General features: G+C 36.5%; 2 long non-coding RNA genes and 1 other non-coding gene across 3 annotated transcripts in view; 2 read left to right on the forward strand and 1 right to left on the reverse strand.

Annotated features, from left to right (window-relative positions):
• LOC143689669 (uncharacterized) overlaps positions 1-1,311 on the forward strand; it is a 4,019-nt gene extending 2,708 nt beyond the window's left edge. Inside the window, exon 3 of the long non-coding RNA XR_013178875.1 lies at positions 1,081-1,311. This is a non-coding gene — a long non-coding RNA (uncharacterized LOC143689669). The remainder of the gene's footprint in view (positions 1-1,080) is intronic.
• A 37,320-nt stretch (positions 1,312-38,631) lies between these two features.
• Positions 38,632-38,822, forward strand: LOC143643084 (U2 spliceosomal RNA). Its single transcript, XR_013156125.1, has one exon. It is a non-coding gene; the product is annotated as a U2 spliceosomal RNA (small nuclear RNA).
• A 2,545-nt stretch (positions 38,823-41,367) lies between these two features.
• Positions 41,368-51,902, reverse strand: LOC143689670 (uncharacterized). Its single transcript, XR_013178876.1, has 3 exons — positions 51,793-51,902; positions 50,986-51,167; positions 41,368-41,693 (listed from the first exon to the last, which is right to left on the reverse strand). It is a non-coding gene; the product is annotated as an uncharacterized LOC143689670 (long non-coding RNA).
• Positions 51,903-72,089: the final 20,187 nt, after the last annotated feature.

Below are 72,089 nucleotides of genomic sequence, written 5' to 3' on the forward strand. Positions count from 1 at the left end.
GAAAACCAGAGAACATAACCCATTGAACTATCCATGAAAAAAAAATCAAGTTACAGGATCTTTGTCTGCAGGATATGGTGTAGAAAAGACAGGGAGCAAAGCTTTGATAAGCTGGTAGAATTCTTAAGGCAATTAAGAACTAGTGTCTTCACATAATGAGAATTTGCAATGGGTCTTTTAGGGAAAGAGAATGCCTTTCTACCTACCCAACTTTAGATTCATAACAGCACTACCATGTGGCGAAGAATCACTATATCACCAGTAATATATCAAATGTATTTTCTCAAATAACATGTGGTAATAATTTAAATATTCCACAAAGTCTACTGAATTTGGTTATTAAACATCTTCAGTTTTTCACTTATATCCCACTTATAAATTACTTTGCCAAATAATGTATCATGTTTTCTTCATTATTGTTTCAAAATGCAGCACAACTATCTCATTTTTTTCTCATTTTCAGAAATTAAAGTTTAGAAAAATTAATCAGTGGCAGAGGTGCTGCAATCTATAGCAACCCAGACAGCAGTCTGCTGACATATATTGCTTCTCTGTGCAGAGCAAGGAAAATACTGTCAAAACCAACTCCCTCACAATGGTTTCAGTAATGTATCAGTTATGTAAAAGTCAGTTTTTAATCCTAATCTTGATTTCTAACATGCCTCTTTTACTTGTATCAGTATATACTCAGAAATGCAAGCTCCTTTGGATATATGCCTAAATTAGGAAGGTGAATGAGCTACTAAAATCATCACTATGCATGTAAAATCTAAGCAAAAATCTTGCTTTTTAAATTATCCACAAAAATAACTCTTCCAGGGGAAATGCTATCAAAACACCAGAATTCTCTGGACCAACTCGTTGAACAGATCACACATTACAGTAGTTTGGGAAAACAAGGAGCCTAGAGGCCAGATTTTGCCGATCTAGATTTCTTGTGGGTTTCCCACACCTACAGCTAAAGATGGGGCAAGTTTCCATACATGAGCATGAGGTATAGCCGTGGGAAAAGAGAAGGGGATGGTAAGTAAATTCTTTAAGTGACTGTTTTTGCTCTGACTTTTTTTTATGGCCTTCAAGCCTTCCAGTTGGTGACTGACAATGTGACTGACAACTAATCTGGACACAAGAAGCACAGCTGCCAGTGAGCCCCCAACCACACCTTGAATAATTATTATAGTCCTCCAGTTGCAACACATAATAAAATTGCCTCCCTACCCTTAATTTTGGTAAAGGAGAGTTGATTAATTCATATTAATAAAAATGCCTTGGCAAACACAGGCGAAAACTCTTCTATTGATGCAATCAACAATTTTTTCTCCAGGTAATTGCCACTTGGGCTGAGAAATTGAAAGTATGCCAGCCTGAAACGCTTTTAAAGGCTTCAGTCAACATTCTCTGCAGAAATGAAGAAATAAAAAGCCAGAGGGCAGGATCAGGGACCTTACACTCCATTCTTAACATTGCCCAGCAACATGTATTTATATTACCAAGATTTGTTCTCCAAATCTGACCTGAGGTTGACCTCTAAATTTGACCAGGGAAGAGAAAGGACAGGGGCCATATAGTCCAGGAAAACTAGAAACAAGCTGTCTTATTAAATTACCCATATTTGCAACTAAACTTAAAATAACACAGACCCGCCAGCCTTCAGCCCTAAGGGCTGCATCTTACTCTCGTGTACAATAAAACGACACGGTAGTTCTGGCCTCATTTATTTTATTTCTTTGGCTCTTCATCTGCTTCCAAACAAATAGATAAGAGGGTCTATTCCCCCACTTAATTTGCTATAAAATCCTGTCTTAAAGCAAAAACATACATTGCAGGAAAAAAAAGTGTAAATGTTGCCTTTAGAGAAGCAGTATTTGAATGGTTTCTACCAATGCACAGAAGAATTTTTAGTTATCTTTTAAAGATAAACACCAAGCATGTATTTATTTTGGGAATTTTGAGTTATTAGGATTTTACATTGTAAGAGAGCTGTGGAGAGATGAAGATATTTGAAATGGGATCTAAGATTTCTTGACTTTGACCCTAAGTACCTCTGGTCTCAGTCCATATTACTGTATTCTGTACTAACTGGTTATATCAGCAGTCCAGTAGAATTGGATCATTTAGGTAATCATATACAATGTATGCATAGCTTGATGAGTTTGGTCATCTCCTACAACTATGTATTTAACCAGTTTATCTTTGGTTTTGAACCCATTGAATTGCTCTAGTTAATCTCTCCCTCATTACAAGGGGAATGAAATCAAGGTTGTGTAACACTGGAGCCTTTATAGTATCTTGTCCTAAGGGTACATGGCATGGGACACCTTAGCAGTGATGAAAACATTTTATGAGATCCTATTTATACTTGAGAATTAATCCCCTTGGATGGGGTCCAAGGGAGATGAACCTTAAAACAAGTCTTACTTTATAAAAAGTGTTATAAAAGTCTACTAAAAAAAATAACTGAGGCTAAGAATGATATTAATGGATGCTATATAAAATTTAACTGAATCACTTAAGAATCATAAATTCTCTTAATTACTTTGTTATAAATGAATATTTAACAAAAGTAAGTATTTCAGATTATGACTCTATATTTGCTAATACATTGGAAATTAGCACATTATTTAAAAATAGCACTCAAAAACTGTGTTATAACAGCATTTTGTAGAACTTTTTGGCTTATAAAGAGCATGCTCTCCTCATAAAAATCTTCTGAAGAGAAGATTTCCTCATGTCCAAAACCCCATGTTTAAGTAAGCTGTTTAAGTTCTCAAGCTCATAAGAAAGTATTCCCCAAGCTGTATCTCAGTCCCTATGTTTTTTAAGCTGGGAGATCATTGTTAATGATCCTAAACATTACTAATTTCCATTTTACACACAAAACAACTTGGTGGCGGGCACTTATTAGATGCTTCCTCGAATCCATCCCCAGTTCTATAACTTCCTTATTTGGGGGAATTATGTACTCCATCTGTGTTTCAGATTCTGCCTCTAAAATTAGGGATAAGAGAATGAGCCCCCAATGGTTGCCATGAAAATTTAATGGGAATGCACATATCAAGAACAAAGTAAGTAAAGATTAACAATGCAGAACAAACCACAGAAATAGTCATTCTTGTATTCTTCCAACTTCCTTTATCTATATTCTGATGCTAGGCATGCCACACACAGAATCTGCTCTCCTTGCAAGGCCTGAATGAAAGAAGTAACCCTAAAGAATGACCTTCAGGAAGGAGTGGCCTTCACTGATCCACAAGTGATTTGGGGCAACCAATTACGTCTGTTTGTCAGTTTCCTCTGAGATGGTTATGCATAATAGAACAAACCTTCAACTGGACTTTGCAATTTTAAGGAAAAATAAACAGGTGACTAAGACAGTTAATGACGGAGTAGATCATAATGGATAAAAGCATGGGTTTTGGAGTTGGAGAGACCAGGGATCAAAACTAGTTCTACCCACCTGGGCAACTTTGAGAAGCCTCTTCATCTGGCTGAGCCTCAGTTTCCTCAATTGTATTTGCATGTCCCTCTCTACCTTTCTTTACCCCCAAATAGTTTCCATACCTTTTGTGTTAGCTACCTCAAACCCATTATCCACACTGCCACCAGATGAGGGTAGCCAGATAAAATGCAAAAAACCCAGCTAAGTTAGAATTTCAGATAAAAATAAGTAGTGTTTGTGTTTGTAAAGCTGATGAAATGTAATATACCAGAAATGGGTTGGCTTTTACAATGGGGATTTATTAGCTTGCAAGTTTATAATTCTAAGGCCATGAAAATATCCAAATTCAGGCATCAACAGGATAATACCTTCTCTGAAGACTGGTTACTAGCAAGTTTGGTTCCTCTTTCAGATAGCAAGACACATGGCAAAGTTTCCTGGTCCTTCTCCCCCAGGTTTCCTTGTTTCCACTTCTGGCTTCTTCATCTGTGGCTTTTTCTCTTAACTTCTCTGGGTGTGTCTCTGAATTTCATGTCTTAGCTTCTGAACATGTTTTATGCTCTTCTAAAGAATTCCAATAAGAGGACTGTTTTAACTTGCTATAGCTGCCAGAATGCAATATACCAGAAATGGGATGGCTTTTATAAAGGGGATTTATTAAGTTACAAGTTTACAGTTCTCAGGCCACAAAAACATCCAAACTAAGGCATCCAGAGACAGATACCTTGATTCCAATGAAAGACTGATGTCTGTCACACAGAAAGGTACATGGCTGGGATATGCATCCTCTCCCAGCCTCTGGTTTCAAATGTCCCTGTCAGCCCTTGTGGATCCTTCTGGCTTCTGGCTAGCTTAGCATCTCATGGGAAGGCACATGGGAACGCCTGATGGGCTCTGTATACCCAAATGTCCCTGACTAGTCATCTGCTTCCTCTCTGTTGGTCCTCTAAGCATCTCCAAAGGTCTGTGTCTAAACCAGCTCTGAAGCAACCATACTTTTCCAAAGTGTTTCTCCTTTTAAAGGACTTCGGTAAACTAGTAGAGACCCAGCTTGAATGGCCAGAGTCACATCTCTAATCAGAAGGTCCAACCCACAATTAGGTGTGTCACATCTCCATGAAAACAATCCAATCAAATTTTCCACCCAACAATATCGCATCAGGATTAGAGGAACACAGCTTTTCTAGGGTACATAACAGCTTCAAACTATTACAAGTACTCTCTCCATTTAGGACATCCTTATTGCTGATATTATTTATTGTTTATCTAAAATTCAAATTCAACCCGATATCCAGTTACATTTTTTTTTTCATTTAAATCTAGCAACGCTACACTAACCCTGCCTAAGAAAGATGAATCAGAACATGGCTTTCCCCTTTTAAACGATTAAGTGGTATCCTGTAAGTGTTAGGACACAGATTCAATTCAGTTAAACGTGTTTTACAAGTCTCTTCGTAATGCAACTACTCGCTACCCCTCCAGTCTCATCCCCCACCCCTTCCACCTCCCCATTGCTCTATTTTCGTGTTTGTGCTTTTGTTCACATTGTCGCTTTATCAAAAAAATTCTCCTTGATCAATTCATCCAGCTCCTACTTACCTCTAATTCATATCAGGCAGTGTGCTGGTTTTAAACCGTTATGTACCTCCAGAAAAGCCATGTTCTTTTAATACAATCTTGTGAGGACCTGTTGTGGGGTGAGGTCTTTTGGTTAGGTTGTTTCCATGGAGATATGACCCGCGCATTCAAGGAAGGTTTTAATCAGCTTGCTGGAGTCTTTTAAGAGAGCCAAGAGAGTCTTAAGAAGTAGGGAAACACCCTAGGAACAATCAGAAGGACCCACAGAAGCTGAGAATGCTATTTTGAAACCAATCCAGGAGAAAAAGGTCAGCGGACATCATGTGCCTTTCAGTGTGACAGAAAAACCCCAGACACAATCAGCTTTTCTTGAGTGAAGATATCCTCTTGTTGATGCCTTAACACAGACATTTTCATGGCCTTAGGACTGCAAATTTGTAACCTAATAAAAATCCCCTTGTAAAAGCCAATTCATTCCTGGTATATTGTATTCTGGTAGCATTAGCAAACTGAAACAGGAGATAGCTTTTTTCTTTCCCTCCCTTCCACATTCACCCACACCTATGAACCAGGCTATACTAAGTGTTTCTTTTATATACTCCTAAAGTGCCCTATAAATATCTCTTTAATTTAGCACTCCCTGCATTGTATTAGATTTACCGTTCAGGCACCTGTATCCTCCATAAGAATATGCATCTCCTTTGAGAACAAACACTGTTATTTTTACCTCTCTGTCTCCAGTTCCTACATCAGTGACTGACATTTAATGCATGAACATGGTACTGAACTGGACTTGCAAACATGGCTTCTAGTTATTTTTGTAGTTTTCTGTAGGGAGGGGAAGCATCATGTCTCGCCATGAAAACAATGCAGCAGTTGTTTTCACCCAGGCTGTGGACAAGCTCCATGCCTTTCCATAATGACAATAGAGAATTTCCAGAAAAGATTTTAGAAGCATTCAATAATTGGTCACCTGCATTAATGGAGAAGAGCTCTTCAGTATTTAGATATCTTTTTATGTTATTTATGAACTCATTCAAGAATCATTTATGCAGGTGCTAGTATAGATGATGCATTACATAAAATGCATAGGGAGGCAGGGTGAATGCTACAGCAGAAAAAAAGCCCTGCCCATGTTCAGCAGGACCCACAGACAAAGTAGCCAGAGCCTCTCTCTTTCTCTACCCAATTTTCTTTTTATCCAGTACACAGGTGGTTTGGAGGAATTATTCTCCTGGAAATAGCACTGTAGTACACTATGGAAGATTATGACAGAAGTGAATTTTATAACAGAAACCACTGCTTATTGTTAGGGAGTTATCAAAAGGGAGTACCATAAAGAAAGTTCCTATTGATTTGAAATTCACACAAAGCTGAAAGGGAGGTAATAAGGCTGGTCGAGAAACATCAGTTAAGAACTCTTCATCCTTTAACACTCAGAGGACTGAGTGTAGAACAGCAGACACACAGAGACCCATGGTGAAAAGGGAGGAGGCTGCAAGAGTTATTGGAGGGCACTTGGTTCAGACCACAGAAAGAGTCTCACTAGTCTAAAGCAGGTTGGTTGAGAGTAAGGTTCACAAGATTTCCAACCTTGGGCATAGTGTATACATTAAGAAAATCACCACCCCAATCTCTTAAAAAGGAATCTGTGATTAGAGACATCCTTTTTTGAATCTCATTTTAAGTACATTGCTCCTAAGTGTTTAAATCATGAAACTTCAATATCCCTACACAATTTGCAAATGGACTGGTAGAGCTTTCTCTACCATGGATATGTGCATTATGACCAAGACACTTGGATTATTAAATCATGAGAAACTGGTAATAAGTATTGTTATGGATTGAATTGTGCCCTTGTAAAAGATATGTTTGAGTCCTAACTCCTTGTCCTGTGAATGTCAAACTATTCGTAAATCGTATCTCTGAGGATGTTATTAGTTAAGATGTGGACAAACTGGATTAGCATAAATCTTAATCCAGTATGATCTGTATCCTTAATAGGAAAAGAAATTTGGACACAGGCAGACTGGAGAGAGACACAGAGAGATGTGACAGAAAGAGGTTGAATTATGCCACCATAGAGCTGAGGAACATCATGGAGTGCTGGCTCTCCACCAGAAGCCAGGAGATGGTTGAAACAGATTCTCCTCTTTAAGAAAAGGCATGGGCTTGTTGACACTTTGATTTCAGATTCTTATCCTCCAGAACTGTAAGACAATAAATTTCCAAGGCTTAAGTTAACTAGTCTGTGGTACTTTGTTATGTCAATGCCGACAAACTAAGACAAGTACATTTTTCAATTTCTTAATGAATTTATAGTCTAAAATATTTTCCTCGTATTTAACAGTTCCCCTACAATACCTCCCCAAGCGTTATTTATTATACAATTATAAATTCACTGGGGTGATTCATCCCACATTATCCCATTTTTGCCACTGCATCTTTCAACGGTGCTGCTGTTTCTGTTGTTTTCTGGCAGACACTCTTGTCACTGGGCCAATTACCAGTATCTATTCAGCTTCTCCTTCTGACCGAATGGACTCCTTGTTCTCCTACCGATGACAGTCTTAGAAGGCTACAGCCCAACTGGCCCTTAGCTTCTGACCTTTCTATAGATTACCTCATTATGGTAATTGCAAGGCTGAAGTTGCTGAGACTGGGCCAATTACACCTGTCGCTGTCCAGTCCAGCCTGGACCTAAATTACTCAGATGGAGCAGAGAGCATGATTTGGCTCAGTTGAACAACAACTTTTTCTCTATTTTCGTGAAACTTGGAGACAGACATTCCTAATTATGCTTGTCACTAGGACATAATGGCCCAGGATTTCTTTAAATGGCATCATTCTTTATTAAGAAAACCAATGCACTTTATCAACAGATAACTTTACTGAGGTATTTTAAAAAAACAAATCTGTAAAACGTGACTCCTCAAAATATAGCAAAGCATAAGCTGAAAACATCAGATCCAGTAAGTTCCCTTGTGGTCATTTTAATACTAATGATATGCATACATGTATGTGAGTACTTAATATTAATAAGCCCTTATAAATATTATCTTTGTATATACTTAAATCTGTAAAAATTATATATAGGTTAATTCTATAAGTGAATAGTTGTTGCATTGTACATAATTATGTTAAAGAATATTTATATGAATGTTATGGCTAAATGACTTACTTTTTTATTAAACTGTAATATATGAAACATTAAGGAGAAAAAAAATTAGGAGGAGAAGCTTTCGCATTCATTTCAAAATTGATTGCTCTTGCCAAGCAACTTAGAAGCACCAATATATAATAATATGCCCTTATTAGTCTGAATTGAAATTAACTACATATATTCTTTTTATTTCAGTTAATTCTAAATAGAATACCTTATGTAGTTTCAAGTCCTGTATTTCCAGTACTATTTACCTACTTCTAAAGAATTTTACTTACAAACAATTTGAGGGACAAAACTATCAAAGTTCCCAAATCATTCAGTCATTCTTGAGTCCTAATAGAGGTCACTGAAGTTGTTCCCAATTTGAAACAAGTCTTTTCCAGGAATAAGAACACTTGACACTCTGAATCATCTCCATCTTTGGTCCCGATGTCATTGTCAACTGACAATGTCAATGCCAGTTGGAAGTAGCTGTTCAAAGTGATTCTGCAGAGAGCAAACAGAGCTCTAGAAACAGTTGGCTGCCTTAAATGGAAGAATCAATTCTCCATTTATTCTCTTCTCCATCATTCCATGAGACTCTAAAGGCAGTTTCATTCTATGGACTCCAGAGATATTACCAGGATGATGCAAGATCTCTCCTATGCTGGTTTGAAACTGTTATGCACCCCAGAAAGCCATGCTCTTTTAATCCAATCTTGTGGGTGAAGACTTATTGTGGGTAGGATCTTTTGATTAGGTTGTCTCCATGGAGATGTGGCCCACCCAATTGTGGTAGGGCTTTTTAATTAGATTATTTACATAGAGATGTGGCCCCAACCATTTAAGGTAGGTCTTAATTTAGTTTACTGGAGTGCTTAAAATTGCTCAAGGAGAGAGAGAGTGCTCAGAGCCAACACAGAGAGTAGACACCTAGAGAGGTTTGAAAATACAGAAGGAGAATGCCCCAGGGGAAGCCAGAAAGGCTCACAGGAGCCTTTCTGTGAGGCTTTTGAAATCATAAGGGAGGGAGACATTTGAAATCATAAACCAGGGGAGGAGGAGAGCAGATGTTACCATGTGTTTTCCCATGTGACAGAGAAATGCCATTGGCCTTTCTTCAGAGTCAAGGTATGTTTTTCTGGATGACTTAATTCAGACATTTTTATAGCCTTAGAACTGTAAATTTACAACTTAATAATAATTCCCCTTTGTAAAAGTCAATCCAATTCTGGTATACTATATTCTGGAAGCTTTAGCAAACAGAAACATTTAACCAAAAAAAAATCAGAACATGGCTTGTTTGACCATAAATGGTCTTCACTGTGGTCCCTGTGCTTCCTCTTTACTGAGATCCATCTTTGCTTCTACATCTGTCCCACCAAACCATAGCTGAATATGGATGATGCTACAGTTACCCTATTACTGCTAATGAAATGACTCCTCTCTTGGCTCATTTCCTAATTGGGGTGATAATAACTACTTAATAGAGAGTCATTATGATATTTTCATGAAGTAAGCATTTAAAATGCTTATGCCAGTGCCCCAGATATAATAGGAAGTTTATAGATGTTAAAATACAATAGGTTTTATATTTACCAATATACATCAGGTACTCAGTCAAACATACCTGAGTTCAAATCCTGGCTTCAATACTTACAAACTTGAGTTTCAATACTTGGGAACTTAAGCAATTAAGTTCTCTAAGTGTGAGTAGTAAATGAAATAATTCATATAAAGTTCTTAGCACTTCCTTGACCTGCACCCAAATACATCTCATGGGTCCTTGCATTTTTCTTTCTTCCTTCTGCTCTTTTACTCTTCCTATGGGTAATAAAGAAATTAACCTGTTACATTGTATAATAATGATAAATAATCTTGAGTTGTATTGCCGTTGACAAATATTAGGTTTTTCCTGCTTGTCCTGATCAGTCTCATTTATGTTATGCCTTGATATTTTTCCCCAGGTTCTGACCTCCAACTTTGCAACTCCCAGCATCAGGTACTGGCAGACAATCTTCTCTTCCACCCAATATGATTTCAACTCACAATATTCTTCACTGATGGATAAATAAATCTTCATTGGGGATAATACACCTGCAGTGGCTACTATACTTTATAGACCTCGATGGAATCCAAAAAGGCACTATAGCAGCTAATGGAGGTTTCTATCCCTGTGTTTGCCCCCAGATTCTTCTAAACTGGAGCCCCAAGAGGGAACAAGTCACAAGTTCCTTCAGAAAGCTCCTTTGGCCTCTTTCCTCCTCCCCCAGCAAAGTTTTCCAGCCCTATTAAGGTGTGAGGTCCACTTATCTTGAAATTATGGGGTCAAATAACAACCTAAGGGCTTCTCTGCTTTGCGGTTTTTACACCAGTTGGTGCCAAATGGAGCAGCCACGGTGACTATCTCAAAACCATTGTGGGAATTGAGCATTTGAACCCCGTTCTCCACTTGAGTGTGCCTCAGAATCACCTGCAGGGCTTGTTAAAACACAACTTATAAAGTCTCTCCATGCATTCCTGATTCAATAGGTCTGGGATGGAGCTGAGAATTTGCATGTCTTCCAAGTTCAGAGCTGAGTCTGATGACGCTGGTCCAGGAATCTGTTTTGAAAACTATCAGTTAAAAAACATAAGGGTTATTTGCTAATCCCTCTTCATCCTGCTGTTTCTCCCTGACCCTCCCTGCTGCCTTGGTGATTCAGAACACAGGGAATGCCAGGGACCTGGTTGCAGGCTACTGCTTAGAGACTGATTTTTCCTAAGTGGTATTAAGCAGTGCTTGAACCCTGGGGGTATATAAAAAGGTAAGGAAGGAGAGGACAAGAAAAATAATAAAGTGTCCCTCAGACTTAATCATTCCTTGTAAGACCTCATAAGACCTCCTTGATGTCCACATCTACCCCAAATTTAAACTTTTATTGAAATATACACAAAGGAGTGGGGGAAAGGGGTACCTGTTTTTTAATATCCAATAAAATGAACTATCTTTTTCTCTCTCTCTCTCTTAGATGAACAATATTTGATTGCCTGGGCAGAGGTTGTCATCTGTGTTTATCTCATCTGGATTGTCTATAATTAGATTGCAAGCCCCTTTGGGCAGTAGCTGTGTTGTTGTAATCAAATTTCATATAGTACCTGCCACAGTCTCTTGACCATAAAAAGGGTTCTCAATAAATATTTATTGATGATGGTTATCTTTAATTCCTCAGGAAGCCCAGGCAATTCTGAGCCACTCTACTTAGTTGAATGATAATGGAATTGATAAACCATCATGGGAGAAAAAGTGTCTGATAGGTTTCTTAAATCAACCTACCAGCAGAGATTCAAAATGAGAAGGTAGCATTTAGTACCTTAGAAATGCAAAATGCCAAACTGGTAAGAGTAACCTGAGCACTGGCAGAGAACAAACATAATAGACCAGTGAATCTTCTGACACTTTCCTTGATTGATGCTGAAGTTTATAATTTTAGAGGTTTTTGTTTCACCTATAAAATTATCTAATAAGTCAAGTCAATTACTTTAGGAACCAAACATTATTTTAATTATGGGTAAGCACAGTCATCAACCAAGATGGTTCTTCTATGTCAAAAATATGGAACTGTCATAACTTAAACATGGCTCATAATTGGTTGATACAGTCTTTTTCCTTTACAGAAAACTAACTTTTTTTTTAAGAATAAAGCCTAACAAAAAGGGAAGTAATTGGGGTATTTTTCCCTACATTTGAAAATAAAAAGTATAACTGTTCCTGAAATGCATCCAAAAACAATGTCTAATTAAAAACACATATGGCCAAAGAACAGGTGCTATGCCACTTTCATGGAAAAGTGAAATAAGAAAATTCCAGAACTCAGAAAATCATGAGAAGACTCTGTTTTTCCCCGTTATGTTTGCATAGGCACAGGAGAAGGCTGTTGCCTATATAGTGCACCCAAGAAATATAGCAATTGCATTGGGCAATACAGATTTTATTCCCTACCCAACCAATGAGAATTCTCGGACGTCTTTCTGGTACTGCATTGGCAAGAATTCGATGATCATGGATCTTGTGGGCCTTTCCCTTACTCTTCAATGCAAATATGGGAGTAAAGAAATATGTTGTGTAAGAGGTAAAAGGGTGAGAGACAGAAACAGAGAACAAGGAGTTCAGGAAGAAAGCAGTGAGATTGCCCAACATTGGCTTGTCCATTCGAAACATTGTTTGGAGAAGACATCATCCATTGTTCTTTGCGGATGATTCCTGTGGAATTCTTTCCTTGGCTTCTGAGATTCATTCACCTTGTGACCTTTAATATTTCACTTACTGCCTGATTCCTTCGCCTTTGTTCCTCTCTCCCTCTCTTCCCTATATAGAGCCTCTGTTGATTGAAAAGGGACAGAGAGTAGAAAAATGTTCTGTGGCTCTGCAGAAAATAAAGACGCTCACTTCTCCTGGGTCTCCCTCACCAGAGGTAGTTAAAGGGTCTATTACATTTCACATATTTAGCACTAGAGAAAGGTTTCTTCCTATGGCTAGTGGCATGGTTTTCAGGCTATTTTCTCCTATTTTTTGATCTCTGTCTGTACACTAACAGTATACTGACATTTGGAAATGGAGAGTAATAAAGCCCACTAATGTTTTCTATGAGACTGGAATTTTAGCTTTCAGACCATGCCTTCAGTTTCTTAGAATTGGAGTTTAAAACTCTAGAGGCTGAGCTACACTTTTTCTAGGTGAATTCCTACCATATGAAAAGCAAATGAAATGCGAGAATGTTTGCGTTTGTCACAAAGGACAACCCGAGAAGATCACGTAGGAAATGACACAGAGGGCAGTATGACCTTGTACCCCCGAGAAAAGCTGCCCAGGAGTCGAGAATACCTTCTCCACTGCCTCCCAACCAGAGTCTGGCCTCACAGAACAAACCCTGCACTGTTAATTGTGGTCGTCGATGACTATTTTCTTCAGCAAATTGTTCTGTTGTCCCTGCTATTAAGTAAGAGATTTGGAAGATATGATTGCTGAGAGCCCTACCGGCTAAATGGTCCAAGAAAAAAGTATCATGTGCAGTGAGGTAATCAAGAATAAAATTCTGGTCAAAAGGTATTTTAAATCTCAGCTTTGCTGCTCACTAGCTGGGTCAACTTGGTCTTGGGCAAGTTTGTCACCTCTCTAATCCCCCGTTTCCTCATCTAAAAACTGGACATAGTAACAGTATCTACTTCAAAAGGTTATTGTGAGGATTAACTAAGATGATGCTTATAAGGTACCAGGCACCAAGTAAAAGCTAAAATAAAAGCTGCATAAATCTAAACCATCATTATTTTGTTGTTAGCCTGACCATTAGTCTAGGATCCTAGAAGCTCATATAATTATTGTCAGTTACCAGGTGCAACAAGGAATTAAGAGTACAGGTGTGTGGCTGGAGAGCCTGGGTTGGAAGCCAGTTCTGACATGGTTGTACAGTACCTGGAAATAAATTTACAGTTTCTATTACCTACTACTGTTGCCTTATCCCTAAAGGTGCTTTGACCCTTGGAAGAGGAGTTAGCAGGAGATTTTAATTTTCATCCTTTTCTGTACATTCCACATTTTCGACAATGAGCAGAAATTGCTTTTAAAACAGAAAAAAGTCTTTATTGTCTGTTTGACATACAGTATTGACTAGATCACGGACTAACCACTGGCAAATGCATAAATTGCTCTCCTATTGAAAGTAATCATTTCTTTGTTCAAAACAGAAGTGTGCCTTGTCCTCATTAAGGCTATTTAAATGGGAGTGAGTTTGGTTTTATGACTCAGTGCAGAGGGGAGCATCCATCGTGGGTGGAAATATTCCAAGTTCTCTGGGCTACCTATTCTGCCAGCAATCTGAAATTTCCCCTTAGAGTTTGATTCCTTTGGAGTAAGACTTTGTTACACATATGATGACAAATAATTTTGCAGGAGAGTCCATGGAGGAATCTTAGAGAATGTTAGTTCAGCTAGGGACACAAAGAGACACTAGGGGCAGATGCAGTGACCTGCAGAGGAGCAGCATGTCTTCTGAGTCTTTTCCTGCCTGCAGTGATGGTCACTTATATTTGTCATAAGTGCAGAAAGCTCATCTTCCTGCTAAAGGATAAGGTAAAAGGTCCTAAATAACACCTTTCATCACTCCAGGTTATTAGCTACAATGAAGTCTTCTTAGTTAAGAAGAGGGGGGAAAAAATTAGGAAAACAGCCAGAAAGAAAGTTTGCAAAGAGATGGCAGAAACACCAGTGAAGGTAGATGGCTACAACATAGCAAAAAAGAAAGAAAAAATATTTCCCATTCAGAGTGCCTTTTTTTACAAAAATATTTATGTTTATTTGGCATTTTTATTTCCCCAGGGATAGCTCTATTTGGCACACAAGAAACAAAGAAATCTAACTTCCAACTCCTTCAATCTAGATACTAACATAACTTTCCTTAGTTTGGTTTGAGAATTTTCAGGTCCCTTATCTTAGAATCACATTCCTGTTGGTGCATCTTCTTTATTTATTTTTTATTAGAGTAGTTGTAACTTTATATGCAGAAAATACAGTTTCCATAAATAGCCCCCCAACACACACACACATAAATTCAGTTTTCACTCTTATTGACATTTTTGCATTAGTATGGTACCTTTGTTACAATGGAAGAAAGAATATAATTACAATTGTATAATTATACTATTAACCATAGTCCATAGTTTATGCTAGGATTTAGTGTGCAGTATAGACCCTTGTTTTTATTCTTTAACTTTTATTCTACTAACATATATACAACTAAAATTTCCCCTTTTAACCACATTCAAATATATAATTCAGTGTTGTTAATTACATTCATAATGCTGTGCTACCATCACCACCACCCATTACCAAACACTTCCATCACCTCCAACAGAAACACTGCACCAATTAAGAATTACCTCCCCCATCTGTCACCCCACCCTGACCACTCATGACTAGTATCCTAGTTTATGATTGGCTCATTCTAATTATTTCATAATATTGAGATCATAAAATGTTTGTATTGTTGAGCATGGTTTATTTCACTCAATGTGATGTCTTCAAGGTTCATCCATGTTGGCCTATGTGTCAGAACTTCATTCTTTTTCACCCCTGAATAATATTCCCTATACATACCACATTTTGTTTATTCATCCATTGGGTGGCGGACAATTGGATAGCTTTCATCTTTTGACATTTATGAGTAATAAACATTGAACATTGGTATGCAAATACCTGTTCAAGTTCCTACATTCAATTATTTAGGGAATATACCTAGAAGAAGGATCACTGGGTCATGTGGTAATTCTATACCTAACTTTACAAGAAACCTCCACATTTTTTTCAGTGACTGCATCATTTTACATTCCCACCAAGAATGAACAAGTGTTCCTATATCTGTGTCCTCACCAAAACTTGTGATTTTACATATTTTTAATGTCAAACCACTCTAGTCTGTGTTAAATGATATCCCATTGGGGCTTTGATTTGCATTTCCCTAAAGGTTAATGCTCTTTTCATGTATTTTTAACCATTTGTATGTCTCTTTAGAGAAATGTCTATTCAAGTCTTTTGCCCATTTTTAAACTAGGTTGTTTATCTTTTTATTGTCAAATTGTAGAATTTTTTAATATATATTCTGTTTATTAAACCTTTATTAGATATGTGGTTTCCAAATATGTTCTCCATTTCTGTAGAATGTCATTGTGGTGGTATGAAGCCGTTATGCACCCAAGAAAAACCCATGTTCTTATAATCCATTCACAGGGTGCAGATCTGTTGTGGGTGGGAACTTTTGGCTAGGTTACTTCAAATTGAGATGTGATTCATCCCATGCAAGGTAGGTCTTAATCCTTTTACCAGAGTCCTTTATGAGAGGATGAAGAAAGAAAAAACTGAGAAAAACTCCAGAGAAGCTAAGACAGGACCCACAGAAGCTCAGAGAGGAGGCCACTGGAACCAGAAGCTGAAAGCAATCAAACCTGGGAGTGAAGGACCAACAGATGCCAGCCATATGCCTTCCCATGTGACAGAGGAATCCCAGATGTCAGCAGCCTGTCTTCAGAGAAGGCATCCTGTTGATGCCTAAAATTGTAAATCTATATGCTAATAAATCCGCATTGTTAAAGCCAGCCCATTTCTGGTATATTGCATTCTGTTAGCTTTAGTAAACCAAAACAGTCATTTTACTTTGGTGATGGAGTCTTTCCATACCCCCAAAGAGTTTTATTTTGATGACATTCCATTTATCTAATTTTGTTGTTGTTGTTTGTGTATTTGACATAAAGTCTAAGAAACCATTGCTTGTAACAGGTCCTTAAGTTGCTACTCTATATTTTCTTTTAGGAGTTTTATAGTTTTAGACCTTGTATTTATGTTTTTGATCAATTGGGACTTAAATTTTCTATTTTTGACAATACTACACTATCCTAGTTAACTTACCTTTATTGTATGTCTTTAAACTGAGTAGAATGTAATAAATACTAAGGATGAATATTGAGGTGGAGGGATAATGGATATGGGATGTTTTGGATTTTCTTTTTCTTTTTCTTTCTTTTTCTGGAATAATACAAATGTTCTAAGATTGATCAAGGTGATGAATGCACTACCATGTAATGATACTGTGAACCATTAATTGTATACCTTCAATAGATTATATGGTGTATAAATACATTTGAAAAAAATTAATTAGACACAGAGATCTAGTTTATTTCTGAACTCTCTATTCACTTCCATTTGTCTTTTTGTATGCCTTTGTACCATTGCCATGCTCTTTTGACTACATTAGCTTTGTAATAAGTTTTAAAATCTGGGCATATGAGTCCTTCATCTGCAGTCTCTGTTTTCATGATGATGTTAGAAATTTGGGGCCCCTTCCCTTCCATATAAATGTGATGATTGATTTTTCCTTTTCTGCACAGAATGCTATTGGAATTTTGATTAGGATTTTGTTGAATCTATAAATCACTTTGGGTAGAATTGACATATTAATGTTTAGTCTCCCATTTCATGAACCCAGAATGTGCTTCCATTTATTTAGGTCAGCTTTAATTTCTTTTAGCAATGTTTTTAGTTTTCCACATACAAATCTTCTACATCCTTGGAAAGATTTATTCCTAGATATTTGATTCTTTTAATTGCCATAATAAATGGAATTTTTTTCTTGATTTCCTCTTCCGACTGTTCATTACTAGTGTTTAGAAACACTACTGAGTTTTGAATGCCAACCTTCTACCCTGTCACTTTGCAGAATTCATTTACTAGATCTAGTAGATTTGTTGCGAATTTTTCAGAATTTTCTGTGTGTAAAATTATGTGATCTGCAAATAGGGGAAGTTTTACTACTTCCCTTCCAATTCAGACACATTTTATTTCTTTTTCTTGCCTAATTTCTCTGGCTAGAACCTCCAGTACAGTGTTGAATAAACTGGTGACAGTGAACTTTCATATTAAGATAACTTTGTCTTCAGAATGAATTCGAAAAGTGTTTCCTCCTTTCAATTTTTTGGAAGAATTTGAGAAAAATTGGTGTTCATTCTTGAAAAATTCACCCGTAAAATCATTTGGTTCTGGGCTTTACTTTGTTAGGGGTTTTTTTTTTTTTGACTGGGCAAGGCACCAGGAGTCGAACCCAGGTCTCTGACGTGGCAAGAATTCTCTGACAAGAATTCTGCCACTGAGCCACCATTGCACCACCCTGTTAAGGGGTTTTTGATTACTGATTCAATCTCCTTACTAGTTATTGATTTGCACTTTAATTTGTAAACTTCCGGAATGCAATATACAAGAAATGCAATGGCTTTCAAAAAAGGAATTTAATAAGTTAAAAGTTTACTTTTTATTTAGTTAAAAGTTCTAAGGAAGTGAAAGTGTACAAATTAAGGCAACAACAAAAAGTTACCTTCACTCAAGATAGACCAATGCATCTGGAGCCCCTATGTCAGCTGGGAAATCTTATGGCTGGCATCTGCTTGTCCCTTACCCCTGGGTTTCATTGCTTTTAGCCACTGTTCCTATGGGTGTTCCTTGCTTTGCTTCTCTGGGACTGGCTTTCATCTCTGGGGTTCCCTTGGCTCTCTCTAGGTTCTGGCTTGCTTAACATCTCATGGTGATGTCTGCTGGGCTCCCAGCATCTCCAAACATCCATGTCTCTGTTCTCCAAATGTCAGCATCTGTGTCAACACCGCTGTCTCCAAAATGTTTCCTCCTTTAAAGACCTCCAGTAAACTAATCAAGACCCACCTTGAACAGAGTCACATCTCTATCTAATCAACAGGCCATATGCACAATAGGATATGCCACATCTCCATCAAGATAATATAATCAAAATTTTCTGCCTTACATTATTGAGTTAGGATTAGAAGCTACATCCACAAGATTGAATCAGGATTAAAACATGGTTTTTCTGGGATACGTAATATTTTCAAATCAGCACAATTTGTTAAGCTCTTCTATTTCTTCTTGAGTCAATTAGGTAGTTTATGTGTTTCTAAGAATTTGCCCATTTCGTCTAGGTTATCTAATTTGTTGGTATACAGCTGTTCATACTATCCTCTTACAGTCCTTTTTATTTCTGTGGGGGTGGTACTAATGTCCCCCCTTTCATTTCAGAATTTAGTTATTTGTACCCACTCTTTATTTCTCTTTATCAATCTATCTAAATGTTTGTCAATTTTATTGATGTTTTCATAAAATCAACTTTTGATTTTATGAGTTCTGTTTTTTTTTTCATTCTCTATTTCATTAATGTACACTTTAATCTTTGCTATTTCCATACTTCTGATAAATTGGCTTTAGTTTGTTCTTTTTCTAGATCCTTGAGTTATGAGGCCAGGTCTCTGATTTGAGATCTTTCTTCTTTTTCCATATAAGCATTTAGAGCTATGAATTTCCCTCTCATCATTGCCTTTGATGCATACCATTAAGTTTTGGCATGTCATGTTTTCATTTTCATTCACATCAAGATATTTCCTAACTTCTCCTGTGATTATTTTTGATTCATAAATTATTTAAGTGTATGTGGATTAATTTCCACGTATTTGTGAATTTTCCACTTCTCAGTCTACTTTTGATCTCTTACTTCATTCCATTGTGGTCAGAGAAGATATATTGTATGGTTTCAATATTTCCAATTTATTGTAACTTATTTTGTGATTGAATATGTATTCTATTCCGGAGAATTATCCATGTGCACTAGAAAAGAATATGAATTCGGCTGCTGTTGGATGATGAATTATTTGTTTGTTTATTATGTCTGTTGGCTTTTAGTATTATTAAAGTCCTCTATTTCCTTATGATCATCTGTCAAGATGTTCTATCCATTATTGAAAGTATTGTATTGAAGTTTCCTACTATTAATGTAGACCTGCCTATTTCTCTCTTCAAGTCTTTCAATATAAGCTTCATGCTTTGGAGTGTGTTGCTAGGTATATATGTATTATAATTATTATGTCTTCTTTCAATAAATAGTGGCACTGTTTGTCCCTCATGACTGTTTTGATTTAAATTCTATTTTTTCTGTTATTAGTATCGCTACCCTGGCTCTCTTTATGTTACTTCTTTCATGGTATAGTGTTTCCATAATTTCACTTTTAATCTACTTGTCTCCTAGAATTTAAGGAAATCTCTGTAAACAGCATAGACTTGGATCATGCTCTTTTAACTATTCTTCTAATCTCTGCCTTTTGACTGGAGAGTTTAATCCATTTACATTTTAAATGACTGCTGTTAAGGTAGGGCTTTCTTCTGCCATTTTTCTATTTGGATTTTTTAAGTCTTATCCTTTTTGTCCCTTAATTCTTCCATTAATGTCTTCTTTTATATTTATTTTCATTTGTGTATTGTACCATTATGAGCCCCTTCTCATTTCTTTCTGTATATATTTTCATATATATTCTTTGCAGTTACCATGGGTCTTAGATTTAACATCTAAATCTGTAATAATCATGTTTGATTTGATATGAACTTAACTTCAATAGCATACAAATACACTGTTCCTATACCCTCCATCCCTCCAAGTTTTTGTTATCCTTGTTACAAATTATAGGTTTGTACATTGTAGGTCCAAAGCAATAGATTTATCATTACTTTTTATGCTTTTAAATTTCAGAAACTAATAAGTAAAATGTAGAGTTGCATATTAAAACTGCAGTACGTTAGTATTGGCCTTTATAATTACTCATTTGGTTACTTTACTGGAGGTCTTTATTTCTTTATGTGCTTAAAACTCCTATTTAGTGTCCTCTCCTTCCAGTCTAAAGCACTACCTTAGCATTGCTTGTAGGGCATTTCAGTGGTTACAAACTACCACAGCTTTGCTTACCTGGGAATGTTTAATCTCTACCTTACTTATGAAAGACAGCTTCCAGGGTAAAAAAATTCTTGGCTGGCAATTTTTTTTTCTTTCAGTACTTTAAATATCTCATACAACTGCCTTCTTGCCTCCATGGGTTCTGATGAGAAATTAGCACTTAATTACATCAGAACTCCTTTGTACATAATATGTTGCTTTTCTCTTACAGCTTTCAGAGCTTTCTCCTTGTCCTTGACATGCAAGAACATGTGTCTGGGCATATGTCTCTTCAAGTTTATCCTGTTTGGGGTTCATTGGGATTCACAAATTTGCATATTTATGTTTTTCATTAAATTTGGGGAGTTTGTAAGGGGGCCAAGATGGTAGCTTAGAGAGGTGTGGGATTTAGTTTGTCCTCCAGAGCAGCTAATAAATAGACAGGAACAGTACAGAACAACTGCCGGGGCCATGTCAGTGACCAAACACATGGTGTCTGGATCTGCTGGACCAGCTGTGAGCCCACCTAGAACCATGAGTTCCCCAAGCCACGGCAGCCAGCACCCCTCCCCCATAGACTGATTTCCAGATGGGAAAGGAAAGAGAGTTTACCAGCAGCAGGGGCTGAGCACAACCAAACTCCAATTGTGGGATTAATTAACAAATTCCAACTACTAAAAATAGGCCCTAAGCTCAGCTGAACCTGGAGTAAAAGTGGAGGTCACTGGTTTTGCCCAGGTGCAGAGAGGGCAAGGCTGAAAGAAAAAGAAAAAATGGTTTTTTTGGATTTGAAAAGTTCTGGGCCCTGAAGGAAAAGAGGGTGCACATAGGACCTGGAGATACATAGAGCAACATACCAACTTAAGCTCTTGATTGGAAAATCCAAGGAACAGGATCCTGCTCTGAAAAGGAATTTTCTCTTTCGTTTCTGTGGCTGTGTTTCTGTGGTTGACTGCTCTTTGGATACAGCTGTGAGGCTTCTCAGGCTACCCAGGCACAGGCAGAATTAAGCTTGTTTGAGTGTTTGTCTGAAGCCTGTGCCTTCCCCAGGAGAGAAGTGGGGCCCAGCTAAGGTGGAATCCCTCCCTCAAGGAGTTCAAACCCCAGGGTCTGGAAAAGTGAAGCAAATAAAACCAGACTATAACCTCTCCTCTGTCCCAACCACACCCCCAGCAGTGAGAGTCTGCTGAAGTTAAAGGTACCATACCACCTCATGCTGGTGGGAACTGCAGGCAGTCAAGTGCCACATACTGGGCAGGAAAGGAATTAAAATATTTTCAGACAAAAATCACTGAGAGAATTTGTGACCAAGAGACTGGCTCTGCAAGAAATACTAAAGGGAGCACTAGAGACAGATACAAAAAGACAGGAGAGAGAGGTGTGGAGAAGAGTGTAGAAATGAAGACTATCAGTAAAGGTAAAAAAAAAAAGGAAAATTAGATATGATATATAAAATCTAAAAGGCAAAATGTAGAAGAAAATACTGCCCATACAGTAATAACACTAAATGTTAATGGATTAAACTCCCCAATCAAAAGATACAGACTGGCAGAATGGATTAAAAAACAGGACCCAGTTTCTCAAAATGAATGCGTGGTGGATAGAAAATCAAGATGGCGGCTTAGCAATGTGTGCACTTTAGTTCATCCTCCAGAAGAACTACTAAATAACCAGAAATAGTGCAGAACAGCTCTTGGGGCCACGTCAGTGACTGGACACACAGCATACCCCAGTCTGGACCAGCTGGACCAGCTGCAAGCACACCCAGAACCATGAGTTCCCTAAGCCACAGTGGCCAGCACCCCTCCCCCACAGGCTGCTTCCCAGAAAGGAAAGGAAAGGAACTTTACCAGCAGCAGGGGCTGAGCCCAACCAAACGCCAATCGAGGAATTAATGAACAAATTGTGACTACTAAAATTAGGCCCCCAGCTCAGGTGAACCTGGTCAAAGAGGAGGTCCCTAATTTTTGCCCTGGTGCCAAGGGGGCAGGGCTGATGGAAAACAAAAAAAAAAAGAAACAGAGGTTTTTGTGGCTGTGTTTCTACAAAGTCTTGACTGCCTTTGGATTCAGCGGCAGGGCTTCTCAGGCAGCAACTGCCCCAGGAATAGGCAGAGACAAGCTTGTTTGAGGACTTGTCTGGAGCCTGTGCCTTCCCCAGGGGAAGGGTGAAGCCTAACTCAGGTGGAATCCCTCACTCAAAGAATTCAGACACCAGGGCTTGGTAATTTGAAGCCATTAAAACCAGCCTACAGCCTATCCTCTGTCTCCACCACATCCCCAGCAGGGAGAGTCTGCCAAAGTTAAAGGTACGACATCATCTTATGCTGGTGGGACCTGCAGTCAGACAAGTACCACATACTGGACAGGATAAGAAAAACAGAGCCCAGAGACTTCACAGGAAAGTCTTTCAACCTGCTGGATCTCACCCTCAGAGAAAACCGATGCAGGTGACTCTTTCCTCTTGATAGGAGGCCAGTTTTGTCTGAGAAAATCTGGCTGGGGTCCATAATACCTAAGTGGACCCTCCTAAGGGTGGGAGGGGAAGGCACCATAAAAACAGGGCAAGAAACAAGAAAACAAGAACTGAAAAATTCTCCTCTATTAAACAAAACCTAAGCTAGAGGTCCAGAAAAAGCTGAACTGAATGTCAAAGAACAGATAGACAACAAATTCATCCAGCAAGAAAACCCTAGGTAAAAGAAGTGAAAGCATTCTCCAGAATAAACTAATTAAGGTAATTAAATGCCTAGATGCCAGCAAAAAATAACAAATCACATTAGGAAAATTGAAGATATGGCCCAGTCAAAGGAATGAACCAACAATTCAAATGAGATACAGGAGCTGAAATAATTAATTCAGAATATATGAACAGACATAGAAAGCCTCATCAAAACCCAAATCAATGAATTGAGGGAGGATATAAAGAAGGCAAGGGATGAACAAAAAAGAAGAAATTGAAAGTCTGAAAAAGCAAATCACAGAACTTATGGGAATGAAAGGCATGGTAGAAGAGATGAAAAAAACAATGGAAACCTACAATGGTAGATTTTGAGAGGCAAAACAGGATTATTGAACTGGAGGATGGAACATCTGAAATCCAACAAGAAAAAGAAAATATAGGGGAAAACATGGAAAAATATGAGCAGGGACTGAGAGAATTGAAGGACAATATGAAGCGCACAAATATACGTGTTGTGGGTGTCCCAGAAGGAGAAGAGAAGGGATAAGGAGGAGAAAAACTAATGGAGAAAATTATCACTGAAAATTTCCCAACCCTTATGAAAGACTTAAAATTACAGATCCAAGAAGTGCAGTGTACCCCAAAGAGAATAGATCCAAATAGACATACTCCAAGACATTTACTAATCAGAATGTCAGAAGTCAAAGAGAAAGAGAGGATCTTGAAAGCACCAAGAGAAAAGCAATCCATCACATACAAGGGAAGCCCAATAAGACTATGTGCAGATCTCTCAGCAGAAACCATGGAGGCGAGAAGACAGTGGGATAATATATTTGAATTATTAAAAGAGAAAAACTGCCAACCAAGAATTCTATATCCAGCAAAATTGTCCTTCAAAAATGATGGAGAAATTAAAACATTTTCAGACAAAAAAATCACTGAGAGAATTTGTGACCAAGAGACCAGCTCTTCAAGAAATACTAAAAGGAGCACTAGAGATGGATACGAAAAGACAGAAGAGAGAGGTGTAGAGAAGAGTGTAGAAAGGAAGACTATGAGTAAAGGTAAAAAGAAAGAAAATTAGATATGACATATAAAATCCAAAAGGCAAAATGGTAGAAGAAAGTACTACCCATACAGTAATAACAGTAAATGTTAATAGACTAAACTCCCCAATCAAAAGACATAGACTGGCAGAATGGGAAGGACCCATCTACATGCTGTCTCTACTCAAAGGACATGAGAGCAGGGACACAAATGGACATTTGCACACCAATGTTTATGGCAGCATTGTTTACAAGTACCAAAATATGGAAACAGCCAAAATGTCCATCAACAGATGGGTGACTGAACAAACTGTGGTATATACATACAATGGAATATTATGCAGCTGTAAGACAGAATAAAGTTATAAAGTATGTAGCAACATGAAAGAACCTTGGGGTCATTATGCTGAGTAAGATTGGCCTAAAACAAGGGGACAAATACTGTATAGTCTCAATGATATGAACTGAAATTAGTGAATAAACTTGGAATATTTCATTGGTAACAGAGACCATCAGGAGGTAGAAATATGGCAAGATATTGGGTAATTGGAGCTGAAGGGATACAGATTGTGCAACAGGACTGAATATAAAAACTCAGAAAGGGACAGCACAATACTACCTAACTGTAATACAATTATGTTAAAACACTGAATGAAGCTGAATGTGAGAATGATAGAGGGAGGAGAGCTGGGGGCACAAATGAAATCAGAAAGAAAGATAGACAATAAAGATTGAGATGGTATAATCTAGGAATGCCTAGAGTGTATAATGATAGTGACTAAATGTACAAGTTTCAAAAATGTCTTTGCATGAGGAAGAACAAAGGAATGTCATTACTGCAGGGTGCTGAAAATAGATGGTAATTAATATTGTAAAATTTCAACTTATGTGTGAGACTAAAGCAAAAAATGTTTATTTGGTACAAAATTTATATTTTGACTAGTGCATTTCCTAATATAACTTATGTAGATAGCTTGGTTGAACAACATAAGTACATGGAACCTTGGGCAGGACGTGAGATTTTGTTGGTTTGTCCAGAGTGATGCCCTGATGAATCCCAGAGTGATTTGATCAATGAGTTTGCAAAGTCCCCTTTAGGGAATGGTGGGAACAGGGGAAAATTCAACCTCCCCAAGTTGAATTCTTGATATTCTCACAAGCAGTGTGGACAACCAAAGCTATAGGCTGAGTCCCCAGTCTTGGGTTTATTCATATGAAACTTAACCCCACAGGGGATAGGTCAAGCCTACTTAAAATTAGGCCTAAGAGTTAACCCCAAAGGAACCTCTTTTGTGGCTCAGATGTGGCCTCTCTCTCCAGCCAACACAACAAGCAAACTCACCACCCTCTCCCTGTCTATGTGGGACATGACTCCCAGGGGTGTGAACCTTCCTGGCAACATAGGACAGAAATCCCAGAATGAGCTGAGATTCAGCATCAAGGTATTGAGAAAAACTCTAGAATGAGCTGAGACCCAGCATCAAAGGACTGAGAAAACCTTCTCGACCAAAAGGGGGAAGAGTGAAATGAGACAAAGTGTCAGTGGCTGAGAGATTCCAAACAGAGTTGAGAGCTGATCCTGGAGCTTATTCTTACGCTTTAAGAAGATATCACCTTCTTATCCAAGATGTAATGGAGAGGATGGAAGGAACTACCTGAAAATGTGGAGCTGTGTTCCAGTAGCTATGTTTCTTGATGATGATTGTATAATGATATAGCTTTCACAATGTGACTGTGTAATTGTGAAAACCTTGTGCCTGATGCTCCTTTTATCTACCTTGTCAAAAGATAAGTAAAACATATGGAATAAAGATAAATAATAGGGGGAACAAATGTTAAAATAAACTTAATTTGAAATGTTAATGATCAATGAAAGGGAGGGATAAGGGGTATGGTATGTATAATTTTTTTTCTGTTTTTGTTTTATTTTTCTGTTGTCTTTTTATTTCTTTTTCTGAATTGATCCAAATGTTCTAAGAAATGATCATGATGATGAATATGCAACTATGTGATGATATTGTGAATTACTGATTATATATGTAGAACAGAATGATCATATATTAAGAATGTTTGAGTTTCTTTCTTGTAATTCTTTTAATTAATTAAAAAAAAAAACAGGACCCATCTATATGCTGTCTACAGGGAACAAAACTTAGACCCAAGGATAAACATAGGTTGAAAGCAAAAAGTTGGAAAAAGATATTTCATGAAAATAACAATCAGAAAAGAGCAGGAGTAGCTATACTAATACTTCAAATGCAAAACAGTTAAAAGAGACAAAGAAGGACCCTATGTACTAATAAAAGGAACAATTACACAAGAAGACATAACAATCACAAACATTTATGCGCCAGCCAGAATGCTCCAAAATACATGAAGCAAACACTGAAAAGAGAAATAGACACATCTACCATAATAGCTGGAGACTTCAATTCCCCACTCTCATCAATGGGCAGAACATCTAAACAGAGGATCAAAAAATAAACAGAGAATATGAATAATACAATAAATTAGCTAGACTTAACAGACATTTATAGAGCATTACACCCCATAACAGCAGGATATAACTTTTTCTCAAGAGCTCATGGATCATTCTCAAGGGTAGACCATATGCTGGGTCACAAAGCAAGTCTCAATAAATTTTAAAAGATTGAAATCATACAAAACACTTTCTCAGATCATAAAGGAATGAAGTTGGAAATCAATAATAGGCAGAGGGCAAGAAAATTCACGAATATATGGAGGCTTAACAACACACTCTTAAACAACACACTCTTAAACAGTGGGTCAAGGAAGAAATTGCAAAAGAAATCAGTCAATATCTCGAGGCAAATGAAAATGAAAACATGACATATCAAAATTTATAGGATGCAGCAAAGGCAGTGCTAAGAGGGAAATTTATTGCCCTATATGCCTAAATCAAAAAAGAAGAAAGACCAAAAATTGAGGAATTAACTGTCCACTTGGAAAAACTAAACAAAGAAAAACAAATTAACTCTGAAGCAAGCAAAAGGAAAGAAATAATGAAGATGAATAAATGAAATTGAGAGCATGAAAACAATCAAGAAAATCATCAAAACCAGAAATTGATTCTATGAGAAAACCAATAAGATTGATGGACCCTTAGTGAGGTTGACAAAAAGAAGAGAGAGGATGCAAATAAATATAATCAGAAATGGAAGAGGAGACATAACCACTGACACCACAGAAATAAAGGGAGTAATGAAAGGATACTATGAACAACTTTATGCTAATGAACTCAACAATGTAGATGAAATGGACAACTTTCTAGAAAGGCATGAACAACCAACATTGACTCAAGAAGAAATAGACGACCTCAACAAACCAATCACAAGTAAAGAAATTGAATCAGTCATTAAGAAGCTCCCCAAAAAGAAAAGTCCAGAACCGGATGACTTCATATGTCAATTCTACCAAACATTCAAGAAATAATTAGTACCAATCCTGCTCAAGCTCTTCAAAAAATTGAAGAGGAGGGAAAGCTACCTAACTCAGTCTACAAAGCCAACATCACCTTTATACCAAAGCCAGACAAAGATATTACAAAAAAAGAAAACTACAGACCAATCTCTCTTATGAATATAGATGCAAAAATCCTCAACAAAATTCTTGCAAATCGAATCCAGTAGCATATTAAAAGAATTATACACCATGACCAAGTAGAATTCATCCCAGGTATGCAAGGATGGTCTAACATAAGAAAATCAATTAATGTAAAACACTGTATCAACAAATCAAAGCTAAAAAAACCATGTGATCATCTTGATTGGTGCAGAAAAGGCATTTGACAAAATTCAACATCCTTTCTGGTTGAAAGCACTTCAAAGGATAGAGATAGAAGGGAATTTCCTCAATATGATAAAGGGAATATATGAAAAAACCCACAGCTAACATCATCCTCAATGAGGAAAAACTGAAAGCTTTCCCCCTAAGATTAGGAACAAGACAAGGATGTCCACTATCACCATTGTTTTTCAACATTGTGTTGGAAGTTCTAGCCAGAGCAATTACACAAGAAAAAAGAAATACAAGGCATCAGAATTGAAAAGGAAAAAGTAAAACTCTTACTGTTTGCAGATGATATGATACTATATGTTGAAAAACCCAAAAAATCCACAGAAAAACTATTAGAGCTAATAAATGAGTATAGCAAAGTGGCAGGTTACAAGATCAACACTCAAAAAATCTGTAGTGTTTCTATACACTAGTAATGAGGGGAAATCAAGAAAAAAATTCCATTTACAACTGCAACCAAAAGAATAAAATATTCAGGAATAAATTTAACTAAAGAGACAAAAGACCTACACAGAGAAAACAATAAGAAATTGTTAAAAGAAATCACTGAAAACCTAAATAGATGGAAGGGCATACCATGTTCATGGATTGGAAGACTAAATATATCAAGATGTCAAATCTACCTAAATTGATTTACAGATTCAATGCAATGCCAATTAAAATCCAAAAAACTTACTTTTCAGAAATAGAAAAACCAATAACCAAATTTAACTGGAAGGGCAGGGTAACCCAAAGAGCTAAAAGTATCCTGAGAAAGAAAAATGAAATCAAAATGGATCAAAGAACTAAGCATTATATCTAGAACCATTAAACTTTTAGAAAATAATGTAGGGAAGTATCTTATAAATCTTACAATAGGAGGCAGTTTCCTAGATCTTACACCGAAAGCACGAGCATTGAAGAAAGAAAGAAAGAAATGGGAACTCCTCAAAATTAAACACTTTTGTGCATCAAAGAACTTCAGCAAGAAAGTAAAAAAGACAGCCTACACAATGGGAGACAATATTTGGAAATGATATATCAGATAAAGGTCTAATATCCAGGATACATAAAGAGATTGTTCGACTCAACAACAAAAAGACAGACAACCCAATTACAAAATGGGCAACAGGCTTGAAAAGACACTTCTCAGAAGTGGAAATACAAATGGCCAAAAGGAACATGAAAAGATGCTCAACTTCCCTGGCTATTAGGGAAATGCAAATCAAAACCACAATAAGATATCATCTCACACCCACCAGAATGGCCATTATCAATCAAACAAAAAATGCAAGTGCTGGAGAAGATGTGGAGAAAGAGGCACACTTACCCACTCTTGGTGGGAATGTCAAATGGTACAAAGAGACAGACTTAGCCACTGTTGGTGGGAATGTCAAATGGTACAACCACTGTGGAAGGCAGTTTGGTGGTTCCTCAGGAAGTTAAGTATAGAATTGCCATATGACTCAGCGATACCATTGCTAGGTATCTACTCAGAGGACATCAGGGCAAAGACACAAATGGACAATTGCACACCAATGTTTATAGCAGCATTATTTGCAATTGCCAAGAGATGGAAACAGCCCAAATATGCATCAACAGATGAGTGACTAAACAAGCTGCGGTATATACATATGATGAAATATTATGCAACTGTAAGACAGAATAAAGTTATGAAGTATGTAACCACATGGATGGACCTTAACGACATTATGCTGAGTGAGATTAGCCAGAAACAAAAGGATAATTACTGGATGGTCTCACTGATATGAACTAACATTAAGGAATGAACTTGGATAATTTCAGTTAAGAATAGAGGTCATCAGGAGATAGAAATAGGGTAGATATTGGGTAATTGGAACTGAAGGGATATAGATTGTACAATGGGACTGATTGTAAAAATACAGAAATGGATAGCACAATACTAGCTAAATGTAATACAATATGTTAGAACACTAAATGAAGCCGAATGTGAGAACGATAGAGGGAGGAGGCCTGGGTGCAGAAATGAAATCAGAAGGAAAGATATACGATAAAGACTGAGATGATATAATCTAGAAATGCCTAGAGTGTATAATGATAGTGACTAAATGTACAAATCTAAACATGTTTTACTTGAGGAAGAACAAAGGAATGTCAATAATGCAGGGTGTTGAAAATAGATGGTAATTCATATTTTAAGTTATGTGGGAGACTAAAGTAAAAAATGTCTTTTGGTACAAATAGTGTGAGAGTAGAATGTTTCCTAATATAACTTATTTGGATAGCTTAATTGAACAGCACAATACTTGGAACATTGAGTAGGGCATGAGATTTCATAGGTTTGTTCAGAGTGATGATCCAATAAATCCCAGAGTGATTTCCAGAGTGATTTAAACAGTGAATAAAAAAGTATTTTCAAAATCCTCTTGGGGGAATGGTGAGAAAGGGGAACATTTCAACTTCCCCATGTGAAGAATTCCTGATATTCTCATAAGCAGTGGGGACAACCAAAGTAATAGGCTGAGCTCCCAATCTTGGGGTTTGTTCATATGAAACTTAACCTCACAAAGGATAGGTCAAGCCTACTTAAAATTAGGCCTAAGAGTCACCCCCAGGAGAATCTCCTTTGTTGCTCAGGCCTCTCTCTCCAGTCAACACAACAAGCAAACTCTCTGCTCTCCCCCATCTATGTGGAACATGACTTCCAAGGATGTGGACCTTCCTGGCAACGTGAGACTGAAGTCCTAGAATGAGCTCAGATCCAGCATCAAGGAATTGAGAAAACCTTCTTGACCAAGTGGGGGAAGAGTGAAATGAGACAAAATAAAGTGTCAATGGCTGAGGAATGAAGTTGTGAGGCATGCAACTAGGTGACTAAACCGTAAGGACTGTATGTTGAATGAAATGTCAGAAACAAAAAGACAAATATTATCACTCATATAGACTATAATCTATAAACTCAATGAACTGAAGTTGAGAGTATGGGTTATCAGGTTGAGGCCTATTGTAAAGGGTCCTAGATTATAAGATTTTACAGCAGTCACATTGTACCCTTAGGCCACCTCCATCCATTGTGAATCGTGAGCACTGCTGCTAGAAACACCAGTGTGTAAATGTTCATTCTTCAGACAAATGCTTCTAAAAATTATCCTCAGTATACTCAATTCAAACAGAATTGAGAGGAAATGCTGGAGGTTATTCTTGGGCATTAAATCAATATCACCCTTTTAGTTAAGGTATAATGGAGGGGATGGAGGGAACTGCCTGAAAATGTAGAGCTGTATGGGCAGGCCACGATGGCTCAGCAGGCAGAGTTCTTGGCTGCCATGGGCTCGATTCCCAGTGCCTGCCCATGCAAAAAAAAAAAATGTATCTATGTTTCTTGAAGATTATTATATAATGATATAGCTTTTGAAATGTGACTGTGTGGTTGTGAAAACTTTCTGTCTGATGCTCCTTTTATCTACCTTAATGACAGATGAGTAGAACATATGGATTAAAAATAAATAAATAATAGGGGAAACGAATGTTAAAATAAATTTAGTAGATTGAAATGCTAGTGATCAGTGAAAAGGAGGGGTAAGGGGTATGGTATATATGAGGTTTTTTCTGTTTTCTTTTTATTTCTTTTTCTGAATTGATGCAAATGTTCTGAGAAATTAACATGATGATGAATATACAACTATGTGATGATTTTGTGAGTTATTGATCACGTAACAGGAATAGAATGATCATATGGTAAGAATGCTTGTGTTTGTATGTGGTTATACTTCATTAAAAAAGTGATTATTGTGATGAATACACAACTATGTCATGATATTGTGAGTCATTGATTGTACATGTATGGATTGTATGTTTGTGAAGATTTGTCAATAAAAATATTTTTAAAAAATTGAGGGAGTTTTCTGCCATCATTTCTTTGGATGTCCTTTCTGTTCCTTCTTCTCTTTCTGGGTCTCCCATAATGTGTATATTGGTGCACTTGATGGTGTGTCACAGGTCTCTTAGACTCCACCTTTTTTCATTCTTTTTCTTTCTTCATCTAATCCTGAATCATTCCAAATATCTTGTCTTTGATTTACCAGATTATTTCTTCTGCCATCCCCAATCTGCTATTGAGATCTTCTGGGGAGTTCTCATTTCAGTTTTTATGGTCTTCAACTCCAATAGTTCTGTTTGCTTTCTTTTTAAATTTTCTATTTCTTTATTGAGAGTCTAAGATTGTTCATTAATTGTTCTCATGATATTCCTTCATTCTTTCTCTGTGTTTTCCTTTATCTCCTTGAGTATACTGAGGATAATTTTTAGAAGCATTTGTCTGAAGAATGAACATTTACACAGTGGTGTTTCTAGCAGCAGTGTTCACAATTCACAATGGATGGAGGTGGCCTAAGGGTACAATGACTGAGGAATGGAAGGGAGAACTGTGGTGTATACACACAATGGACTACTGAGTGGCCACAAGAAGGAATGAAGTTGTGAGGTATGCAACTAGGTGAATAAACCATAAGGACTGTATGTTGAATGAAATGTCAGAAACAAAAAGATAAATATTATCACTCATATAGGCTAACTATAATCTACAAGATCAATGAACTGAAGTTCAGAGTATGGGTTATCAGGTTGGAACCTATTGTAAAGGGTCCTAGATTATAAGATTTTATAGCAGTCACATATATTCAGGTGTTGTAACTGTTTTTCTAAATTCTGAAATACTGAGCTTTTTATATATAACCTGATTGTTTCCAGAAATTTTGGATATTTATGGGACACCTGAGATTCAGAGCTAGAGCTCTAGAGCTATAAAAGTCAGCAGTAGCCCATACAGGAACCATTTAAAAAGTTGAAAAAGCAATCTGACTTTGACTAGAGATGTGAATTAAGCTGATCTGGATAGGACTGCAGTAGATCAGAATACAGGGTAGAGGATATTGTCCATATTTTAAAACTTCACCTTCTGTGTGAGACCAAAGGAAGAGGTGTTTAGGGGTGCAAAATTTATATTTTGGGTAGCACATTACCTAACTTAACTTGTCCGGTTTTTGTTGAACATTGTAAGTACATGGAATCTTGAATAAGGTGTGAGATCTTCTTGCTTTGTCCTGGTTAGTGTGATGCCTCGATATATCCCAGAGTAAAGTGGACAGTGAATAAAGAATTATTTGAAAAGTCCCCTTGGAGGACTGAAGAGAAAAGAGGAAATATTCAATTTCTCTATTTGGAGAATTTCTGATATTCCAGCTTTCAGTGGGGACAACCATCAATAGGCTGAACCCTTGATCTTGGAGTTCATTCCTATGAAATCTATTCCTGCAAAGGATAAACTAAGCCTACTTAAAATTAGGCATAGCAGTCATCCCCAGAGACCCGCTTTTGTTGCTCAGATGTGGCATCTCTCTCTAAGCTAGCTCAGCAGGGAACTCACTGCCCTCCTTACATGGAACATGACACCCAGGGGTGTAAATCTCCCTGGCAATGTGGGACAGAACTCCCCAGATTCACCAGGATCCAGAATCATGGGATTGAGAAAGCCTTCTTCCCCAGAAGGGGGAAAAGAGAAATGAGACAAAATAAAGTTTCAGTGGTTGAGAGATTTTAAACACAGTCAAGAGGTTATCCTGGAGGTTATTCATATGCATTATTTGGATATCCCTTTTTAATTTATGGTGTGTTGGAGTAGCTAGAGAGAAGTACCTGAAACTGTTAAGCTGTGTCCATGATTCTTGAAGATGATTGTATAATGATATGACTTTTACAATGTGACTGGGTGATTGTGAAAAGTTTGCTTCTGATGCTCCGTTCATCCAGGATATGGACAGATAAGTAAAAAAATAAGTATGGGTAAAAAATGAACATTAAGGAGGATAAAGGGTAAAATAAATTGGGTAGATTGAAATACTAGCGGTAAACAAGAGGGAAGGGTAAGGGTATGGGATGTGAGTTTTTCCATTTTATTTTTTTTTCTGGAGCGATGCAAACATTCTAAAAATGATCATTGTGGTAAAGATACAACTATGTGATGATACTGTGAGCCACTGATTATACACCATGTTTGGACTGTAATGGTGTGAAGATTTGTCAATAAAATTATTTTTTAATTATTTGACTAGTATGTCCAAAATTTGGTCTTCTTGATGATTTCTGGATTCTTGTCTAATTCCTTTAAATCCTTTTTTTCTTTGTTTATCTGGTAATCTTTTGTTGCATATTATATATTTTAATATTTTAGTGCTCACCCTGAGATTTAGTCCCTGAGCCATCTGTTTCTTAAGTTTGTATCCATTTAGTGATATAGCAGAAATTTCCTTGAGTGCCAGGCACTATCAAAAACAAACAAAAGGGGATGCAAGGATAGTTCAGTCGTAGAATTCTCACCTGCCATGCAGGACACCCGGTTTTGGTTCCCAGTCCATGCACTTTCCAAAACGTACAAGCAAATAAACAAAAAAAAATTCAACAAATGGTGCTGCAATAATGGGATACTCGTGTGGAAAAAGAATGAAATATGACCCCTTGTACATCATACAAAAAATTTAAAAACAAGCAAAATAATGCAAAACACCAGCCAGTTTTGCAAATTGGCTCTGTGTGGGCTAGTGCTCTCCTACATAGCTTAGCCCTTCTATTAAGAATATCAGCCTGAGATAAACGTGAAGTGCAGGGTCTTCTGTGTCTTTTCTGTTCCCACATTATTTCCAAGACTCGTGCATGCTTGTGGCATTAGGAATTCCCCGGTTTACAGGAATTAGAATGTCCCCTCTACCCTATGGCACAGACTTTCTCCCCTGGGTTCTCTATTGTATGACTTAAAGCAAGCAATCCTTCGTGTTAGGCCATTTTAACTTAATTGCTTCTTACACAGCTTTATCCATCCACAAACTGCATCTGCCTCCAAGTTAAGTTCTGGGAGGGTCAGCCAGAGATTTTTCCTGGTTTAAACTTTCAGGTTGCAACTCAATGGATTATCTTCCATGTACAGTCACCCCAGTGTGGCTTACTCTGCTCCCACTGGAACAGGGCCATGGATCCACAGTGGAAGTGCAGGAGGGATTGACACTACAAGCTGTTCATACCATTTTTAAAGTTGAGTTTTCTTGACTTGGCACTTATCCTATTACTGTAACCCTTTAACTGTTTTCGGAAGTGTTGAGAACTCTACCAGTATTTGCTAGCTGTTCAAGGATTTTGTGGAAGAACAGCACCTTGGAGCATCTTATGCCACCATCTTGGTTGACTGGCTTCTGACTCTCATTCATTTTAATTGAATACATACAGTTTATGATTGATTATTATATATATATATTCATGCTTATAAAACTTTCACACTAAAATGTTAATGGCAAAGGAGACTAAATGTGTGTGTCCTTTGTGTCTTGGATGGGCATAGTGGAAAAAAAAAGGAGGGGATGTCTAGCCTATATTAGTGCCCAGAAAGCATGAAATTTCACTTTAAGACCTGGGACTTTATCTTAAAGTGGTGTTGATTTCTCATTTTATCTAGAGTAATGGAATGGAACCAAACCTTGGTTGTCTCACTTTTCACCCAATGAGCTTTCTATTCACCACCCTTCTTCTCATGGATGGCTGGTATTCTGAAAAAAATTGTTATTTGTTCCATTTAACAGTCAATTCCCTGCATGCTAGCAATTATCACAAAGATATTAGCATTCCAGACAGAGAAAGACAATCTTTAGGTTGTAACACCCTACTAAGTGAGCAAAGGAATGAATATGTATAGTTCTGATGAAGTAAATCAGGAGGCATGCCATCTTCCTGGAGCAAGTATACAAGCCATGACTGTTATCCTGCCAGATATAATCAGATAATGAGCACTACCCACTTCTACTGATTCATGAAGGAACAAATGATATACTCATTAGAAATCTATGTTGTATCTCTTGAGACTTTGAAGTTCAGATCAGATAATAGACCTGAGGGTGCAGGTTGTATCTTTATTTGTCTTTCATGATAGTGCTTGAACTCAAAACAATATAGCGTTTTTAACACTTAAATCAATGATATTAATATAAATAATCAGCTATTTGTTTTCTAAATTAAACCCTCATAACTCATTCTTTCTGGAAAAAAAATATTTCCAATATGTACAGTAAAAAAGATTTTTTCCCATGTTAAATTTATATAATTTAAGGATGAATTAGCAAGGGAAGTTTGTTTTACAAAAACAAGGGGGAAATGCCTTCCCAGAAATTCAGATACCATAAAAAAGAATTTAACCTAAATTATAGGAGCAGATGTCAGGAATCCAGAAGGAAAAAAATTCAAAAAGAAAACTTAAAACGGAGTTTACTAACAATTTGAGTGTTTGTAAAAAAAAAAAAAGTCAACAAAGTGAAGGAGATGCTTCTAAAGAGGTGATTACCATGGGGAGTTTGTCAGGACGAATGCATGAATGGTTGCATATAAAATATAAAAAATAAATAAATATGGGTTTTATGTTTGGAAATGGGCACTAAACATTACTGCCTGTTTAACAAATACGCATGTACTAGAAAGGGAAGCATGGTGCTTTGTACTCAGTGAAGGTGTGTGGAATCTACCTTCTAGAGAGTGAAATAATGGAGACAAATGAGATCAGAGTTAAAAAAATGTATATGTAGCAGAGAAGCTAACCTACCTATAGTTATGCTTAAGAGTTACTTCCAGAGGACCTCTTTTGTTGTTCAGACGCAGCGTTTCTCTCTCTAAACCCAATTCTGCAAGTGAAACCATTGCCCTCCCCCATGCATGGGAACTGACATTAAGGGGAAGTTCTCCCTGGCAAGATGGGAGATGACTCCCACAGATGAGCCTGGCCCTGGCACCATGGGGACTACAATGGCTTCCTGACCAAAAAGGGGAAAATAAATAAGGTATCAGTGGCTGAGAGAGTTCAAATACAACCAAGAGGCTACTCAGCTACTCTGGAGGCTACTCTTATGAAAGTGTCTGCTAGATATTGTTATTTATCATGGTTTGCCAAGCCCCAACCAAAATTATTTCTGCCAACCCTAAAGAACACTTAGATTTTTTGTTTGTTTGGGTATATGGTTCTGTAATTGAACCCAGGTCTCCCCCAAATAAGGCGAGCATTCTACCACTGAACCACCCATGCACCCTACACCTAGGGTTTTATCTGAGATTCTACAAAGGTTCCATACACTATGAATTATTATCAGAAACCTACATCTTCCAGATTGGTTCCTCAGCCAGATAAGTCCTGAAATCCAAAGGGTCCATCCTCTCCAGAACATCAACTAGTTCCATTCCCTTATCCCCTATTATCAATAGCCCTTTCCAACACACAAAAAAGATAGAATGGGCATAGCACAAATACCCCTAAAGATTGGGAGAAAGATCAAAGGTGAAGGTGTTTAATAGAGAAGATAGGATTTAACAAATGAGTATAATGCGGAGTCATTATATTGATATTTCATTTAGTCTCCAGTATCTTGGAGCAGCTAGAAGGAAAAAGCTAAAATTGTGGAACTGTAACCCATACCAAACTCTGAAATCTGTTCTATAATTAAATTGCTGTGGCGTGCTTTGAAATCTCTACTTTTTTTGTATATATGTTATTTTCTACAATAAAAATAAATACAATAAAAATTTAAAGACAGAATGAAAAATAAAATTGAACTAAAAAAAACAGAACACTATCATTGTGGGAGAATAATATACACAATCCAGATATACGCATAATGCTTTCTTATTTTTATTTTATTTTTAATTATAAAATGCTTTAAACATGCATAAGTACATTTATAATAAGAAAACTCTTGTATCTATCACTCAAATGAAAAAAACACTAACATGTTACCATGTTTGTTTCAACTTCCTTTTCTTCTCTTACTCCTTTGTCTTTTCTCTATTTTCGGATTAAGAAATTTACAGAAAACAGCAAAAGCCCTCACCCTCATCTCACCCATCTCCCTCCCTCTCAAGCTAGCTAAGATAACCACAAAAGGGGTCTACCTGTTCAGTTCTTACTTTTGATTTTCTATTCACAAGCAACACAAAATGGTTTACACTGCTCAAAAATTTGTATATAAGCCTCATAGCATACATTAACTTTTACAAAACTTCCTTTATTTACTATATATAATGGTTTTGAAATTTAACTATGTTAATTCATGTAGATCTATGGAATAGATTTTTATTGCTATATGGTTTTACAGAACAAAGATTAGTCACTCCATCACTGATGGATGAACAATTGTATGTTTTTATTTTTTGGCTATTGAACATAACGCTCAAGTTTTAGGTATTTCCTGCACATTTCCAAGAATTTCTCTTTGGCAGATAGTTGGTAGCAGAATTCAAGGTAAAAATTTATGTATATCTTCCACTTAACTAGGTATTGCAGAATTGTTCTCCAAAATGATATGCTAATGTGCTGTCAACATTATATGAAAATCTGTTTACCACATATTCAACAACATGTGGTATAAAAAGACTCCTACCTGGTTGCTAATATTTTGTGTAAGAAAGTGTGTCGTAAGTCCCCTTTGGGGAATGGTGAGAAAGGGGGAAAATTCGACTTCCCCAAGGTGAATTCTTGATAGTCTCACAAGAAGTGGGGACAAACAAAACAATAGGCTGAGCCCTCAATCTTGGGGTTTATTCATATGAAACTTAACCCCACAAAGGATTGGTCCAGGCCTACTTAAAATTAGGCCTAAGATCGCTTCTCGGCCTTTTGACCAAGGTCAAGTGTAGTATCTGTTCTTATCAGTTTAATATCTGATATGTCCTCTATCTGAGGACAGCATATTAAATTGATTTTTGGAAGAGGGAATTGGAAAGGGAGCTTGCTCCATCCACTCCATGCATCATTCTGGTATTGCAGTACTTCCAGGAATGGTGGTTATCCCTTTTGGGGATGTAAAAAAAAAAAAAAAAATTAGGCCTAAGAGTCACCCCCAAGAGAACCTCTTTTGTTGCTCAGATGTGGCTTCTCTCTCCAGCCAACACAACAAGCAAACTCACCACCCCTCCCCCTGTCTACGTGGGACGTGACTCCCAAGGGTGTGGACCTTCCTGGCAACATGGGACAGAAATCCTGCAATGAGCTGGGGCTCAGCATTAAGGAATTGAGAAAACCTTCTCGACCAAAAGGGGGAAGAGTGAAATGAGACAAAATAAAGTGTCAATGGCTGAGAGATTCCAAACAGAGTCAAGAGGTTATCCTGGAGGTTATTCTTACACATTAAATAGATATCAGCTTGTCAGTCAAGATGTAATGGAGAGGCTGGAGGGAACTGCCTGAAAATGTGTTCCAGTAGCCACGTTTCTTGAAGATGATTGTATAATGATATAGCTTTCACAATGTGATGTGTGATTGTGAAAACCTTCTGTCTGATGCTCCTTTTATATACTTTATCAACAGATGGGTAAAATATATGGGATAAAAATAAATAACAGGCGGAACAAATGTTAAAATAAATTTAGATTGAAATGCTAGTGATCAACGAAAGGGAAGGGTAAGGGGTATGGTATGTATGAATTCTTTTCTGTTGTCTTTTTATTTCTTTTTCTGAATTAACGCAAAATTCTAAGAAATTATCATGATGATGGTATTGCGAATTACTAATTATATATGTAGAACGGAATGATCAGAAGTTAGGAAAGTTAATGTTAGTTTGTTGTTATTTTTTTAAAAAAATTAATAAAAAAAAAGAAAGTGTGTCAAGCTGTTTTAGTTAAAAATTTTCCCATTTAATAAAGAGGTTGAGCATCTTCTCATATGTTAATTGTTTGTTCAAACATTTTCCCTCTTCTTTAAATTGTTGGTTATATTGTTTAGTTTATGGGATGTAGAGCGATTCAAATCTTTCAATTTTGTTCTTTATATTTTGTGCTTTTGGAGAAAACTTTCCTCATTGGATACCATAAATGTATTCTTCCATATAGTTTCCTCAGTTTTTTTTTTTTAATATGGCCAGGCCACAGGAACCGAACCTGGGTCTCCAGCATCTGCGGCAAGAACTCTGTCACTGAGCCACCGTTGCCTGCCCAGTTTCCTAAGTTTTTAAAAGTACTTTTAATACATGTATATATTTTTGTCTTCATACATGAGATAAAGATTTTTCTGTGTTTGGACAGTTGATTGTCCCAGAAGCACTTATTAAATTATCTATCTATTCCCTGTTAATTTGTAATGCTCTGTAAGCCATACTCCATATACTCATTCGTATATTTATATACAGTGCTTCTAGGTTCTTCCTTCTTTTCATATTGGTCTATTTCTCTATTTCTTATCTTAAGCACTCTGAAATCAATTATTACTGTTGCTGCTGCTGTTGTGATTTTATGGTATTGTTTTTATTGTTCTTGATTTTATAGTCAAATTTACCCACATGACTATCAATTTATTTGATAAATAATTGTTTATTGCTGGTTGCACAATATTATAAACGTATTAAATATCATTGAATTGTTTGCTTTTAACTAGTTAATCTTATGTTATATGAATTTCATCTGAAAAAAATTCTTATTCTGTCAGCCCACAAAGTATCTTTGTGTTTAATTTCTTGCTTCCTAAAATCATTCTTAACAGAGTTTTTGGGTGAAGTATGTAAGTAATTATCTCTCAGTCTAGAACATCTTTATTTTCCCCTCACTCTTGAACGATAGAACAGCTGGATATAGAATTCTCAACTGAGTAATTATCCCTCATAGCAAAGAAGATGTTCTGCTGCTGCCTCCTGGATTGCTGCTTTTAAGAAGTCTGCTGTCAGTAATTTCCCTTTTAGATAATCTACCTTTCCCACAGACTACTTTTAATATCTATTTTTTGGTGTTCTGCAGTTTAACCATCAGATGCATGGGGGAGGGGAGTCTGTATCCTTCTAGGACTTGGGGTGTTTCTTCATGTTAAAGATTTATACCTTTCATCATATCTTTGAATTATCAACTATCATCATTTTTAATATTGCCTTTTCCCATTCTCTGCTCTTTCCTTTTGAATTCCTTTTTCCTATAGACATATGTCACACCTTTTTCTCGTCTGACATCTTTTAACCACTTTTTAGAATTTCTAACTCTGAGTGTGCATGTGTGCATGCCGGTATACATTCTGGATAATTTACTCATATCTCTTTAAGCTAAGCAGCTTCTAAGTCACTATTTAATTTTCCTACTGGGTTTTAATTTCCATGAGTATACATATTTTTCATTGCAAAAGTTCTATTTGGTTCTTTCTGAATTCTACTTCTTATCCTAGTGACTCTTTTCCTTATGTTTTCATTGCTTCTTTTTATCTGTGCTCTTCATACTTTATGTTTTGGGAAATTTTTAAATTTAATTTGGACCCTTAGATACGAGATTTTAACTAACCATAAGCCTCAGAAAAAAACAGCTGTCACAAATTAGGTTCCCTGGGAGAGGGAGACAGACTCTGAGACAGATTAGACTAAAGGGACTTTATTAGGGAGTATTCTTGGAACGGACATCTATGGTAGGGAGAGGAAAGAAGCAGAACTGGGAAATAAGAGAAGTTGAGCTGAAATGGCTATCCTTTGGGAAGCTATGGAACTAAGATGGCCCTTCAGAGTTGTCTCCAGCAGGAACAAGAAGCTCAGGAACCTGTATTCTCACTCACTGGATGTACACTGCTCCAGAAAGGAAGGCCAACCTTGGGTGAGGCATCTCTCTCTTGACAAGGTAATTCTCAAAAGGGCCAGACAGCTGAGCAGTTTCTCTCTGCAGCACTCCAAGCAGCTGGAGGAGTACATCTTTCAGCTCTGAAGAGAATACAGGCAGATCATCAAAGAGGCCATGTCAACAGATACGATTTTATATTTTCGCAGCCCTCCAATGAAGTAGTAATATGGTCAACTTTAATTTGGAAATAAGAAAACTGAGGCAACAGTGAAAGTAATCACCTTGCCCAAATAAAGTTGCCCACTTAATTAAGTGGCAGAGTCAGGATTTAAACGGAGGCCATCTGGTCCTAAAACTTATGTATTTCCCTATTATGCTATGTTGTCTTAGGTTATTTCTTGCTATCATCTTCAGTTCACACAGAGACTGGCTATTATTTATTCGTTTTCCCTTGTTCCACTACTATAATTCTTTTATTTTCTTATACATAAATGGTACTGTGCTAGAGGTCATATTATTTTTCTTATTTCAGTTCAAAACTGTCTTTGTAAGACCTACCAATGTTATTCTACATACCTCACTTTATTACTTAAACTGCTTAATAATACTTAACTCCTCAAAAAATAGTTATTGTGTAGTCTTTTTCAGATTCAACTGTATGATGTCAAGTTCCACAGGGAAGTGGTAATAGTCTTGCTTGTAGATTGCATTGAATTTGATCTTTGTTTTTTTTTAATGTTTGATTTTGAACTCATCTTCAGATGGGTGGAATTTCTGGGCCATAAGGTAACTCTATGCTTAACTTTTTGAGGAACTGCTAAACTTTTTTCCAAAAGACTGCACTATTTGACATTCTCACTAGCAGTGTATAAGGGCTCCAGGACTTTCATATTATGCTAAAATGCAGTGTATCTGTAGAGTTAATGTTTTGTTTTGGTTTGGTTTTTTCACATGGGCAGGCACTGGAATTGAACCCGGGTCTCGGCATGGCAGGTGAGAACTCTGCTACTGAGCCACCATTGCCTGCACGTCTGTACAGTTTTCAGTTGTGTTTTACTGAGCCAAGGTTTCATTATCCTGGAATGGTCTACAAGCTCCTCAAACCCAACAAGTTCCAAGAATAAATAATTCTCTCTCCTTCCTGTAATGTATTTCTCTTAAATCACCATCTTGCCCAATGCAGAAATCTGGAGTCATTCAAGATACACAAATCTCATTCATGTCCCACTTTTAACCAATCATCAAGATCTGATTTTCTTCAGATCTCATATGGTCATCTTCCCCTGTGTATCCCAAATATCATTGCCTTAATTTACATTCTCACTGACTGAAATTACTGCAATGGCCAGTTGAATAAGCTTGCATTTGGTCTTACCTACCTGCCACCCCCCAACCTTTCACGGCTCAAATGGTCATGGTAAAATGCAAACCTTGTCATATCCTTGCCTTGCTTAATTTTTTTTCATTTTTTCATGCTTTCCAGTAACTTCTGTGACAAAATTCAAACTGCACACCTCAGCATTCAGAGATCTTCAAAAGCTGGTCAATCCCCACTTTCCCAATTATAGATCTTACTATTTACCATCACTGAGCCTCTGATTCTAAAATATTGAGCTCCCAAACTAGCCTTGCTCCCACCAATCACAATTTTTAGAATATATTTACATATTAGCTAATATATTTACTATATCTAATATATTAATATTAGATAATTAATTAATATCTAATTATTATTAGATATTAGATTATTAGATAATGATATCTGATAATCTAATAATATTGTTAATATAATATTATTAATAATATCTAATTATCTAATTATTATTAGATAATTTAATATATCTAATATATTTACATATTATCTAATATGGAAGTAGGCAGCACAGATTTTAATTACTCTTACTTAACCAGTGGTGAAACTGTGAAGAAATTTGCTCAAAGTTAAAATATGCTAAGAGGAAGGTCTGATTCCATATCAAGGCTCTCTGATTCTAAGACCCTTAGTGCTCCTCCATGACTCTTTCTCCATAGTAAGCATCGTATCATAACGCTTTTCTCAGTTCTTGAAACTCATTTTGTCCTGTCTTACCTTAGATCTTCTAATATGCTGTTCCTACCCCCTCTGCTTGGAACACTATTTCTGAACGATTACATCATTTGACTTTATCATGCAAGCTCATTTTCAATTACATGTTATCTTGTATTTTTTTAATGCTTATGCCTTCACTTCCCATCTAGATAAGACTGCCCACAATTTTGTACAATACCAGGTCATAGTAGCGATTAAATTATTATTGATTGATAGACTCTTACCCTAGCTGTTCTTTAGCCTTTAGCCATCAGGGTTCCCTGTAAACCTGTAAACCTGTTTGTAAGCACAAACATTCTATATAGTCCTATTGGAACATTTTTACAAATTTCTATTCTTGCCATATTACAATATACCAGTGTCTTTATATTACTGGAAATATTGGGAGTTTATGGCCTTGATAAATATTACCTAGTATTTATATATTTATAAATCAAGAACTCTTTATTGGTACTTAAGATATATAATTTAAGAAAAATAGATGGTTTTCCATCAACTTATTATAGTGACAATTAATTTTACTTTGAGTTCACTCACAATGTTACCAACCTCAGAAACAGATAGGTCTTAGCTTTCTTTAATGAACCCCTTTGCCTACCATCCTCTGAAAGTGTATTACATTGCACTCGGGTGTAAATCAGAGTTGAAAGCTTCTCATTTCATCAGTCACTGCTTTTCTCTTCATTTATATAGAACTTTTATTTCTGCCAAGTGCTTCAGTACTCTGGGGGCTTTATTAGTTTTCTTTTACAAAAGACCCAAGAAATAGATAAGAAAGTTTATCAACTTTTATAGATAAGAAAACTAATAAACTACTCATCTACAATCAGATTGCTGATTAATGCAGTCTGGATTAGAACTGGCAGCCTCCAAAAGCTGTTCAATGCTCAGTCGGTTATAATTTTGTACTATATATGTTTTCTCCTTTTTGACTGTCATTTTTTACATCAATGTGTTATTTTAAGGTTTTAATTGCCTCTCAAACAACAATTAAGATTTCTATTTAAGAAATGTTGGGGAGTATAAGAAAAGGGTCACTACTAAATCTCCAACAAATGTACAAGTTACAAAGTTATATTGGAACATTCATTATTAAACTTATTGAAATTCTATAGACTATAGTTGAGTTGTTACAGAATTTATTCATGAGCATTTCAAATGATGTAGATCACTTTGATTAGTTTACTCTCTGCTTTGGAGCATCGAATTTTTGAAGAGTGAAGTTTGCATTCAACTAAAACTGCCATCGTATCTGACACATTCTTACTCTAGTGGAGGCTCAAACATCACTCGGTCAACTGGTATACCAAATATAGGTATGAACTACAATTGTGTCAATGTGAAAAGGACAGTTCTAGTTAGTTGTTAAATCTTGGCTGAATATTGACAAATGAACATTAATTTAAACGTTATTTTAAAGTAATGCAACCAAGGTAGTGAGCTAATTCAAATAGATCATTGAATCTTAACTTTCAAACAACTCCTGTTATCCCTTTTTGTGTCATTTGTTAAAATTCCTGTTAGCACCAAGTTAAATGAATCAATCCCTTGATTTTTTTTAATTGGTGGAAAGTTTACAAAAAAGGCTCAGAAACACCTGTGTTCACGCAGACACACAGCCACACACACCCTCGATTCATCATTGTCTAATGATTGCCTCCAAGCAATTTTCTTATCCGTAAACTAGTGGCACTGTGTCAGGTAGAACTCATATCTTCACAAAACAGAACTATGTTACTTCCAGAATTTTAATTTAAAAAAAAAGTAGTCTCTGTGATTATGTGCATATTTAACAGGTGAGATTTGGAAAATGTGAAGCACTTTTCACCAAGGAGATCCATTTGAGTAAGTTGTTTTGTTCCTTTCCAGATACAAGGATATAAATAGTGTTCTGACTTGTGTTTATGATGGGAAGGGTACTCTGGTGCTTGTTTCAGCTAAGATTGTTTCCTTGGAACTTTGAGCTGCTGAATCAGATGATTTGTTCTAGACAAGCACTATCCAATAGGAATATAAAGCAAGCCAAAAACACAAGCCACATGTATAATTTTAAATTTGCTAGTAGCCGTATTAAAAGAAGTAAAAAAAAAGATATAGGTGAAAATTAATTTTAATCATATTGTATCAAACACAATGTATTGTGTTAAATAAAAATATTATCCAAAATATCTTCATTTCAACACATAGCAAACATATAATTAGTAACGAAATATTTTACATTCATTTTTCATAGTAAGTCTATGAAATATGGTATGTAGCTTACACTTACAACACATGTGAATTAAATCTAACCACAGTTCAAGTGCTCAGTAGTCACCTTTGGCTAGTAAATACTGGACTGGACAGTGCAGGTCTAGAATTTCTCTTGCCATTCACCTAAGTAGCAGCAACTAAAAGCGTTCTTGTAGGCAAGCTTGCTACTGTATTTTATGTGCCCACAGTTCTCTCTACAAAGACATGCCCAGCCCTTAATCAGGTGGAATGTCAGTAACAAATCAGACAACTAGACTCTCAGTTTGGTTCTACTAATAAGGTTTAAATTTCCAGGCAAGCAAAAATACTTGGGTAAAAGGATAGCCATCAAATCATTAAGTCCATCCTTTTCTTCCCTCGCGAGCACTCAAACAACAAGAACAGCAGATACACACATACAAAACAACCCAACTCTCCAAGTTGTCTTGTAGCCACAGCCTGGATATCTCCATATTGTCATACTGTCATAGAGATACATGTCAACAACTTGAACGATAGCCAGACAGGAGTACTAGGAAAAAATTGGGTGTGGTTCATCAGGCTACTGCCCAAGGGCAGAGATTGAAAACCCATGATATGAGCTAACAGAGAAACCACAACTGGAAAGTTGACTGGATTCAGTGCTATTTGTGTTCTACCTTCCATTCTGTCCTCCTCAATAGAAGAATTCCTCACAAAATGCATCTAACTGTGCATTACAATGTTCTGTGGAAGGAAAAATATTTCCAGATTTCATGCATTAGATTGTTAGGCCTTGTAATGTTACCCTAAGTGGAGCAACCACAAATGCTCTTCTTTTTCATTTATAAATATTTAATCCCTATTCGAAACATGCTATGCTACATGCCAGAATAATACCCTACCTTTGTAGGTTCCACAGACCAATTACACATTACTAAAAATGCAGCATAGCATCAACAAAGTTCATTAGGTCATGGATATAGGACAGTACAAGGAGGAAATGTTTTCTGCACACCTAAGCAAGGAGAAAATGGAAAACTCAGGAATAGAAGTGTTTGGGAGGTTGTGATTAGACATACCTTTTGGGTGTGGTACAGTTTTCATATAACTGATTTTTTAATCTGATTTGGGTTAAGTTATAAGGCAAAGTAATTAACCTTCACTCATTTCTCAAAATGTGTAAGAAGAGACAAGGGAAAATGCGTAAGGAGACATAAATTAGAAGAGAAATCTGTGAGTTAAATAGATCAATTATACCCAATTGAGATCTAGTAGAACAACACAGTGGAATTTGGTTTGTTCTTGCTACTGCTTGTATTACTTTGGAAATATGACCCATGGGCCATTATGCTACTGTTAGTGCCCTTTAGTGGAAAGAGCTGTTTATTATTTATTGTGATGAAATGAGGAAGTATGGACACATATTTTTTAATATGAAAAAAGTGATGCTGATGCATCCATACTTTCTTGAACAATAAATGGAGTACATCAGTGGTTGTTTGGACAAAACTTTGGGTGATTTTGATCTTTTCATCTTAATACAAGAGATGAAGAGAAAACAAAAACCAATTTTCATATAGAATATGTCTTAAGGAGTCTGAAAGCCCCAGGGTGATCCTATGGGTAGAGAACTCTCATATTTTCTGAACTCAGAATCAAGATACTTGCTTACTAAGGATTAGTCTCTTGTTAGAAATGAATTTTATGAAAACAGAGCTGAGATTAAGATTGTTCTAAAAACAATAATATCAAACTTTTATATAAGTGTATCAACCAGACATTTATTATGATTCTAAGGGCTTTACATTACATTAGCATTAATCCTTACAGCAACCCTCTCACGTAGGGTATTCTTTCTATCCTTTTTGCAGATAAGAAAATTTAGGCCCAGAGAGGTTAAGAAACATGTTCAGAGTTGCTCAGCTTTAACTGGGATTCAAAATTCAGGCAAACTGAAACCAGAGTCCGTACCCTCAACTGCCCTGTAATATGTTGCCATCATGGCCATGAGTGGACAGAATAGTGTCTCTAAACTGTCCTCAGGTTGAAGTTCTACTGGTCTTCAAAATATCTTTTTCAATGTGCCTCCGGATTTCTCACTAGAACCCCTCCTTCCAATAAATGTAATTTCCTAGGAGGCTCTCATTAAGTGCACATTTTGTTAGAAAGAAAGAAAACTCACTAAAGCTTACTTTACCCAGTAGCACAAAATGTTTAGCACATTTGATCACATTTTTAAAAATATTATTGAGGTATTGAGAGTAGACCCCTAAAGAAATTAAAGACCGAACAGATTAACTTTCTTAGGTCAGGAGAAGAGATCCAAGACTACAAGGAATCAACATAAGGATATCAGAAAAAAAAAGAGAACAAGAAAGTAACTAAGCAAGTAAGCAAGAATAAGATATGTCCCTCTTGTCTATATATTTAACTAAAATAAGTTCTTTAGTCTCTGTCCAAAGTTGGAGAAGGCATTAAAAAAACCAGACTTAATAAAGGTTAAACAAAAAATGGAATATATCTGTTAATCAAAGTAGTCCATTTTTACATTTCTCAACTTTATATTCAGCAGAGTTTGTAATAATAGTCACAGCAAACATATGCTGAATCATATATTTACCACCCTCTGTTCTAAATATTTTTCCTGGATTATTTCATCAAATCCTCACACAAATCCTTTGCAAAAGGTAATATTAATATTCCTATTTTAAAGATGAGGAAGCTAAAGCACTTGATTTTTTTCTTAAACTATACAAGGTATGCAAGGTGACTTTCCTAAAGTAAAATTTAGTTCTAACGTGGCTATAAGTACTAATAGAAGAATTTCAAGGGATTATGAAAGTTTTTCCATTTCTCTTCCACATCCATCTGAAATCTGAGCCCTTTGCATAAAATCAACTGACCTGTCCTTTTGATATTAGCACTATTTAAAAAAAAATAAGGCTTGCTATGGGAGAAAGCTTTAGAAGGCAAAAGAGGGATGGGAAAATTTTATGTGTTGTTGCATCTTTCCACTTTCCACCTTCTCCTCCCCACTTAAAACTGATTCAGAATGCATTTAAAAACTTTTATTTTAAAATTAAGTGTGGGGGGTGTGAGGGAAGTTCAGTGGTAGAATTCTCACCAGCTATGTGGGAGACCCGGGTTTGATTCCCCGTCCATACATTTCCCAAACAAACAAACAAGGAAATCAACAAAAGCAAGCAAACAATTCAACAAATGGTGCTGCAATAACACATGGAAAAAGAATACAGTGTGATCCTGCCATTCAGCATACCAAAAAAAAAAAGAAAAGAAAAATTAAGTGTGACATTTGAAATATCCAGAATAAGCAAATTCATAGAGACACAAAGTAGATTAGAGGTGACCGGAGTTGGTGGAGGGAGGGAGTGGGGAGCTGTCTAATGGGTACAGAGTTTTGGTTTGGGGTCATAAAAAGCTTTGGAAATGGATGATGGCGATGGTTGCACAATATTGTGAATGTAACTAAGCCACTGAATCACACATTTTAAAAAATATTAAAATGGCAAATTGTATGTTGTATATGATACCATGATAATTTTTTTAAATGTATGTGTGAGTTAATTTCAATTAAACACCCCACAGACCACTTCACAAAGCCCAATTCAAAGACAGAAAGCTCCTGGGGCAGGGATCATCTTGCAGATCTTCCAAAATAGAGTTCTCCAGGGGAGAAATAACCTTCCCTTTTAAGTTTAGCTGCCTATGGAAATTAACTCAAAATCCCCGGTCCCCGAAACTTATTACTTTGGAACATAGGATTAGTTTTTAACAATCCAACATGTTAGATCATTACCTCAGTGGTTTTTAATATTGTGGGTGTCATATATTCCATAGGAAAACTCATGCAATTCAAGAAAGATCTGCTCCAAAATAGTCACATGCGTATATACACAGCACATACATCATACTATGTCAGAAATTTTATGGGCCTAATAAGGCTCATACATGTGGTGCCCACTGAAAGCAATGTACATAGACTAGGAACACTTGAGTTTAACCGAAGGCTGGGAGACACTAAATGACAAAGAAGGACTTAACTTTGAAACATCTCAGTTTGTGGAACAAGAACATTCCTACCCCCAAGTTGGGTTATATCATAAGTAACATTTATTTTTAAAACCTACTAGAACAATGGAGGGGAATTATCTTTCAAGCACCTTATTACTGGCCTCTTCATTTTATACTGATTTGTCCTTTCTCAGCGAGTCTTTCTCTTAGGAACATGTATAAGAGAATGAATCATGCTGTTCTCTTAGGAACATGTATAAGAGAATGAATCATGCTGTTCACCTGCAATCTAAGAGGAGAGGGATGTTGCTAATTAAGAGCAGGGAAATTCAAACTTCTTTTTAGCCCTGGGGAGGAAGATCCAGGTGTGTTGAAGACAGATGTGCTTGAAAAAAGAAAAGAGGTGCTCTCAAGTTGGATGCACAGTGCTAGGCCTTCTTTCCGGAATTGATTTTCCCACTGGGCGACATCCTGGCAATTTCTGTTCCCGACCAATGATGCAACTAAGTAGATGAACTGAAAGCTGGGTCAGATTAAAAAAAAAAAACACCGCTTAATTGAACAAAAGCAGCCTCAATCTTTGCTGTGAAGGAAAGCCAATTTAACAGGGAGTAGCAAATTAAACAGGAAGCTGAATAGGGAGAAAAATCATATTAAACCATTAAAAAATGAAGATAGAAGAATGTCACAATGCCAATTATTTGGAGAACAAGCACAACATCACTGTAGACATTCCAAACAATAAGACGTGATAGCTGCTTTAGATGTACAAAAATAGGTCTTTTGTTCTCAGCATGTATTTTAAATTAAACGCCATTGTTTAATTAATAGACCATAATCTCACACATTAAAGAAATGCTTATGGTCATATTTTAGGCCACAAAGTTACTTCTGAATCTCAAAAGCAGGGAAAACCAGTGCATTTCAAATTATAGCACATGAAGCACCTACATTCGTATTGTTTCGGCTATTTTTAAAAATTCTTACTGACCTGTTGAATAAAAAAACTTTAAGAGTAGAGTCTGGGAATCTGAATTTTAGAAAGCTCTGGATGTTAAACCTCCTAAAATATGAGAACCATTAATTCATATCCTCACCTGGAAGGTTCCAGAAAACATTATTATAAGTATCCCTACATGGAAAGAACTCTTTTCCCACATTGCTGGAGAATGGGATTTTCCTCCTTTGCTCATTTTCCTTCCTTCTAGCCACTAAACAGTCCATTTGGGAGCTGCCGCTCTTGCCCCATTCTTCATCCCTCTGACAGCCCAGATGGTTCCTGTCTGGTAAGAATACAAGTGAGGGATACCAGTAAAAAGGGGAGAGCAGATAAAAGAAAAGCTCTTCTCCAACCACACTTCCAGCTTCTATCTCTACTCCCTCTTAAAATATCTCCGGCCCATCCACCCTATCTTCACTGCCATGCTCTCCCGTCGGAGCTCTATCCCGTGTCCAGCACTGAAACACCTAGATAAATGACACTGCGTCCACCTCTGAAATAAATGGATTTTGTTTTGGTATTTTTTACGTCCAAAGACACACTCATCTACCCTCCACACATCTTTCTCTTTTGCCTATTTTATCTAAGCGGAAAGAGAAGGGAAGAGAGAAATTCAAAGAATGAAGCTTTTAAAAATTCCTGTCTGTTTCGTGATTATTATCAAGGCTATAGTCAAAATAAAGAAGAAAACCATGTGAAAGCCATAGGACATAAACACGGTGAAGGGAAATAAGAAGTCCAATTCTTGTACCACTCAGAATAAAAAGAGGTGGTCCGAGAATCTAAGCTTGACAAAGAACTAGCATTCCAAGTTCCTGCTAGAAAGAAGCTCCTTGCCTCTTCCCCCGCCCCTAATTTTTTATTCCATAGTCTTGTCCCTTTCTTCCTGCTAATCATATCACACCATCACCACACTCCATGTTTCAGCTGACAAGATGACTTGAAAGAATCTGGAGTCCTTCCAACACATTGCTCAGTGGGGAGTGGTCAGTACCTTCTGCCAGGGTAGAAATGTTCCATTGTCACAAGAACAACCTACTCTATTTCCAGTAGAGAACCCTCACTGATATTCTAGGGTTCTATTCATAGAATGTCACAGTTCAGATACAATATGAGCTTTAAAAGTCTTTCAATAGTCTTCCTGAAATGCAACCATCATTTATTCCTTCACTCGTCTTACATTTATAAAACTAATACCAGTTTCCTGAGTAATCAAATTTGGATCATCACCAGTTTTCACTATTAAACCACAGGCTTTAAAACCATAAAAGTCAATGGTGGCATACTAGAAACTGCAACGGCTTTAGACTCAAGCAATTCTTAGTGTAAATCTAGTTCTGCCACGTACCAACTGCATGATTTGTAGCAATTTATTTAACTTCACCAAGCTTAAATTTCCACATCCATAAAATGAGGATGATAATATTTATCTGGTGAGAAATTAATGAACAAATATTTGTTGAACTTGTCTATATACCATGCATCCGTGACACAAGGAACATACTCTTAAACAACGTCAAGTCTGTTGACCTACAGGTAAACGGGCAGATATATCACCACATAGTAAGTGTTATGAAGAGGAAAGAAGGAAAATGAATTACAGTAACATCTAGGAGGAAAACTTAAATCGTTCTTGAGTGGGAAAGAACATTTCAGGAAGGCTTTGGGGAGGTAATGGCATCTAACATGATATAAAAAATAAAAAACAAGTTGGTGTTAGGAAAGAGGGATGGGGTTGAGGGAAGGCTTGTCAACACAAAGAGGACATCAGATTCAAGGCTGGGAAGCAAAGTCAGAGCAAGGCACATTGCAGGTTTCCAGCTTAAGGTGTGACTAAAGAAGAGAGTGAGGTGAGGGATGGGTGAGTGGGAAGAGATTAAACCACAGATAGCAGAAGGGCATCTCCTGTACCAAGCTATGCTAGGACAATGTCCAAGATGATGGAAAACCTTGGAATGGTGTCAGTTCTACCCAGAGTGAAAATTAATAGCATAAAGTATTTGGCATATAGAAGATACTTCTGGTATTATTTCTTAAATCATTTGCCCCTTTTCATTAAAATAACAAATTTGATCTGTTGAGGAGGTATTGAGTTTTTCCTTACTGAGGTTCTGTGTGTGTGTATATGTGTGTGCATTGTTTTACTCACCATGAACTATGTTATTGGCATTCTACTCATCAGCAGGAACTCATAGTGAAAACAATTTTGAATAATATAACAATTAACATATGAAAGACAGCTCCAGGACTACGGATATTCCTCACAATAAAAAAAAAAATCAGAATTGAATGCACATTAGCTTCTGGCTCCTTGTAAGTCTGTCACTATAAGAGGGCCCTGCAGTTCAGATTGATATTTAAAATACTTGACTTCTCAGTGATAGCGAGGCAGTTGATTGATCCCCTTCATTTCTCATTATTGTAACCTAAACTTGTCACCTCCCTCTGCCACTTGCAGAAGGAGTAAGACCTTAGGCAGAATAAACCCAGGGAGACCCAACTGCAGGTGGAAGTTAAAGGCCTCAGAAAATCCAAGGCTGTTTTCTCGACTTCTTGCGTTCCTGCAGCTTGGCTTTCTTGTCAATAAAACAGAGCAGTTTAAGCTGTAACTTTTTTTTTTTTAATTTTGAGGCTGAATTGCTATTGAATTTCATCAACTAGGGCACTGCTTGCTTATTTCGTAGGGGAGAAATATGGTCCAGTAATTTCTTTTTTTCTAGTAAGGTTCATGACAAATGTGTTTGCAAAATTGTTGAGCACCTTGATTCCTTGGAAAATGTTGTAGAATCATCAGTTAGCTTGGAAACATTAGTCATATCTTACTAATAATCACCCCAGGAGATGCATGCATATATTCTGATCTATATGTGAGTCACCACTTTTAACAGAGAAGCTAGAAAGTCAACTGTGAGTCCTACCTGCTTCCTCATGAATCACTCTACAAAGAAGGAACTCCTCATTTTAACCCTCAAGCACCTGCCTTAAGAACCCTCATCCCTTGTTATTAAGTTTTGTTTGTTGGTGGTGGTTTTTTGTTGTTGTTGTAATTAAGTGTGATTGCACAGGTCTGCCTACATTTCTACATCCGTCAATGTCCAACTGCCAACCATATTGCCATGATTAAAATTCCCTTTGGGGGCTTTTCCCCCCCTACATTTTTTACTTACTTCAGTTACTCTTTGAGAGTGGACACATTTATTTATATGCATTCAGCAAATGTATTACCAAGTGCTTTTTAAAATATTTAGCACCTTCTTAAGCAATATGTATGCCACAGATGAATGTGAAGATATACCCATGTGTGTTGTAAATATCCAGAATGTATGTGAAAAGATTTGTGGGATTTATTTGCTTTTTGTTTCGTTATCACTTATTATTATATAGTTTCCTGTGCTTATTATTTGTTGATAAGAATACTCTTACGAATAATAATAACAGTAACAATGATGATAATTTAAATAAATTGTGTGTTTTAATGTTTCACGGATGTACAACTGCCTTACATTTATTATGTTATTGAATCCTCCCAACAAATCTATGAAGAAATTATTATTATTAGCCACAGTTTATAGTTGAGGGGGCTAAAATGTAAAGAAATTAAATAACATGTTAAAGATAACACCATTGCAAAACAGTAGACCCAGATTCTGACTCCCTGGGTCCACATTATGTTGTGCCACAACAAATATAAAAATCAGTAAAATACATATATCTGACCTCGAAAAGAGCATTGTTTTAGTTTGCTAAAGCTGGCGAAATGCAACATACCAGAAATGAACTGGCTTTTAACAATGGGGACTTAATAGCATACAAGTTTACAGATCTGAGGTCTTGAAAATCTTCAAATAAAGGCACCAATTGGAAAGTACCTTCTCCCTGAAGACAAGACAATGGTGATCCTCAGATCCTGTGTCACACGGCCAGGCACACAGTGACATCTGTTCTCTCCCTTCTCTCCCGGGTTTCTTTGCTTCCAGCCTCTGGCTCCAGTGGCTTCCTCTCTGCTTCTGTGTGATCTTTTCTCTCAGCTACTCTGACTTTTCTCTCTCTGAGCTTCTCTACATGCTTTCTCTCTGTGACTCTCTCTATATTCATCCTGTTTATAAATTTTTAAGAGTAAGAGTGTTTAAGTACCACCCTGAATGAGGTGGGTCACGTATTAACTCAGTATCCTGCTCACCAAAAGATGCTACTTACAATAGTCCCATAGTCACAGGAATGGATTAGCTTTAAGAATATGATTTTCTGGTGTCCATAAAGCCTCCAAACCATCACAAGCATATTCTGGTTACAGAAAAAGCCGTACATTCATAACATATAGAAGAGTGATATAAAAAATATAAGGACATCAAAAAGCAGATGCCAGATGAATAGTAGAGTCAATAAAAATTCCAAGGTGAACAAGCTTCCACCCAGTTGGAGAGGTTTCAGGCATCTTGATGGCTTTGAAGACCTTACATGGGCTCTAGAAAAACAGACTTTGAAGAGGCCAGGAAAGGGTGGGGAAGACCCTCCAGAGGCTGGGAAGAAGAGGGAGTAGGTGTGGGAAATGTGCATAGAGTTAGTCAACCAGTTTAACTGGAGGGGGGTGGGGATAAGGTAAGACAATGAGGTTACAGCCAGTTTTTAAAAGGTCTTTAACATCAGAGCACTTTCTTCAGCCAATAAAAAGACGGAAGGGACATACGTAGATTCTTTCCAGTGTCACTGAAATAGCAAGGGCTTCAGAATCAAAAGGCCCTGACTCAACCCAGGTACCAGGAGATTCCTCAGGCTAGTTACTCAACCTCACTGCACTTCAATTTCTGTAAAATGGAATGAAATGGAAATGAAAATATTCGCCTTGCAGGTGTTCTAAAGATTAGAGATACTTTGCATGCAACATAAAACAAATGTGCTTGGCACATAGTATCTGTCGAATAAGTGGCAGGTATCTTTACCTTAGATTTAATGCATTTGTTGCAATGATGATTCCATTCCTTCAAGTATTTTTGATCCTCTCACTGATAACTTTCCTCAGGGAGAGGATGTTTATTCATTGCAAAAAAAAAAAAAAGTCACTGCATCATTTTTTTTTAAATATGAAATGACTTTTTTCCTCCTATAAATGTACCAATTTCAAGTACCTTAACATTTGCATTTCAATGTGTTTTCTTCCATTTGGTTTTTCCTGGGTGTGATGTTCTTTTATTAGCCATGACCATAGTGTATATACAACTCCTGTCATTATTTTTTTATTTTTTATTTTTTGCATGGTCAGGCACCGGGAATCGAATTCAGGTCTCTGGTATGTCAGGTGAGAATTCTGCCACTGAGCCACCACTGTACCACCCATAATTTCTGTCATTTTTTTTAAACATTTTTTATTATGAAATATGACATTTCAAAGTCCATTATAACAAGTAGTTATAGAACAGATTCCAGAGTTTGGTATGGGTTGCTGTTTCACAATTTTAGTTTTTCCTTCTACTCCTCCAAGACAGTGGAGACTAAAAGAAATATTAATACAGCGATTCAGCAGTCATAGTCATTTGCTAAATCCTGTCGTTTCTGTTATAACTTCTCCTTCTCCTTTGATCCTTCTCCCAATCGTTATGGGTATTTAGGTTCTATCCGTTCTAAGTTTTTCATGTTGGTAAAGGGTGTCAATAATATGAAACAGGAGGATGGAACTAGTTTATATTCTTGGAGAGCTGGCCCCTCTGGATTTCAGGACCTATCTGGCCTAAGAGCCCAGCTGGGGGCTGCAGGTGTCTGGAAAGTAATCTTAGTATGTGAAATTTTGTAGGAGCTCAGACAGAGTCCTAGGTGTTCTTTGGGGTTAACAGGAGTAGTTTCTGTTGGGGCTTGACAACCAATGTAATTAGAAAATATCTAGCTAAATCTTGTATAAGAATAGCCTACAGAATAGCCCAACTCTACTTGATCTCTCTTAGCTGCTGATACATTATTTTGTTACATTTCTTTTTCTTTTTCCCCTTTTGGTCAGAAAGGCATTGTCAATCCCAGGGTGCTGGGCTAAGCTTATCTCTGGGAGTCAAGTCCCATGTTGCCAGGGAGATTTTCACCCCTGGACTTCACGTCCCATGTAGGGGGAGAGGTAATAATTTTACTTACAGACTTGGGCTGAGAGAGGGAGAGACCTTATCTGAGCAACAAAAGAGGTTTCCTGGAAGTGACTCTTAGGCATAACTATAGGTAGACTTAGGTTCTCCACTACAGAAATAAGCTTCACAAAAGCAAGCCTCAAGATCGAGGGCTTGGCCTATTTATTTGGGAGTCCCTAAATTTTAAGACAGTATCAGGGGTTCCCCAGTGGTAGAACTTAAAAGTTCCAAATTTTATTTCCCCCCCCCCCATTCCCTAAAGGGACTTTGCCTATACTTTTTAATTAGCAGCCCAGCACACTCTGGGAAATATCTGGGTATTACCTTGAACTATGCAGAATTACGAGCTCTCATTCCCATTCTGGGCTCCATGTATTTGGATCGTTTATATGAGCTATCTAGACAGGTTAAATTAGATTATGTGCTACAGAAAATTTAAGTTTTGGACAAAACAAACCTTTCTTCCTTTGGTCTTATAGAATCAGTGAAGTTTTAAAATACAGGCCAATGGTTAGAATGCCTGCCTTTCATGTGGGAGACCCGGGTTCGATTACTGGACCATGCACACAAGAAAGTACGGGCAACGTTTTTGTTACCCCTGCATTCCGACAGGCTTTGTTCTTCTCTTTAATTGAAGCCTGGTCTCTTTTTTAGCTTCTTTGGCAGTTGTTGTATGTAGCAATGCTGACTTTCAGAGTTGGAGAACTCCAACTCTGAGTCTTAGGTGTTGAACAGCTACCCAAAGTTCCAGGAAGATACCAGGTTATACATATATAATACAGCATCTCAAAATCTAGAAATAACATTAAGAGCTCTGGACTAAATGTGAGTGCTGTAAGAGGTTACAATCTAGGTCCCAATTTTCTTATGGGTATTTTCTAAAAGAGACCATACAATATTTGCTCTTTTGTCCCTGGCTCATTTGCATCACATAATGTCCCCAAGGGTCTTACACCTCATTGCACGCCTCACACCTTTGTTTCTTTTTGTAGTCACACAATAGTCCATCATATGCATATGCCACAGTTCACCATTCTATTTCTTAATGTATCTTTCAGCCACCTCCATCCATTGGGCATCACGCATAATGTCCAAAGTCAACAATGCATGTCTCACATTATCCTCACTTAGTTGTACAATTATCAACATTCTCATTTTTAGACCATTGTCATTACTCCAAAGAGAAAAATAACTGATAAACACACCCTCACCAAATAGAAAGTTCAAACCTTCTCTTACTTCTTGTCCTTTACTCCTCAATTGTTTACCCCTGGTATGTCAGTGGTACTGCTGATATCTTTCTGTTCAATATAGACCATGGCATACTATAGTAATTTTCCCCCATATCTCTCTATTATTGACTATTTGTACAAGATTCATATATCTGAAGTAGTACCTTCAAGAACTTATTTATATTTGTAGTGTTAATCAGTGGGATACCTGGCTCTGTAAAACTCCTTTCAATCATGGTCATCTTCAATATGGCAACATTACTTATAAATCCACTAATGACCTGCCTTCCCTTCCATCCATTCACTTATGTTGCAGTTCAACCTCATTAGCTATCTGTTCACCAATCTTTAGTTTCTATGTATCTCTAGGTCCAACTATATTTTATATCATCAGCATCTGAGTTTGCCTTTACCAAGGTCATAATGGCAAAATCATGCAGTATCTACCTTCTCATCTGGCTTATTTCTCTCAGGATTATGTCCTCAAGTTTCATCCATGTTGTCATATGCTTCAGGACCTTATCTCATTTTACTACTGCATAATATTCCATCGTATGTATATACCACATTTTGTTTATCCACTCACCTTTTTGGGGGCACTTGGATTGTTTTCATTTTCTGACAGTTGTGAATAAGGCTGCTATGAACTTCGGTATGCAAATGTCTTTTTGTATCACTGCTTTCAGCTCTTCTGGGTATGTACCAAATAGTGGTATTGCCAGCTTGTAGGGCAATTCGATGTTTAATTTCCTAAGGAACCACATAACTGTCTTCCATAACAACTATACCATTGCACATTCCCACCAGCAGCACATAAATATCTTTTTATATTTATATGATGCTTTGCTTAAGCAATAATACAAAGACTTATTACCTACTTTGTCACCATATTCCATTCCAAATGAATTCTTCAAAAAAAATCTCAAAAATTATTTCAAAAATTCAAATTCTCAAATGGTAATAAAAGGGAAAACTGTGTATGGAAGTGGAGTATACGGGAACCCTATACTTTCTGCGTGATTCTTCTGTAAATCTACAACTGTTCTAATAAAAAAATCAAATGCAAAAGATTTTTATTCATTAAACACATTTTGCTAAATTCTTACAAAGTATGTCACTGTTCTGCTACTCAAAGAGAATTTCTAGGCTAATGAGGTACTCCTTGCCCTCAGGAAACTTCCTAGGGCGGCTAAAATAAGGTTGCATATGGTATAAAACGATGTGCTACTGGATCTGAATACAATTTTAGGGCAGTTCCAAAGCTGTTTTTGCACAACGGTGGCATTGACTGTGGCATTGTTGAAATCGAGTATGATGCCCTGACATTATCTCTTTGAAGAGGCTAATACTTGATTGGATGTGCTAAAAAAAAAAAAAAAAATCAGCTACATTGGTTTATAGCCATTCTTCATCTGTGCCTAATGAGAAAATATATGCACCTTCACACTCATTCACCCAGCTTGTCATTTCTTGCCACTCAGTGAACATTTCATAACCTATGAAAGAAGGGAAGACTTTGAGAATAGGACCACGTTCTTTTTTCTGTGGTATACAGTGTTGACAGAAACATACTCCAGATAGATTTAATGTAGCTTTTTTTGGATGCTGGCACAGCTTCTTCAGTGCACCAATAAGTGAAAAATTAGCTTGGGAAACTCCTGAAGTCACACAGGAGCTCGGAGAGTCCTAGACTCAAAGCCAACGATTAGATTCTACTGTACAAACAGGGAAACGTCTATGAACTCCTCACCTCTGAAAGGTAAACACTGAGAAGGAAATACTCCTCCCAGGTTCTTTGAAGCATTCACCTTGTAAAAGGAAAAAGGACTTCTTTAAGGAGTTCTTCATGCAGAGAGAAGAGGAAGTTCTTTGAAGTCCAGGGATAATTTCAGGTTTCCATGAAACCAGACATAACTCTATCTACGAGCTATTCTTGACCCTTTACACTGAAAACAATAGACTCACAACTAGGTTATTTCTTTGTTAGTGTGAACAAAATAAGAAAACAAAATTCTCCAAGAAAGATACAAAAATGTAACTATCCAAAAGGCAGCTCTCTTTAATCCCTCTCTCAGCAACCTCTGACTCCTAAACTAAAAGATAAGTGATCTATACTGGAGATAATAACAGCTATAATAAGATTTTTTTTCTCATTTAAAAAAATAATAATTGTAAAATAGAAAAGATACACCTTTGTGAATGTCAAATACCCAATTAATGTAACTTTCTTTGCTTTAGATCAATTAAATACTCAAAGCCAGGATCCAAGAGTTAAGTACCTCCTCTGATTTCAATTTATTTAATAAAATAAATTGCTGATTGTAGGATCTCTAGGAAGAGCTCCACAAAGACAGCTGGAAGATTCCCAGGAGGACAGTCACTTAGGCCATGTCCTATTGATTCTTCTATTTGTCCAAATGGATTAGGTGACCAAAGCCCAGCAGCCTAAGCGGCTAACTCAATCCCTGATATTATCTCCCCTTCAAGGATTCTGAGCCACACTTCACTGTAGCCATTCCTTCACACGATCACAAGGAGAAAAGCAACTTAAGCCATCTCAACCACCTGAGTGTGGATTTAGATGATTTGCCCTAGATGCTTTGAAACAGAAGTTTTAGAGAATTGGAAAATCTAAACCCTTTTATTTTTTTACACTTAGCTGTACCAATACCACTTTTGCTAGAAAGGATGTTCGTTTGTTTGTTTTAATAGGATGTGTATGTAAATTCCTATTCCCTTGTGTTCCTAAATGTCTCTGGCACTGCCGGTTAGTATAGTTGGCATGGAGCTAATAAGGATAAAGTTGCAGAATTGTTTTCCGTATCGGCCAGACAACATCGATTCATGGAAAATAACTGTCTCCATGCAGTTCATTCCCTGATCATGCTTAAAAGTCTTTTAAGGTTACAGGAATGCAGGTGAATCTGGGCAAATAGAATTGAAGATTGAAATGATTCTTATTATTTCATAGAGGTTTAAGCTATAAAGTCCATGAGAAGTTAAAATATCATCTCTGTCTAAAAATCACTTAACATAAATAATCCAGTATCTATACCATAAGTTACTTCGTAACTGAGGACTTCAAAGAAAAATTCTTGAAATCTTCCTCAATGTCCAGAATAGCTTCTGGTTATGTAGGTCATCTGCCTTATATCCTCAATCTTGGGAGTATACTGTAAAGCCTACATAAACAATCATGGAACAAATCAAACAAACAACTCCAGACAAGGCAGATAACAGATCATTCCAACCCAAAAAGAGAGTTCAGGTTGTAGATATTAAGAGATTCAGGAAAAGTTTTAACAAATTCGAGAAATGTTTTATTATTGATTTTATGTAGGGACTATTATCTCTGCCCTTGTGGAAATTACGGTTTAGAAGTTCAGATAAAAATATAGATGAGTGTTTCACAAAGGCTGCAAAAGGCAAATTAGAAGTGCTCTATGTATAATTTTGGAGCATTTGAGGGTGGCAGAGATGTGATTATGAGGCTGTTGCTCAAAACACTGGCATTTGGGGAAACCAGTAAGTAGAACAATGATTAAGTCCTACATGATATTCTTACTAGTTTTATCTCTTATCTCTTAAAACTATCCATCTCTTACTTGTTTTTTCTCTCGAATTCAATTTTTTTAATTTAGTAAAAAAAATTAACTAACACAACATTTAGAAATCATTCCATTCTACATATGCAATCAGTGATCGAATCCAATTTTATTCCTACTATAGTGAATTTGGGATTTTTAGTTTACTTCTCACATTGATATCTGAGCCCTATAACACCTTTTGAGAATAAGTACTTTTACTCTCATTTTACAATGGAGGGATCTGAGATTCAAATAGGTTTAATACATTTGCCATAATAAAGTCACTAATAATTAATGAAACCAAAACTTGAGCCTGGTTCATCTGAATCTAAATCCCAGCATCTTCCCCTTATATCACCATACTATGTATTATATAGGTGGTTCCCAAATTACAAGAAGATCACATTCCAATACTTCGTTTTGAAATCTGAATTTAATTCCTATAGAAACAATGCTATAAATGGTAGTTAAGTTGCTGTATAATTCAGGAAAGGCAATCTAATCCATAATGTAATGAATTATTGTAGACTTGTTAGAATTCTAAGATCTGGAAACAAGAGATTGATAGTCCCTCAAACTACCGCAGATAGTTACATTTTAACAAAAGGTGCCTGTTAGCCGGAATGAAGCTATAATTTGTGAAGTAACAATCAATATTTCAGAAGTAAGTGGAAAACAGCCAATATGGGAAGAAGATACCTAGTGCAGCAGGTCAGCCTAACCTAGAAGTCTGCCACTGAGGTCAGTTCAACATAAAAGACTCCTGATTTCCATAACCTCATTTCTTTTTCTACTTTATATATATATATATATATATATATATATATATATATATATATATATAGTGAAACATAACAGATATATAGCAAAGTACAATAAATATAAATGCACAAGACAATGAATTATTGTAAGTTCAAAACTTGTATGAACTCCTCATAGTTCAAGAAATAGGACACTGACAGAACTTAAAACCTCCTCCAAATACCTCTCTCACTCAAAACCTCTTATTCTGAGGTTCAAATAGAACCATATCCCGAATGCCTTCATAGGTATTACTATAAAGATACTGCTCTTGCTAGGTATTACTACCTCTGCATATATCGATAAGTTCTCTAACAGAGGTGTGCCTATTTGTTAACATTCTTTTAGGTAGAATAATGCCATCATTATTTTTAGAGTCTAGATCATTTTGCTCAACATTATGTTTGTGGTATTCAACTATTTTTTGAGCAGAACTTTAATTCATTTAATTTTATTGCTACATAAATTGCATTAGACAAGTTTATTATCTATTATAGTGTTGATGGCTTGTGGGCTGTTTGTATATCTAACCAAGAAAAAAAATGCTGAAATGAGTATTCTTGGATGTGATGTTTACACATTCTCATCAGATGCATTTGAGACCTGGAAAGGCAGGTTATGATGAAGGTCAACGATTAATTTATAATAGATAATGCCAAAACTTTTTCCAAAGTGTTTGTAGCTGTTTCCACTCCCAAAGTGATACTTTAGAGTTCCAATGTTCCTATCTTTATCAAACTTAGTAGTGTTGTCTTTTTCAACATTAGCCACTATGATTTAGTTCTATATTATTGCGATTTTCATTAGCATTTCCTTGATTGAACACATTTTATGTGTTCCTAGGTTGAACACATTTTATAAATTTACTGGCTAGTTAAATATCCTCTTTCTAAGAAGTGCCAGTTAAAGTGTTTTGCCCATTTTGCTATTAGGTTAGATGTCTTTTATTTACTTAATTTTTTGGACCTCATTATATACTGAGGTCATTTACATGTGCTGCAAAATCTTCTCCTATTCTGTGTGTAGCAGTTTTACTTTCTTTCTTTTTTCCCATGGATTTTTTTTAAGTTTTGTAAATCTGATAGACTATACCTGGTCAATTATGAGTGTTCTTCTTGAGTATTGGCTTTAAAAAATACAAATATGTTTTATTATGAAATATAACATACATACAAAAAAAGTAATAAATTTCAAAGTGCATTGTTACAAGTAGTTACAGAACAGATTTCGGAGTTTGTTATGGGTTACTGTTCCACAATTTTAAGTTTTTCTTTCTAGTTGCTCCAAGATACTGGAGACCAAAAGAAATATCAATATAATGATTCAGCAGACGTAATCATTAGTTAAATCCTATCCTCTCTGTTATACTCCTCCTCCTTTGATCCTTCTCCCAATCTTTAGAGGTATTTGGGCTCTGCCCATTCTAACTTTTTCATGTTGGACAAAGGTGTCGAAAATATGGGATAAACGGATGGAACTAGTTTATATTTTTGGAGAGGCTGGCCCCTCTGGATTTCAGGACTTATTTGGATTAGTAACCCATCTGGAGGTTGTAGGTTTCTGGAAAGTAATCTTAGTATGTGAAATTTTGTAGTATCTCAGATAGAGCCCTAGGTGTTCGTTTTTGTTTTTTTTGTTTTTGTTTTTGACATGGGCAAGTTCCAGGAATCGAAACCGGGTCTCCAGCATGGCAGTCAAGAACTCCACCACTGAGCCACCATTGTCCACCCCTGTGTTCTTTGGGATTAACAGGAATGGTTTTGTTTGGGGAGTTTGGCAACCACAGTAATTAGCAACATGTAGCTAAAGAGTAACCTACAGAATAGCGTCTATTTGAACTCAGCTACTGATACATTATTTTGTACATTTCTTTTCACCCTTTTGGTCAGGATGGCATTGCACTTTTTTAATTGTGTCTTTTGGTGAACAGAATTTCTTAAATTTAATGTAGTTTAAATTCTCAATCTTTTCTTTTACAGTTAGTAATTTTTATATACTATTTAAGTCTTTACATATCATGAAAATATTTTTCCTTTATGACCTTCCAAATATTATAGTTCAGTACACTCCACCTTGAATTTCTTTTTGTGTATGATGAAAGTAAGGAACAAATGTGTTGTTTTTAGCATGTGGTTAACCTATTGACCTGGTACCACTTACTGCAAACACCATCATTTCCCCACTGCTCTGCACTTCAACATTGTCAAAAATCAAGCGTCCAAATAGTCACATGTATTTCTCTGTTTTATTCCATTTGAATACCCTTGTGACAGTACTAGATCGCCTTAATTACTATGTCTTTATAAACATCTTGACATTTTTAGAGCCAGTCCTCCACCTTGTTCTTCATGTATTTTTTTTCTATTCTTGGTCTTCTCTTTATTTCTATAACTCTTTTAGACTCTCACACCCAAACACACGCACACAAGTTCGGTGTGATTGCAATTTCAATGTGTCTGTAGATCAGTTAGAGGAAAATTGACATTTTTTTACAATATGGAGTCTTTCAATTATATGTCCCTCCATTATTTAGCTCTTTTTTTTTCTCATCAATGTTTTAAAGTATGCAATGAGGAGAACTTTCACATATTTTCTTAAATTAATTTTGATACATTTCAAATTATTGAAGCTATTGAAAATTGTATATTTTATAAAATTTTTATATTTCATTTATTATATGTAGAAATGCAACTTGATTTTTAACAGCCTTATTGAAGAAGTATAATTCGCACAAAATTAACTGCCCATATTTAAAATGTACAACTTGATAAGTATGGACATATTTATACACTTTAGAAAGCATCACAAACTCTACATAGTGAACATGTCCATCACTCCCAAAAGTTTCCTTGTGCCTTTTGTAACATTCCTAATCTTTCCCCACAAATTTGTGTCCCTAGTCAAGCACTGAGCTGCCTCTCACATTACAGATTCATCTGCATTTTCCAGAATTCTGTGTCAGTGGACTCATACAGTACATATTTTTTGTTTGGCTTCTTTCATTCACCATAATTATTTTGAGATTCATCCATGTTGGTACATATATTAATGGTTCTTCATTTTATTTTTTGAGGAATATTGCATTGTATAAATAGGCCACAATTTGTACAGCTGTCCTCCTATTGATGGGCATTTAAACTGGTGCCAGTTTAGGCATATTACAAATAAAACTGCTATGAACCTTCATTTGTAAGTCTGGTATTGACATTTGCTTCCACTTCTCATGCAAAAAATCCAGAAGTAGAATGGCTAGATTATATGGTAGGTATATATTTAACTTCAAAAAAGCACCAAACCATTTTGCATATTGGTTCTTCCATTTTACATTTTCACAAGCAGTGTATGAGAGTTCCACTTGTTCCATATCCACATCTCTCTAAAGGTGTATCCTGATATCTAACTGAGGTTTTTATTTATACTCCGCTAATAATCAATGGTGTGGAGCATTTTATCACATGTTTACTTTCCATCTGCTTATCTTCTTTGGTGAAGTGTCTCTTCAATTCATTTGCCCATTTTGTTTTATTGAGTCACTCACTTTCTTTTATATACTCTGCATATAAGAAGTTTTTCAGATACATACATTGAAAATCCTTTTTTCCACTCTTTGGCTTATAATTTCATTCTCTTAATAGTGTCTTTCAAAGAGTAGAAGGTTTTAATTTTGATACAAAGCAAGTTTCTTTTCTTTTTGGATTTTGGCATTATATCTAGGAAATTTTTGCCTAACCTAAGGTGGCAGCTTTGCCCTGCATTTTCTTCGAGAATTTTTATGGTTTTAGTTTTTACATTTTAGGTCTATGATCCATTTTGAGTTAATTTTTGTCTGTGTGAGGAAATTATTAAAGTTCACTTACATATGAAACGATTGTTCCAGCTAATTTGTTCAGAAGTTTTTTTCCCAATGATTTTGCTATTTTGTTAAATAGTTCCATATGTGTAGACTTGTATTTTTGAACTTGCTAATCATTTCTATTGATCTATTAGTCTGAATTTATACCAATACTACACTGTTTGATGACTGTTGCATTAGAATAAGTCTTGAAGCTATGTCCTTCAATTTAGTCCCTCCTTTTCTAGTTTGGCTATTCTAGCATTTCCATATGAATTTTAGAATCAATTTGTAAATTTCCCCCCCAAAAATTCAGATAGCATTGTCTACAGATAAATTTGAAAGATTTGCTGATAACATTTATAATATTGAGTCTTTCCACCCATGAATACATGTATGTCTCCATTTATTTATATTTTCTTTAATCTCTTTCAGAAATATTTTCTAGTTTTCAGTATCCTTATGTATTTCAAATTTTCATGTCCTTTTAAATAGTATTTTAAAATCAATTTATGATTGATCATTGCTAGTATTTAGAAATATAATCAATGCTTGAATACTGATGTTATAATCTGCAACCTTGCTAAACTCACTGACTATTTCCAGTAGCATCTTTTTTTTCTGTATGCTGTATGGTGGGGGTCACATTTCATTCTTTTTCTATGCAAATACCTCCTTATTGCAGCACCATTTGCTGGATTTTTGTTTGTTTGGTTTTTCATTTGCTCATTTGCTTGTTGGCGAAGTGCATGGACCGGGAATTGGAACCAGGTCTCCAGCATAGAAAGTGAGAATTTTACCACTGAACAACCCTTGCACCACCAACACCATCACCAACACCACCCCCTGTAGCTTTTTTGTAGATACAATTTTCTACATCGATGATTATGCTGTCTGGGCATAAAGGCAACTTTATTCCTTACTTTCTATTCTGGACACCATTTTCTTCAATTGCCTTACAGTATTGGCCAGAACTTCCAGTACAGTGTTTAATCAATGCTGTAAAAGTGTATGTCTTTGCCTTGTTCTTGATCTCTGGAAAAAGCATTCAGTCTTTCATCATTACATATGATGGTATCCATAGGATTTTTATAGATGATGGTCTTTAACAGCAAATTCAATTTCTTTAATGATACACATGTGTGAAGATTATGTATTTCTTCCTTAGTAAGCTTTAGTAGTGTGGATCTTTCAAGGAATTTATTCCTTTCACCTAAGTTGTCAAATTTAATAATTTAAGATGATTCATAATATTCCATTATCTTTCTTTTAATATCTATAAGACCTAAAGTTACATCACCCTTCTTATTCCTGATATTGGTAATTCGTGTCCTATCTATTTATTTCCTAATCAGTTGGCTAGTAATTTATAGCTTTATTGATCTTCTCAAAGAATCAGCTGTTGGTTTTATTGATATTTCTCTATTGATTTTCTATTTTCTTATTCATTGGTCTCCTATCTTCAGCTTACTTTGAATTTCACATGTCTTTCCTTTTCCAGTTTCTTAATCTAAAAGCTGAGGTCACTGATTTGACTTTTCCTCTTTTTAAATTTGTTACTCAATGTTACAAGTTTTCCTCTAAGTGCTGTATTAGTTGCATCCCACAAAGTTTATGTCCTGTGTTTTTCCTTAATTCAATTCAAAATATTTTCTAATTTCCCTTTTGATTTCTCATTTGCCCCCAAGGGTTATTTAGGAGTGTGTTCATTAGTTTTCCATCTATTTGAGAATTTTCCAAAGATCTTCTGTTAATTTCTAATACAGTTTCATTTTAGTCAGTGGACATACTTTGTATGATTTTAATCATTTTACACTTTTTGAAATGTGTTTTGTTGCCCAGAACATGTTCTATCTAGTAAATGTTTTATCCACTCTAGAAAAGAATGTGTATTCTATTGTTGGGTGGAATTTTCTGTAAATGTCAGCTGGGTATCTTAAAAGTGTTCCAATATATATTAATTAGGTTAGTTGATTGTGTTGTTCAAGTCTTGTATTTCACATTTGGGGACTTGCTGGGACTTCAGTCTTGTTATAGGTCTGGAATAGAAGTGGGTTGTTGGGGTAATCACAAGAAGTACTATAAGTATCTTGCAAGCCAATTACCTCAGGGCATTCCATTGAAATTTTATCTGGTAGAACATGATTAATCTCTTCAGACAGAATATTGAGGACTGTTTGCTCAGGTTTATCAGGCACAGCAGCATTAATCTCTTCAGGTGGAGGTTGGATGACAGATTCTTCCTGGCAGACTGGAGGTCCACTGGTTGGTTCCTTAGGGTAGACCAGTACAGGTTTATCCAGCAAAGACTCAGCAGAATCTAGGGTTTACATGTCCCCATTTCACTTTACAGGATCCCATTCCTTTCCAGTCACTGCTCTGACTTTAACAGCTGACACCCTCTAAGTTTGGGAATTTAGCTTACATTGTAATTCAGCTACTAGCACAATGAGACTGTGGGTCCACTTTTTCAGAAAGCTCAAGCCTGTGGCTACATGAAATACACTTTCCTTCTAGGTACACATAGAAACTTTCACAGCCCTAATATGGTGCCTAAGCTGCAAATTTGAAGTCTTCAGCTCATCCCTTTCCTTAATAACTGTATCAGCATATTTATGAACAACCAGCCAATATCATTATACCGTATACCTCCACAAAACTCTGTTAAAGTGTCAAAATCACTCTCACCCAGAGACTTGCCTCTTATAAGCATTTGAGTTGCCATATACAGGAGTGATATTTTGAGTATCTGTATTACCAACTCACGCTGTGGACTATCAAGGCCATCTTGATTTTTGGAAATAAATTCATTAGCAATTTTGAATCTGACAGATTGGAGAAGCAATTCCAAAACCCCAGAACTAATTCAGAAATCTCATGCTTAAGATTCTGTTTCTCAAGAACCCACTCCTGGTACCAAAACTGTGTTTGTTAGGGTTCTCTAGGAAAATAGAACCAATGGGAGATATTTATAAATATTATGAGATTTTTGTAAGATTTGCCTCACACAATTGTGAGGATGCACAAGCCCAAATTCTGTAGGGCAAGCGCAGCTGGGAACTCTGATGAAAGTCCTCAATGAAATCTCCAGGAGAAGCTGGTCGGTACACAGGCAACCGGACAGAGGCATCCAGTGAGCAGTCGTCAATGCCTTTACATTAACCCTGGAGTATATTAAGGCAGTAAGCCTTGTTGTGGGATCATTTGATATTTTTACAGTTGAAACGAATGGTGAAATTATAAGTAAGGACATATGTGTAATAAAGGGTATATTACACAGAAGTCCTCAATGAAATCTCCAGGAGAAGCTGGCTGGCCAAAGTAGAGATGGAAATTCTCTCATCTAACTGCTGAATCATCATTTCTCCCTTTAAAGCCTTCAATTCGTCGGATGAGACACCTCTCATTTTTAAAAGTAATTTCCTCAGTTGATTGTAGATGTAATCAGCCATAAATGCAGTCAATTTACTGATGATTCAATTCCACAAAATGTCTACATAGTAACAACCAGGCCAGCGCTTGCTTGATTGTGTTGTTCAAGTCTTGTATCTCACATTTTGGGGCAATTAAATCTCCAAATATTTAGACACCAACACCAACACCTAGTCATAGTGACACATGAACTTAACCATCACACTGATTACTGTTTACTTGTTCTGTCAATGATTGAACTCTCTGCTTTAATTGTGAATTTTTCTACTTTTCTTTACAGTTCCATTAGTTTTCACTTCATATAATTAGAAATTATTTCAGTAGATGCAAAAATGCTTAGAGTTTTATGTCCTCTTGATGAATGGAACCGTTTAGTGTTAGGAAAAGGCTTTACTTTATTCTTTACTCTGAAATTTCATTCTTGCTGGTATTAATATAGCCACTCCAGCTTTCTTCTGAACATAGGAAGTAAACTTTTAAGGTCTATGTTTGAATACTCCAATATCTGGAGTTCCTATGGGTGTATTTCTACTGTCTGATAATTCAGCTGGTTTTCTTTCAAATTGTCTTCTCTTTATGTTCAGATTATTCTAGAAATAATTTGAGACCAAAGCCTACATTTTCTTCTTCGATATGAAAAGACCTACATGTTGGAATCTACAATGTACCTGGAAGTACTAATACTCCAGAAACCCTTGCTCTAATATTATAGATTCAGATGGTTCAATGTTGGGATTCTCTAGTTGCAGAGTCTACTCCTGGTAGGGTGCAGTTCTTTAGCACCTCAAATGAATTTAGAATGGTTCACAGGTGTCCACAACTCCAGTGTATCCTGCTTGTCACTTCCTTAACTTGGTGTTGCCTTAACCTTGGGGAATTGTCAACACTGCTACTCAGTCTCTCCAAATCTGGAAAAGTAAAACAAGAAATTTTTTAAAAATCACAAATATTCAGTTATCCTGAATGTTTACTGTCCCACAGATCTTAGTCCAGTAATTCATCTAATCTCCCCAATGCATTCTCTCTATTATATTAACTTTATCTCTCCAATACATTCAGATTTAAAAAATATTTTTTCCAGCTAGTCAAATTTTTCTCAGCAGGAGGATTCCTTTGAATTATTTAGTTTGTCATTACCAAAGGGGGAAGTGACTCTTTTCATTTACCACTTTTTTTTCAGTCATTATCAAGGTAGTGGAGAACTAAGAACATTGGTAAGCTAAGTTTGGGTCTGGTAGTGAGCATTCTTTGGAATATAAGGTGTATTTGTATATTGAGTTTGTGTTATTTGGAACCTTCCCAGATAGTTGAAGCTAAAGATGCTTCTTACTTCATCTTTAATTTAAATAAAACTAAATAGATAAATCCAACTTTGTTTTTGTTTTTGTTTTTGTTTTTGGATTCATGGTCCCAGAATCAAACCCAGGTCTCCCGCATGGAAGACGAGCATTCTACTACTGAAGCACCCATGCACCCAATAAATCCAACTTTGAAGATTGCCTTCTCTGAACTCCAAGTAACACTTTTTGAGATTTATTTCATCCTTATCTAAACTACTTATATGGCAATTTCTTTGTGTCTATAGTTCCTAACTTCTTGAGTAGTTTACAAGATAGTTTTGGAAAGGGATTATATCTTGAATTTCTTACTATCTCTTTCTTTTCTCTCTCTGACACTTAAAACCATCCAGATTGTAAAAAAAAATGGCAGTCAATAAAAATCAGCAAATGAGATTGGTGTGCCCTTCCTTGCAGAAACCTCAAGAAGCAACTCGAACTTATTTTGTTGGCACTCAGGATTTTCATGGTCTACCACTGTCATATTCACCAGCTTTATCTATCCCAATCCTACTTCCTGATTGTCTGAACACAGAAAATCTATGTGATAGGCCTATTCAACTGCCATCCAGGTCTCCATCTCACTTCCCTCTCAAACCTATAACCTTCACAAATTCTATTCCCTCTTCCTGGAATTCCCTCTCCATTTCTACTTTCTCTCTCACCCTCAACATCACTTTCCCTACCTAACTCCTGCTCGGCCATGAGAACTCAGCTTGAATATCACTTCCTCTGGGAAGCCTTCCTGGATGCACCCAAAATTGGAGCGAATGCTCTTTCTTCATGTTCTATCTCACTTACCCCTATTACAGTGCTTTCAGTACTATTTTATGATCATTTGTTTATTCATATGTCTCCTATACTTTACTATTA

The sequence above is a fragment of the Tamandua tetradactyla genome, chromosome 7 (genome assembly GCF_023851605.1).
Source record: "Tamandua tetradactyla isolate mTamTet1 chromosome 7, mTamTet1.pri, whole genome shotgun sequence".
NCBI lineage: Eukaryota > Metazoa > Chordata > Mammalia > Pilosa > Myrmecophagidae > Tamandua > Tamandua tetradactyla.